The 72,089-nt window shown below is 37.0% G+C and overlaps 2 protein-coding genes and 1 long non-coding RNA gene across 3 annotated transcripts; all 3 read left to right on the plus strand.

Moving 5' to 3' along the window:
* Positions 1-8,773: 8,773 nt before the first annotated feature.
* Positions 8,774-21,715, plus strand: LOC122679111. Its single transcript, XR_006336330.1, has 3 exons — positions 8,774-8,786; positions 10,982-11,068; positions 21,650-21,715. It is a non-coding gene; the product is annotated as an uncharacterized LOC122679111 (long non-coding RNA).
* A 3,445-nt stretch (positions 21,716-25,160) lies between these two features.
* On the plus strand, positions 25,161-26,090 carry LOC122678115 (olfactory receptor 8S1-like). Its single transcript, XM_043878635.1, has one exon. The coding sequence runs from the start codon at positions 25,161-25,163 to the stop codon at positions 26,088-26,090; it is 930 nt and encodes a 309-aa protein (XP_043734570.1).
* A 37,390-nt stretch (positions 26,091-63,480) lies between these two features.
* LOC122678666 (olfactory receptor 8S1-like) lies at positions 63,481-65,776 on the plus strand. Its single transcript, XM_043879074.1, has 2 exons — positions 63,481-63,567; positions 64,824-65,776. Exons 1-2 carry the CDS (start codon positions 63,531-63,533, stop codon positions 65,774-65,776), a joined length of 990 nt encoding a protein of 329 aa, XP_043735009.1. The 5' UTR covers positions 63,481-63,530.
* The last annotated feature ends 6,313 nt before the right edge of the window (positions 65,777-72,089 follow it).

Here is a 72,089-nt window from a genome sequence, read left to right on the forward strand (position 1 = left end):
CATTCTAAGTGGATCTTTCTTACAGTCTTGGTTGTATATGAGTCTTTCTGCCAGCTTCCCAGTTTGTTTTCAATGAGAATTGCTCCACATTTAGATGTACTGTTGATGTGTGTGGGTGGAGGTGAGCTCCCCATTCTCTACTCTCCAAGTTGATCTTCTATCCTCTGGTTGCAGGTTTTGTGTTTAATTCTTTAATCCATGTGTTTGGGAGTGTTTCCTCTGCTTCAGTTTTTGGGAAGAGCTTGAGAAGGATTGGTGGTAATTGTTTGGTAGAATTCACCAGTGAAACCAACTGTTCATAGGTTTTTCTGTGTTGGCAGGTTTTTGCTTACTGATTCAATCCTTACTCATTGGTCTGTTCATATTTTCTATTTCTTCAAGATTGATTTTTGGTAGGTTCTTGGTAGGAATTTATTAATTTTTTATAGGTTATCATATTTGTTGTCATCATATAGTGCATAATATTGTGATTCTGTATGTATTTCTGTGGTATCACTTATAACATCTTTTTCATTTCTAATTTTATTTAAGTCTTCTATCTTTTTTCCATTAGTCTAGCTAATGTTTTCTCAATTTTATCTTTCAAATAGCCAGTTCATAGTTTCATTGATCTTTTCTAATATCTTTTTAGTCTTTTTTTTCATTTATTTCTTTTCTAATTTTTATTTCCTTCCTTCTGCTAACTTTAGGCTTAGTCTTTTCCTTTTCTAGTGACTTGAGATGTAAAGTTAAATTGTTTATTGAGATCTTTCTGTTTTCTTAATCTAGTTGTTTATCACTATAAACTTCCCTTTTAGAACTACTTTTGCTGCATTTCACAGTTTTGGTATGTTGTGTGTACATTTTTGTTTTCCTCAAGATATTTTTTTATTTCCCTTTTAATTTCTTTTTTGACTCATTGTTTTTTCAAGAATGTGCCATTTGATCTTCATATATTTGTGGATTTTTCCATTTTTTCTCCTCTCATTGATTCTAGTTTCACACTATGTTGCTATGATTTCACGCTTCTAAATTTACTGAGGCTTGTATTGTGACCTAACATATAAACTATTCTAGAGAATGTTGCGTGTGCAATTGAGAAGAATGTATGTGCTTCTGTTGTTGAATGGGATGTTTGTATATGTCTGTTAAGTCCATTTTGTTTAAAGAGTAGTTTTACTACTGATTTTCTGTCTGGATGATTTATCCTTTGCTGAAAGTGGGATACTGTGGTCTCCTGCCATTAATGTACTTTTTTTTCTTTTCTCCCTTCAGATCTGTTAGTATTTGCTTTATATATCTAGGTTTGCAATTGTTGGGTGCTTATATATATACACACACACACAATTTTTGCATCCTTTGATTAATGACCCATCTATAATTATAAAATGACCATCTTTGTTTCCTGATACAGTTATTTACTTAAAATCAATTTTTGATATGTGTGGCTGCCCACATTCTCTTTGGATGGGGCTAGAGACTGACCTGTGACTAGACAGGGATGATGTCTGGGCTCCCTCATCAAGTGAGGTCATAGGCTTACTCAGCAATCAGGCAACGCTGTAGATTTTGTTCTTCTGTGGACAATGACTGTACACTGGATGGTGGGTGGTAAACACACTGTGTTATGAAGTTGTTCTCCCCTCTTTTCCTTGGAAAGCAAGCTTGAGCCTGAGGGATTTAGCTTTCTATAATCTTCTAGGACCCCAGGCCAGGCAGTTTGTATGCAGAGACTGTCTATTCAATGAGCATTATTACCCAGGAAAGAAAAATGATCTCTTGAGTGACTGAGTATAGGATTCCCCACAGGGGAATAGAGCACTGATGCAAAGAGAAATTGGCAAGAGGAAGCACAGAGAGATCATATCTGACCTACTGAATTGCCTGCTTTTCCTGGTACAAAACATCTATTTCTTTGACTCTATAGTCCTTGATGAACTTGGCTGAAGTCAGGAATTCTTCACACATAAGAGAACCAGATCTTCTAAGGAGCTATAGATACAGCACACATTTTTTTTTTCCCCAGTAGAAAGATACAAATAGGCAAGAAAATAGAGAGAGCCAAACTCTTTATGTACTCAGGAAAATCTTCGTTACCTTTATCCTTGGGACACTCCCACAACAGTGGAAATACTCAATGATAGAAGTGCAGAATTTCTCACTTGATTCTAGACTGTGGCACTGAAACATCTCTTCATTTATTTCTCATGGTACATCAAAATGCAGTACGGGAGTTATCTGGAAATAAATAATTTTGAGATCTAGTCTTTTAGAATTGTATCTGTATTTAGAATGTTGGTGTGTTGGCCAGTGAAGCCTGGGGTTCTAATAGACGTTTGGCCAATGGCATCTATTCTCTTAGTGCATACAGCCTGAAGTCAGATTTCATCTCATTTAACTTGACTAAGTAAGTTAAATGAGATAAATTTTTTTTAGCATGTGAAACTTTGGGATCTACTGAATTAGTACAATATAGTTAACCCTTAGAAGAATACTTCTGAAGGTCTCTTGCTTTTAAGAAAGAAGGCAGAGCTGGAAGAATTTTCCCACTTGATACTTAGGGGCTAGATACCTCATGTGTGAATTCCCTGTGAGTTGTACTGTGTACAACATTTTTCCATATTTTTCCTGTGTTTACATGGGCTGCATTTTTTAAAAATAGACAATTTGATGATAAGTGATTAAAGCAACTGAAAAAAAAACCCAGAATATTTGTGTGGTTATCTTATTAGAGGAATTTGTGAACGCTTAACCTACACTATGGTGCTAAAAAGGTCTAGTGTGAAGACCAATCTTATACCAACACACCTTTTCCAGAATCATCATTATCTCCAGAAATGAACTGTCAACAACAAAAAAAATGTATCTATCTGGGTAGCATTCAGTACATGTTAAGAATTTTTTGATGCGACTCTTGTAATGGCAGAAATGTCAAAATGTATTTTATATGATGCATATCCATACATAATATTTAATATACATGAGAATGAGTGACTTCCATTACTTAAGAGAGGCAATGGAAAATTGATTTTTTTAACTAAAGAAATATTTATTTCATTTCTCCAAATTCTAAGTAAAGAGAAATAAACTAGAGGACCTCAATAACACAAGATATTCTTCTTGCAATGGAAAACTTAAAATCTACCCACATCTCTAAAATGTAATTCTTTATGAGAATAAATTCAGCCCCAGTCAGCAGTTTCAGAAATAACTGACTTATCTCATAATATTGACTGAATCATTTAGCTAAAAATTTTTCCCTATAAGTGGATTTAAAAAAGAAAAAGATACCTTGCTTTGAATTTTACATTACTTGATGAATATTAGGCTTTGGAAATAAGGGGTATCTTTGTGAAATGTGCTGTACAAAGGGCTTATTTAACATATGCAGAGTACATCATGAGAAATGCTGGGCTGGAGGAAGCACAAGCTGGAGTCAAGATTGCTGGGAGAAATATTAATAACCTCAGATATGCAGATGACATCACCCTTATGGCAGAAAGTGAAGAAGAACTAAAGAGCCTCTTGATGAAAGTGAAAGAGGGGAGTGAAAAAGTTGGCTTAAAGCTCAACATTCAGAAAACCGAGATCATGGCATCTGGTCCCATCACTTCATGCAGCAAATAGATGGCGAAATAGTGGAAACAGTGACAGACTTTATTTTTGGGGGCTCCAAAATCACTGCAGATGGTGACTGCAGCCATGAAATTAAAAGACAGTTACTCCTTGGAAGAAAAGCTATGACCAACCTAGATAGCATATTAAAAAGCAGAGACATTACTTTGCCAACAAATGTCTGTCTAATCAAGGCTATGGTTTTTCCAATAGTCATGTATAGATGTGAGAGTTGGACTATAAAGAAAGCTGGACACCAAAGAATTGATGCTTTTGAACTGTGGAGTTGGACATAATTCAACAACTGAACAATAGCAACAAATTGATGGTACCACTGATGCAAAGTCAGAGACACACAAGATAGTGTATATGTGTATGTGCGTGTGTGCGTGTGTGTGTGTATTACATAAATGCATGAGGGGAACACAAAGCAAGACAGAGAAGAGTATGCAAAAGAGGCTCAACTCTAACTGTAAAATTTTGTTTCTCAAATTAAAAACTATGATCTGAGGCAAAATAACAACAACAAATAAAAGGGTAGGGAAGTATAAATTTCCTTGAGCAAAGAATAAAGACTGCTAGAGAAAATGAACTTGCCAGAGCTTCCAACCTTCATAACCTCCTGTGTCAGCAACAAGGCCACCCATATGTGCAATAGATAAACAGTTCTTCTCAACAGTGTGTGTAGTTCAGTTCAGTTCAGTTCAGTTCAGTCACTCAGTCATGTCTGACTCTTTGCGACCCCACGGACTGCAGCATGCCAGGCCTCCCTGTCCGTCAACAACTCCCGGAGCCTACTCAAACTCATGTCCATTGAGTCGGTAATGCCATCCAACCATCTCATCCTCTGTTGTCCCTTTCTCCTCCTGCCTTCAATCTTTCACAGCATCAGGGTCTTTTCAAATGAGTCAGTTCTTCGCATCAGGAGGCCAAAGTATTGGAGTTTCAACTTCAACATCAGTCCTTCCAATGAATATTCAGGACTGATATCCTTTAGGATGGACTGGTTGGAACTTCTTGCAGTCCAAGAAACTCTCAAGAGTCTTCTCTAACACCACAGTTCAAAAGCATCAATTCTATTTCTCATCCAATCCACATGGATTGGATGACAGACTCCTTTGTCTTCCACTATCTCCTGGCGTTTGCTCAAATTCATGTGCATTGAGTCAGTGATGCTATCTATCCATCTTATCCTCTGCTGCCCCTTCTCCTTAAGGCTTCAGTCTTTCCCAGCATCAGGGACTTTTTCAGTGAGTCAGCACTTTGCATCAGGTGGCCAAATATTGGAGATTCAGCTTCAGCCTCAGTCCTTCCGGTGAATATTCAGGGTTGATTTCCTTTAGAATTGACTGGCTTGATCGCCTTGCAATCCAAGGAACTCTCAAGAGTCTTCTCCAGCACCACAATTCAAAAGCATCAATTCTTCGGCACTCAGCCTTCTTTATGGTTCAAGTCTCACATCCATACATGACTACTAGAAAAACCATAGCTTTGACTATATGGATCTTTATTGGCTAAGTGATGTCTTTACTTTTTAATACACTGCCTAGGTTTGTCATGGCTTTCCTTTTCATGGAGCAAGTGTTCTAATTTCATGGTTGCAGTCACCGTCTGCAGTGATTTTGGAGCCGAAGAAAAGAAAATCTGTTACTTCTTCCACTTTTACCCCTTCTATATGCTATGAAGTAATGGGACATACATTGAATCATAGAAAAAGCAAGAGAACTCCAGAAAAATAGCTACTTCTGCTTCATTGACTACACTAAAGCCTTTACTATGTGGATCACAACAAATTGTGGAAAATTCTTAAAGAGATGGTAATACCAGGCCACCTTACCTGCCTCCTGAGAAACCTGTATGCAGGTCAAGAAGCAACAGTTAGAAGCAGACATGGAGAAACAGACTTGTTCAAAATTGGGAGAGGAATATGATAGGATGTATATTGTCACCCTGTTTACTTAACTTTTACGCAGAGCACATCATGCAAAATGCTGAGCTGAATGAATCACAAACTGCAATTCAGATTACTGGGAGAAATACCAATAACCTCAGATATGCATATGACACCACCCTTATGGTGGAAAGCAAAGAAGAACTAAAGAGCCTCTTGATGAAAGTGAAAGAGGAGAGTGAAAACACTGGCTTAAAACTCAACATTCAACTAAAGAAGATCATGGCATCTGGTCCCATTGCTTCATGGCAAATAGATGGGGAAACAGTGGAAACAGTAACAGGCTTTATTTTCTTGGGCTCCAAAATCACTGCAGATGGTGACTGCAGCTATGGAATTAAGATGCTTGCTTCTTGGAAGAAAAGCTATGACAAACCTGGACAGAATATTAAAAAGCAGAGACATTTCTTTGCCAACAAAGGTCCATATAGTCAAAGCTTTGGTTTCTCCAGTAGTCACGTATGGATGTGAGAGTTGGACCGTAAAGAAGGCTGAGCACCGAAGAATTTATGCTTTTGAATTGTGGTGTTGGAGAAGACTCTTGAAAGTCCCTTGGACTGCAAGGAGATCAAACCAGTCAATTCCAAAGGAAATCAATCCTGAATGTTCATTGGAAGGGACTGATGCTGAAGCTCCAATACTTTGACCGTCTGATGTAAAGAGCTGGCTCATTAGAAAAGTCTCTGTTGCTGGAAAGATTGAAGGCAGGAGAAGGGCGTGACAGTGGATGAGATGGTTGGACGACACTACCAACTCAATGGGCATGAGTTTGAGCAAGCTCAGGGAGATGGTGATGGACAGGGAAGCCTGGCGTGCTGCAGTCCATGGGGTCACAAAGAGTCGAACATGACTGAGCAACTGAACAACAAGAGCAAAAAGTAACATGTACCAAACAACACATTTAAATCACAATGCAGCTTTAGCATTAATTTGGGTATGAAAATATATTTGATTCAGCCAATATTTAGTGAAGAATGGCATAATCCCAATATTTTCCCAAATATGAGCAGAAACACACATACAAATACTCACATATGCCAAAAAACTTATTTAGCTGTTTATTGCAGTGTGAAATCAGAATAATAAATGATGTGGAATGTGTCCTATCTGCTTTCCCAGTCATCCTCCACAGAAGGGTCACAGTCTTCTATCAGAGCACAGACTTTGCTTTATTATTCATCCTTCTCTTCCTTTTGTATATCTAGCTCCTCTTCAGCCTACAAACATTCCTGTGACAGACCTTCAGTTCAGCTTCTCCATTTAAGACCCGTAGAATGGTGACAAAAGTCAGACTTTGAAGTCTTTGCTGTGAATTTTAATCCCACCTCCTCCACTTAATAATTGTATCAACTTGGATTAGATATTTCACACTTCTCTGCCTCCTTTCCTCACCTGTAAAGAGAGTAGGACCCTATGGGGCCTTCTTGGGACAGACCCCTACCACCACCCCACCCCACATCCACCACCTGCCTCTTGTTGATAGAAAATATTTAGCCTCCTATGCCTTCTCTGAGTTCCAAAGAATAAATTTAGAGAAGCAAGAAAATGCAGAAACAAAGGAAAACAGTTAAGCAAGACAGAATAATAATAGTTTAGGGGGATCGGGATGGGGAACACATGTAAATCCATGGCTGATTCATGTCAATGTATGGCAAAAACCACTACAATAAAAAAAAAAAGTAAAGCATCTTTAGTTCCTCCTTAAGAGCTGTAGATAATATTTTGTGCCATATACTTTAATCTGTTTTATACATATTAAAACTGCCCCCCCCCCCCGGGTGGAAAAAGTCAACTTTATGCTGTTCATGTGGACATCAGAGCAGTTGGAATCAGAAGGTTGATGATGTTGACTCCTAATTACCTCACCACTAGCCAATCAGAATAATGCTCATGAGCTGATCACATACTCTCAGCCCTCTCCCCATCTTTGAAAACTTTTATTTGAAAGTCATCAGGCAGTTCAAGTCTTTCTTGTTGTTTTTTTTTTTATATTATTTTTATTAGTTGGAGGCTAATTGCTTTACAATATTGTAGTGGTTTTTGCCATACATTGGCATGAATCAGCCATGGATTTACATGTGTTCCCCATCCTGAACCCCCCTCCCACCTCCCTCCCCATCCCATCCCTCTGGGTCATCCCAGTGCACCAGTCCCGAGCACTTGTCTCATGCATCCAACCTGGACTGGCAATCTGTTTCACACTTGATAATATACATGTTTCAATGCTATTCTTTCAGATCATCCCACCCTCGCCTTCTCCCAGAGTCCAAAAGTCTGTTCTATACATCTGTGTCTCTTTTTCTGTCTTGCATATAGGGTTATCATTACCATCTTTCTAAATTCCATATATATGTGTTAGTATACTGTATTAGTGTTTATCTTTCTGGCTTACTTCACTCTTTATAATGGGCTTCAGTCAGTTTCATCCATCTCATTAGAACTGATTCAAATGTATTCTTTTTAATGGCTGAGTAATATTCCATTGTGTATATGTACCACAGCTTTCTTATCCATTCGTCTGCTGATGGGCGTGTAGGTTGCTTCCATGTCCTGGCTATTATAAACAGTGCTGCAATGAACATTGGGGTACACGTGTCTCTTTCAGTTCTGGTTTCCTCGGTGTGTATGCCCAGGAGTGGGATTGCTGAGTCATATGGCAGTTCTGTTTCAAGTCTTTGAACATTAGCTGCCCAGACTCCTTGTTAGGCACCTGCAGTAAACCCTGCACTTCTTTCACCACAGCCGAATGTCAGTAAATTGGTGCTACTGTACATGGGCAAATGGACCCATGTTGGTTTAATTAACACTACTTCATAGAGTTGTTGTACATATAGAACAATACCTGACTATTTGGGTATTAATTATAAATATTGACTTATTTTATAATCACCTTGATTTCATTATCTTGCAAAATTTGAAAACATACCAGTTTCTAAGCATTAGCTCACGTCTAAATCTTCCTCAAGCTAATACTCCCGCTCTTCCTTACTGACAATATTCAGAGCCAGTTCCAAGATCTAACAGGTATTTTTCAGTTCTGTTCTCTCAGGATGAAACTTCTGACTTGTCACTGTTGATCATTCAGTCCTTAACATCAGTTTTTTCCCCCCTTGGCTCTCACGACCTGCATTCAGATGTTTCCCTGAAAACATCTCTGAACTTTGACACAAATATCACCAACATATCCTTCTGAGAAATGTTTAGGAATTCAAATCATGAGGACAAAGGAAAAAACCTGAAGGTCAGTTAAAGATCAATGCACAGCTTCCCATGTCATTCCCAAATGTCATATACTGAGAGTAAGTGCATGAAATATGTTGTGACCCATCTTGCCTCCTTTCAAACCCCACTAGATAGACAACAGAGAGTGTTCATCAAAGCCAAAGCTTCAGCACAAAAGTTACAAAAGCCTACACTAAATAGAATCCACTGAGTCTTTTAAAAGTATCAGTATGTTTTATTAGTAAATCTAAAGTTGAGTTTCAAACTGTGACCCCAGAGAATAAAGGACATCAGCTTTTCTGTCTCCTGGGCTGTCAGGCTCAGCCAGCCAATTATTGACTGCTTAATCTGTACATGCCCTTCTAAAGGTTTATATGTGGGAATCATTCGCATCATGGGTTTTCCTAGCATAGTATTTAGAATCAGAGAGTAAAATAAATAAGGAGATGCCCAAGTGGTTGGGCTTAAGACCGTCAGAGAGAAACTCCTCATACCTTTTGTTGAGGGTTTAAATGTCCTAGTGGCTAGTGGAAAAAAAAGCAGAACCAAAAGGAAAAAAGAAAAAAAGCAGGACCAGTCCAAAGCTGATAAGGATGCATGTCCTGGAGCTTCAGGGTTCGTCATTTGTGAGGCTTTTACTGTGAGTTAGCAATAAAAATAAATCATCTGAAGTTCCTGTAATTGGATTATAAAAATATTGGTTCCTATGGATACAGAGACCTCTCAGCCTCAGGAAAGATAAATGCAACAGGAAGTCTGAGCCATAAAAAGCCCAGAGCTTGGTAATTTCATCCATGATTCTCTGAAATTTTTTCTCTCTTCCTCTCCCTTCCTCCCCGACTTCCTCTCTTCTGATTACTTCTTTCCTTCTTCTCAGTGACCTCTTTCTTGCTCTCTGAGATCACCCTGGGTCTTCTTTTCACCCTGGGTTTTTTCATAGACTTTCTATGCCTGGACAGTGAAACAGATTTAGACTTTCATATTTTTTATGCTGTGGGATTTATGTGTTCACCTCTCTGAACAGTTACTTGGGAAACACTGTCTGTCCAAGGTGACTTATGTTGGGCAGTGGGAATGGGGATTTCATGTACTTAGGGTTCAAGCTTTGTATTAGCCTAGACTCTCAGAGTCCAATGAAAGTAGGGTACAGAAGCTAGGCTAATAGTGCAGGAATAGGGAGAATATAGGAAAGTAGATGGTACAGTTTTGGTCCTTTCAAGGGCCTAACCACATGTACCTAAAAGGTTCACTTTTTTGCTTTTTTTAACTCTATCTTCAAGATTAATCAAATTTATATAGATGCCAAAGCATGCAGGAGAGAGGCAGAAATCAAGAAAAAATTAAGAAAAAGATAAAATTCAGTGATGTTAAATTGTTCCATACTTGCCTGCTTTCATCCCTCTTTCTAGTTCCAGGGCCTCCCAGATACCCATGGGATTTATTCTACCTCTGACTATCCAAACTGCCCTATTTGGGGTCATATCCTGTGGTCTCCCATGCTCAGTGAATAGAGAAAACACTGAACCTCTCGGTTCCCCTTTTCATTAAGCCATCAACAGCACTATCACTGGGATTGTGACTAGCTATCACTTTTACTTTAAATATATATGAGGCTAGCAAACTGTTAGGAATCTTTTGGTATAATCTCATTCTCAAGGAATATTTCCCATCTGTCTTTTTTTTTGGAAAGGGTGCTGTAAGGCACATGCCAGGTTACTGAGCTCAAATTCCAGCTCCATCACTTGAAACCTTTGTGGCTTTGGGCAGGTTGCCGAACTACCTTCTGCCTCAGCTCTTCATCTATTTTTCAAGAAGTCAAAAGATAAAGGATAAATACAGCCAGTATCTTGTAAGATTTATGTGAGAAATAAGTAGGTTAATATATGTAAAGTGCTTGGGGTAGTGTCTAACATCTTATTCACCTTATTAGCACCATCATCAACATTTCTCATTGGTTCTAGAGGTGTTACCGTTGAGCCTGATTCTAAGTGCTATCCCACATTTAAATACATACTCGTTCTAGTGTAATAGATGGTAGAACAACAGAATGAATACTAAAATAGCCCCCAAAATTCAGCATCCTGCTGATCTATGAAGTGTAACTGGGCAGACGTGTTCTCATATTGTCATTTTTACAAACTGATAAACTCACTTCCCATTAGGAGCAACTTTCTGACTAACTTTTACACTGATCTCTCTTTTCTCCTTGTAAAGATGAACACATCTCTTCTTCTGCTATGCTGGATCTGGTCTCACCAAAACTTCAGTGTGAGTTGGAGGCACTGTGATCTCTCTGGAAGGGTAAGTAAGCACAATGAGGCTGAAAGAGAGCTGTGGGATAATTGAATCAATTATCTGCCTAACTCACATAGAAAATTTCAGACACAGAAAAGTTCATATTCTTGCTGATAGTGGCCTCAACTATCTTTTACTATTTTGTTTTGGGTTTGCTAATATAACTACCAGAGAGGTTGATTGTTTCCAACAGGATTTGACAGATGCAGAGATAAAGGGACTCAAAATTTACTTTGTTCCAGCATGCTGTTTCCTTTCATTGTTAAATTTGAGTAGATTTGAGCCATCTGTGCTGCATATTAGCCTGGTGGGAACACCAGAGATATAAACTGAGTCTAATAAAGTCCCATCATCAAGGAAGATATATGAATATTCAATATTAATAGTGGAGAAATGACCAAAAAGAACAAAGACTGAGAAGGTGACTGCGCTATAGGATTTAACCTGTTGCAAATCCATTGGGCAACACCAAAGTCAGACTTGGTATAAGGGCAAAGCTTGAGAATATAGAGCAGACTTATATCCTAAGAGGACTGATCAGAAAACTATATGGTGTAACCAAGCCAAGGCAAGAGTTTTCATGAATAGGTATATAAACACTTAGGTATAACCTAAGTGTTTAGCTGCAAGTCAGGTATGAAATTGGGCATGAGGAAAAGGCTAAGAGAAGAAATCCCTGAATGCTGGACAAGAATGACTTAAAATTTAAAAGGAAAAAATTATTCATATCACAGTTGAAGTGCAGTCTGTCCTAGGTTGTGTTCCTCTTGGTGTTTGTCATATGATGTCTGAACAAATGGGCTTCTGGAGAAGTAGAAGAATACACAAATGGGAAGAAGGACTATGAATGGAATCTTTGGATTACAAATGAATAGATAGATGACTAGACAGATGGGCAAAGGATAAACTGATGATGGATAGATGAATGGATGGGAGGTTATAGACTGAGTGTAAAGTTTTTTTTTTTTATTATTCCTTTTTGTAAAATATCAATAACATAAAACTTACCATTTCAATCATTTTTAAGTGTCATGGGTTTTTAAACAATATTTTCCAGTATAGTCAAAAAGTATGAAACAAGTGTGGGATGACTGCTTGAATGCAATGATCAAAAAGGCACTGGTAGATGCATAATTAAGGTCCATACCAGATTCTTCAGAGTTGTAATAGTATACAGTACAGTCACTGTTTCAAGTCACTGTCTTAAAACATCATAATGCCATTGGAGGGAAAAACAAAGAAACACAATAACACATGCACTAACTACCAGATCATGTGGTTCATGTGATGGTATACAGGGAAGAGTTATTTAATGTGATCTAATAAATTACATCAAGCTGTGGAGAAAAAGTAAGATGATAGGCACTGAGAGAGGGCATAAGAGGGCAGACAGACTGAAACCACAATCACAGACAACTAGCCAATCTGATCACATGAACCACAGCCTTGTCTAACTCAATGAAACTAAGCCATGCTATGTGGGGCCACCCAAGACAGACTGGTAATGGTGGAGAGATCTGACAGAATGTGGTCCACTGGAGAAGGGAATGGCAAACCACTTCAGTATTCTTGCCTTGAGAACCCCATGAACAGTATGAAAAGGCAAAAGATAGGACACTGAAAGATGAACTCCCCAGGTCGGTAGGTGCCCAATATGCTACTGGAGATCAGTGGAAAAATAACTCCAGAAAGAATGAAGGGATGGAGCCAAAGCAAAAACAATACCCAGTTGTGGATGGGACTGGTGATAGAAGCAAGGTTTGATGCTGTAAAGAGCAATATTGCATAGGAACCTGGAATGTTAGGTCCATGAATCAAGGCAAATTGGAAGGGGTCAAACAGGAGATGGCAAGAGTGAACACTGACGTTCTAGAAATCAGCTAACTAAGATGGACTGGAATGGGTGAATTTAACTCAGATGACCATTACATCTACTACTGTGGGCAGGAATCCCTTAGAAGAAATGGAGTAGCCATCATAGTCAACAAAAGAGTCTGAAATGCAGTACTTGTGATGCAATCTCAAAAACGACAGAATGATCTCTGTTCGTTTCCAAGGCAAACCATTCAATATCACGGTAATCCAAATCTATGCCCCGACCAGTAACGCTGTAGAAGCTGAAGTTAAACGGTTCTGTGAAGACCTACAAGACCTTCTAGAATTAACACCCAAAAAAGATGTCCTTTTCATATTGGGGCCTGGAATGCAAAAGTAGGAAGTCAAAAAACACCTGGAGTAACAGGCAAATTTGGTCTTGGAGTACAGAATGAAGCAGGGCAAAGGCTAATAAGTTCTGCCAAGAGAACGCACTGGTCATAGCAAACACCCTCTTCCAACAGCACAAGAGAGGACTCTACACATGGACATCACCAGATGGTCAACCTGAAATCAGATTGATTATATTTTTTGCAACCAAAGATGGAGAAACTCTATGCAGTAAGCAAAAACAAGACCAGGAGCTGACTGTGGCTCAGAGCATGAACTCCTTATTGCCAAATTCAGACTGAAATTGAAGAAAATGGGGGAAACCACTTGACCATTCAGGTTTGACCTATATCAAATCCCTTATGACTATACAGTGGAAGTGAGAAATAGATTTAAGGGACTAGATCTGATAGACAGAGTGCCTGATGAACTATGGACAGAGGTTTGTGACATTGTACAGGAGACAGGAATCAAGACCATCCCCAAGAAAAAGAAATGCAAAAAAGCAAAATGGCTGTCTGAGGAGGGCTTGCAAATAGCTGTGAAAAGACCCAGAGGGATAGGGTGGAGAGGGAGGTGGGAGGGGGGATCGGGATGGGGAATACATGTAAATCCATGGCTGATTCATGCCAATGTATGGCAAAAACCACTACAATACTGTAAAGTAATTAGCCTCCAACTAATAAAAATAAATGGAAAAAAAAAAAAGAAGGGAAGTGAAAACCAAAGGAGAAAAGGAAAGATATACCCATTTGAATGCAGAGTTCCAAAGAATAGCAAGGAGAGATAAGAAAGCCTTCCTCAGCGATCAATGCAAAGAAATAGAGGAAAACAATAGAATGGGAAAGACTAAGATCTCTCCAAGAAAATTAGAGATACCAAGGGAATATTTCATGCAAAGATGGGCTCAATAAAGGACAGAAATTGTATGTACCTAACAGAAGCAGAAGATATTTAGAAGAGGTGGCAAGAATACACAGAAGAACTGTACAAAAAAGATCTTCATGACCAAGATAATCACAATGGTGTGATCACTCACCTAGAGCCAGACATCCTGGAATGTGAAGTCAAGTGGGCCTTAGGAAGCTTCACTACGAACAGGGCGAGTGGAGGTGATGGAATTCCAGTTGAGCTATTTCAAATCCTAAAAGATGATTCTGTGAAAGTGCTGCACTCAATATTGTCAGCAAATTTGGAAAACTCAGCAGTGGCCACAGGACTGGAAAAGGTCAGTTTTCATTCCAATCCCAAAGAAAGGCAATGCCAAAGAATGCTCAAACTACCACACAATTGCACTCATTTCACACACTAGTAAAGTAATGCTCAAAATTCTCCAAGCCAGGCTTCAGCAATATGTGAACCGTCAACTTCCAGATGTTCAAGCTGGTTTTAGAGAGGCAGGGGAACCAGAGATCAAATTGCCAACATCCTCTGGATCATCGAAAAAGCAAGAGAGTTCCAGAAAAGCATCAATTTCTCCTTTATTGACTAATCCAAAGTCTTTGTGTGGATCACAATAAACTGTGGAAAATTCTGAGAGAGATGGGAATACCAGACCACCTGACCTGCCTCTTGAGAAACCTGTATGCAGATCGGTAAGCAACAATTAGAACCGGACATGGAACAACAGACTCGTTCCAAATAGGAAAAGCAGTATATCAAGGCTAAGTCATGTCCAACTCTTGAAACCCCATGAGCTGTAGCCTGCCAGGTCCTCTGTCTATAGGATTTCCTAGATAAGAATACCAGAGTGGGTTGCTGTTTCCTTCTCCAGGGGATCTTCCTGACCCAGGAATTGAATCCAAGTCTCCCGCATTGCAGGTAGATTGTTTACCAACTGAGCTACGAGGGAATCCTGATTCAATTCAGTTCAGTTGCTCAGTCGTGTCTGACTTTTTGTGACCCCATGGACTGCAGCACGCCAGGCTTCCCTGTCCATCACCAACTCTCCGAGCTTACTTAAACTCACTTCCATTGAGTTGGTGATGCCATCCAACCATCTCATCCTCTGTCGTCCCCTTCTCCTCCCGCCTTCAATCATTCCCAGCATCAGGTTCTTTTCCAATGAGTCAGTTCTACACAACAGGTGGCCAAAGTATTGGAGCTTCAGCTTTAGCATCAGTCCTTCCAATGAATGAATATTGAGGACTGATTTCCTTTAGGATGGACTGGTTAGATCTCCTTGTTGTCCAAGGGACTCTCAAGAGTCTTCTCCAACACCACAGGTCAAAAGCATTAATTCTTTGGTGCTCAGCTTTCTTTATAGTCCAACTCTCACATCCATACATGACTACTGGAAAAACCAAAGCTTTGACTAGATGGACCTTTGTTGGCAAAGTAATGTCTCTGCTTTTTAATATGCTGTCTAGACTGGTCATAACTTTTCTTGACCAATCCCAATTGCTGCCCCGCAAATAGATTCCTCACTACCATCTTTCCAGAGTCCATATAAATATGCATTATGATTATTTTTCTCTTTCTGACTTACTTCACTCTGTATAATAGGCTCTAGGTTCATCCAGCTCATTAGGACTGACTCAAATATGTTCCTTTTTATGACTGAGTAATATTCCATTGTATATATGTACCATAGCTTCTTTATCCATTCAGCTACTGATGGACATCTAGGTTGCTTCCATGGCCTAGCTATTGTAAATAGGGCTGCAGTGCACATTGGGGTACATGTGGCTTTTTCAATTTTGGTTTCCTCAGAGTATATGCCCAGTAGTGAGATTGTTGGATCATATGGTAGTTATGTTTCTAATTTTCAAAGATATCTCCATAATGTCTTCTGTAGGGACTATATCAATTTGCATGCCTACCAACAACACAAGAGAATTCCCTTTTCTTCACACCCTCTTCAGCATTTATTGTTTGTAGATTTTTTGATCATGGCCATTCTGACTTGTGTGAGGTAGTTTTTGATTTGCATTTCTCTAATATTGATTTATGTTGAACATCTTTTCATGTGTTTATTAGCCATCTGTATGCCTTTTTTTGAGAAATATCTTTAGGTCTTCTACCACTTTTTGATTGGGTTGTTTGTTTTCCTGGTATTGAGTTGCATGAACTGCTTGTTTATTTTGGTAGTTAATCCTTTGTCAGTTATTTCATTTGCTGTTATTTTCTCCCATTCTGAAGGTTGTCTTTTTACAATGTTTTTGATTTCCTTTGCTGTGATGCATACAAGTTTTTAATTTTGATGAGGTCAACTTTGTTTTTCTTTAGTCACTTATGCTTTTGGTAACATATCTAAGAAGCCATTACCTAGTCCAAGATCATGAAAGGTTATTCTTATATCTTACTTTAAGAGTTTTATGATTTTAGCTCTTATATTGATAATTAGGTTATTGATCCATTTTGATTTAATGTTTGAATGTGGTTTGAGGATAGTGATCAGTTTCATTCTTTTGCATGTGGATATCCACTTGACTCAGCACCATTTGTTGTAGAAACTCTTCTTCCTTTATTGAATGGGCTTGGTACCAATGTGAATTTGCAACAGATTTAGGTGTTTTTTTTTTCGGGCCTCTCAGATCTGTTCCATTGGTCTATAAGTTTGTTTTTATGCCACTAACACAATGGTCTGATAACTAAAGCTTTGTAGTAAGTTTTGAAATCAAGAAGTATAAGTCCTCTAACTATGTTAATTTTTTAAAGAATTTTTAGCTATTCAGGACTCCTTGCAGCTCTGTATGATTTTGATGGTTATATTTTCCATTTCTGCAAAAAGAAAAGGTCATTGAAATTTTGATAGGAGTTGCATTGAATCTGTGGATTGATTGGGTATTACTTACATCTTAATAATGCTAAGTCTTACAATCTATGAACAGGGAATCTTTCCATTTATTTAGATCGTCTTCTTTCAGCAATGTTTTGTATTTTCAGTGTTCAACCCTTTCACTTCCTTAAGTTTATGCATAGGTGTTTTATTCTTTTGGATCCTTTTGTAAAAAAAAAACCAAAAACCTCCCAATTTCTTTTTCAGATTGTTCATTTGTAGCTTATTGAAACACAACTAATTTCTCTGTTTGCTTTTATGCCCTGGAACTTTGTTGAAAGTTTTTATTAGCTCCAGTAATTTTGATGTATTCTTTGTGATTTTCTATATATAAAATCATGTCTTTGCAGTTTTATTTATAATAGTCAAGATATGGAAGAAACCTGTGACTGTTTATAGGTAAATGGATAAAGAATATGTTGCACATATAAATATGTACACACACACATATATACATACAGTGGAATACTGTTCAGCCATTAAAAGGATGAAATCTTGCCATTTGCAACAACATGTAAGGATCTGGAGACTATATGCTAAATTCAATAAGTCAGATAAGACAAATATTTTATAATTTAATTTATGTGGAATCTATAAAACAAAGCAAATGAACAAACATAACAAAACAGAATCATGGATACAGAGAACAAAAAGGTGATTGCCAGAGGGGAAGGGAGTGGGGATAAGTGAAATAGTTGAGGAATATTAAGAAGCACAAACTTCTGGTTAAAAATAAATGAGTCACAAATATAATATGATATTGCTTATATATGAAATCTAAGAAAAAAGGTACAAATGAACTTATTTACAAGGCAGAAATAAGAGTTACAATAGGGAGGCTCCTCCCCTCTGGGCAGTCACTTTTTAACAAAGGTGTATCTATGATTCTGTTTTGTTATGCTTTTTTGTTTGCTTTGTTTTATAGATTCCACATAAATTAAATCATAAAATATTTGTCTTTATCTGACTTACTGAATTTTGCCTAACACTCTCTAGATCCATCCATGTTGTTACAAATAGCAAGATTTCATCCTTTTTAAGGGCTGAATAGTATTCTGGGGTGTGTGTGTGTGTCTGTGTGTGTGTGTATGTGTAGAAAGCAAACTTATGCTTCCCAGGGGGTAAGTGCAGGATGAATTGGGAGATTGGGATTGAAATATGCACACTATATATATAAAATAGATAATAAGGATCCACTGTATATATAGCACAGGAATCTCTATCCAATCCACTGTAATGACTTACAGGGTAAAAAGGAGTGAATACATATATAATGTATCACTGAGTCACTTTGCTGTATTCCTGAAACTAACACAACAGATCAACAATACTCCAATAAATTTTTTTTAATATAATAAAATTGGGAAGTCAACAAAAAATAAAAAAATAAATGAGTCATAGGAATTAAATGTACAGCATTGAGAATGTTGTCAATAACAATGTAATCACTTTGCATGGTGACAGAGGGTAACTAGATTTGTTGTGATCATTTTGGTAATGTATAAAATAATTGAACCTTGTACACTAGGAGCTAACAGTGTTATAAGTCAATTATGATTCAAAAACAAATAATCAAATAAACAAGGAGACTCATAGAAAAAGAAATCAGATATATGGTTCCCAGAGGTGGAGATTGGGGGATAGGGAATTGGATTAAGGTATAAGCTTCTAGATATAGGATCGATAAATACTAGGGATATAATGTACAACAAGATTAATATAGTTGAAACTTGTTAAAAGTGTAAATTCTAATCATCATCATCAAAAGGAAAAATGTTTTTTCTCTTTTAACTTTGGTAATGTATATGAGATAATGGATGCTAACTAAACTTATTGTTGGAGTCATTTCATGATGTATGTAAGTCAAATTATTACACCCTAAACTTATACAGTACTTGTCAATTATATCTCAGTAAAACTAGAAGAAAAATTCTGGTTAGAGAATTTAGGCCATAAAATGATGTAAAAGTCATCCAAATTGGAAAGGAAGAATGATTCATTACAAATGACATGATTTTATATATAGAATATTGAATCATCCTTGCATCTCTGGGATAAATCACACTTGACTATGGTATATGAGCCTTTTAATGTATTGTTAAATTCAGTTTGCTATTATTTTGTTGAGGATTTTTCCATTTATATCCATCAGTGAAATTTACCTGTAATTTTCATTTTTTTTCTGGTGTCTTTCTCTGATTTTGGCATCACGGGTTGCTAATCTAGAATAGGTTCAAAAGTATTCTTTCCTCTTCATCTGTTTTGTTTTTGTTTTTTTGTTTTAAATAGTTTGTAGAGAATAGACATTAACTCTTCTTTAAATATTTGGTAGAATTCACCAGTAAAGCTAATTGGTTCTGGACTTGGGTTTGTGTGAATTTTTTTTCTGATTCAATTTCACTACTAGTAATTGCTCTGTTAATATTTTGAATTTCTTCATGATTCAGTACTGGTAGAATGTATGTTTCTAGGAATTTACTCATTGTTTTCTAGGTTGATTTGCATTGTCGTATTAATTTTAGGTGTACAGCAAAGTGAATCAGTTATAAATATACATATATTCATGCTTTTTAGATTCTTTTCCCATAGATGTCATTACAGAATATTGAGTAGAGCTCCCTGTGCTACACAGCAGGCCCTTTTTAGTTATCTATTTTATGTACAGTAGTGTATATTCATCCTCATCTCCCAATTTATCCCCCCCCTTAAACCCTGATAACTATAAGTTTGTATTCTACATCTGATTTTATATTTCTATTTTGTAAATAAATTCATTTGTATGCTTTTTAAAAAATCCACATATAAATGCCATCATTTTATATTTGTCTTTGTCTACTGTGCTTCACTTAATATGACAATCTCTGGTTCCAACTATGTTGATGAAAATGGCCTTATTTTATTCTTTTATGGCTGAGTAATATTTCATTGTATGTATGTACTACATCTTCTTTATTCATTCCTCTGTTGGTGGACATTTAGGTTGCTTTTATGTCCTGGCTGTTGTAAATAATGCTGCAATGAACATTGTGGTACATATATCTTTTTGAATTATGGTTTTCTCCAGGTATTTATGCCCAGGAGTAGGATTGTTGGATTATATGATAGCTCTGTTTTTAGCTTTTAAGGGACTTCCATGCTGTTTTCCGCAGTTGCTGTACCATTCACATTTCCACCAAGTGTAGAAGAGTTTTCTTTTATCCACACCCTGTCTAACATGTATTGTTTGTATAGATTTTTTTTTATGATAGCCATTGTGATCAGTGTGAGGTGACATCTCAATTGTAGTTTGATTTGCATTTCTCTAATGATTAGTGATACTGAGGATCTTTTCATGTGCTTTTTAACTGTCTGTATTTCTTTTTTGGAAAAACATCTATTTAGATCTTTTGTCCATTTTTTGATTGGGTTGATTTTCTGACACAGAGCTGCATGAGATGTTTACATATTTTGGAAATTAAACTCTTGTTGCAGATATTTCTTCATTTGCAAATATTTTCTCCTATTCTGGTGTTGTCTTTTTCTTTTGATTATAGTTTTCTTTGCTGTGCAGAAGCCTTTGATTTTAATTAGATTTCATTTGTGGGTTTTGTTTGTTTTTATTTTTATTACTATGAGGTGGTATTACCGTGATTTGTATCAAAGAATGTTCTGCCTCTGTTTTACTCTAAGAATTTTATAGTGGGTGGCCTTACATTTAGGTCTCTGATCCATTTTGAGTTTATTTTTGTGTATGGTGTTAGAGAATGTTCTAATTTCATTCTTTTACATGTAACTGTCTGAATTTCCTGGATTGTTGAGGAGGCTGTCCTTTCTCCATTATCTATTCTTGCCATTGGTGATTTGATAGGTAATTTGATAGGGATTATACTGAATCTGTAGATTTATTTTGACAGTATTGATTCTTCTAATCCAAGAACATGACGTATTTTTCCATCTGTTTGTATTATCTTCAGTTTCTTTTATGAGCATCTTACAGTTTTCAGAGTATAGGTCTTTTGTCTCCTTAGGTAGATTTATTCCTAGGTATTTTTCATTGTTGATGCGGTGGTAAATGGGACTTAATTTCTCTTTCTGATATATTTTGTTTTTAGTATATAGGAATACAAGTGATTTCTGTGCATTAATTTTGTATCCCGCAACTTTACTGCACTCATTGATGAGCTCTTACAGTTTTCTGGTAACATGTTTAGGATTTTCTGAGAGGCTTCCCAGGGTGGCACAGTGGTAAAGAATCTGCCTGCCTATGCGGGAGATGCAAGAGACATGTCTGAGTTGGGAAGATCCCCTGAAGTAGGAAATGGAAACCTACTCCAGTATTCTTGCCTGAAAAATTCCATAGGCAAAGGAGCCTGACGGGCTACAGTCCATGGGGTTGCAAAGAGTCGGACACAGTTGAGCAGCTGAGCACCCCCGTGTCATCTGCAAACTGTGACAGTTTTACTTCTTCTTTTCCAACTGGGTATTTTTATTTCTTTTTCCTCTCTGATTGTCGTGGCTAGGACTTCCAGTACTATGTTGAATAAAAGTGCCATTAATGGATGTACTTGCCTTTTTTCCTGAATTCTATGCTTTCTGGGCCTAATATCTGTTTTCTTTCCCAGGTTGGGAACATTTTCAGTTATTATCACTTCAAAATAACTTCTCTGCCCCTTTGTCTCTCTCTTCTTCTGGAATCCCTTTGATGTGAATGTAAGTATGCTTGATGTCTCCTAAACAATTTTTAAATTCATCTTTCTTTTCTCTCTTCTTCTTACATGATTTCTACTATTCTGTCTTATAGTTTCCTTGTTCATTTCTCTGTTTCATCTAAACTACTGTTGATTTTTTATAGTATATTTTTTATTTTAGTTATTATATTATTTGGCTCTGTTTGGTTCCTCTTTAACTCTGTAAACTTCTCACTGTGATTATTCATTCTTCTCCCAAGTTTGCTCACCATCTTTATAATTAAGTCCCCTATATAAGAATAAGTTCCATGAGACAAGTGCTCGGGCCTGGTGCACTGGGAAGACCCAGAGGAATCGGGTGGAGAGGGAGGTGGGAGAGGGGATCGGGATGGGGAATACGTGTAACTCTATGGCTGATTCATATCAATGTATGACAAAACCCACTGAAATGTTGTGAAGTAATTAGCCTCCAACTAATAAAAAAAAAAAAGAAATAATCTGCAAAAATAAATAAATAAATAAATAAAATAGGCTTTGGTTGTTTCGAAAAAAAAAAAAAAAGAATAAGTTCCATTCTAAGAGTGTGTTCATAAGTCCAACAAAGTTAGCCTAGGTATCCAACTAACACAATTGGCTATATAGTACTATACTATAATAGGTTTATAATATTTTTGCACAAATAATACATAAAAATGAACACAAAAAATAAAGCATTTGTAATCTAATAGTACAGTATCTTGCAAAGTACCATAGTGCCTTTCTCCAAAGAAGACGTCAGATGGCCAATAAATGCATGAAAAGATGTTCATTATCACTAGTTATTAAAGAAATGCAAATCAAAACTACAATTAGATGTCATCTCACACCAGTAAAAATGCCCATCATCAAAAAATCTACAAACAATAAATGCTGGAGAGATTGTGGAGAAAAGGGAACCCTCCTACACTGTTGGTGGGAATATAAATTGATACAGCCACTATGTAGGTTCTTTAAGAAACTAAAAATAGAGCTACCATATGATCCAGTGATCCTACTCCTTGGCATATATCCAGAGAGAAACATGGTTTGAAAGGATACCTACACCCTGATGTTCATTGCAGTGCTGTTTCCAGTAGCTGAGACTTGGAAGCAACCTAAGTGTCCATTTACAGATGAAGGGATAAAGAAAAATGTGGTTTGTATATACAGTGGAATATTACTCAGCCTAAAAGGGGGTGAAATAATGCTATTTTCAGCAACATGGATGGACCTAGAGATTATCATAATCCTTGAAGTAAATCAGACAAAGAAACACAAATATGTGATATCACTTACATGCAGAATCTAAAAAACAAAAAATGATGCAAGTGAACTTGTTTACAAAACAGGAACAGACTCTCAGACTTAGAGAACAAACTTATAGTTACCAGGGGGAAAAGGGTTGAGGGGAGGGATAGATTGGGAGTTTGGGATTGACATATATCCACTGCTATATTTAAAATAGATGATGAACAAGGACCTACCATATAGCACTGGGGATGTTGCTCAATATTGTGTAATAATCTAGATGGGAAAATTATTTGAAAAAGAATAGATACATGTGTATGTATAACTGAATCACCTTAAGAGACAGCTGTTCCCCCAAGTTTATTAGAACATCATTCACAATAGCCAAGATATTGCAGCAAACTTAGTGTCTATTGATGGACAAATAATTAAATAAATATATAATGGACTATTACTCAGTCATCAAAAAGAAGAAATCCTGTCATATTTGACACAGTTGGACTTAGAAGTCAGTATGTTACATGTAATGAATTAGAAGGAGAAAGACCCTGAATGATCTCACTTATATGTGGAATCATAAAAGCTTAACTCATAGAAATAGAAAGTAGATGGTACTTAGCAGGGGCTTAGGGGTTGGGGAAATGGGTTGCTTTTGATCAAAGGATACAAATTTATAATTATAAGAGAAGTAAATTCAAAGGATTTAATGTACAGCATGGTGGTTATAATTAACAACACTGTATTGTGTACTTGAATGTTAGGATAGTAGGTCTTAAGTTTTATCACCACACACACAAAAAAGGTAATTTCATGAGGGGATCTGTTAACTGATGTTATTGTGGTAATCACTTTGCAACATATGTATATATATATATATACAACATATGTATATGCAGCATATGTGTATATATATATATATACATACACACTTACATGTGTGTGTGTGAAATAAACATGTTGTACACCTTAAAGTTACATATATTCTATGTCAAATACATCTCAGTAAAGCTGAGGATGAGAGGAGTTTTTTCCAGTAAGTCTAAAGTCTTAGATGCCTCAGGGGCAGTTTCTGTCAATTTAAGTTTCCTTTTATGGCCCATAATTTCAATTTCTTTTGTGTTCATCATGATTTTTTGTGGAAAACTGGACATTTTAATATCGTAATGTTATAACCCTGAAAATTAGATTTTTACTCTTTTCTATTTTTGATATCTGAAGGTTGTAGTCAACTATTGTTCAATAAATTTTCCAATTTATTTTTGCAAAAGCAGTTCAGTGTTGTTTGTGCTCAATGAAGTCTCTTTTCCTCTAGCTTGTGTTCAACTAGTACTTTGCCAGAGATTTTTTTGAATGCTAAAAGGCAAAAATTTTAAAACACCACCCTCCTCTAGTCTTTGCAGATTCACTCCATGCGAAGCACTCATTTAGTATTTTCCCAGATAGATTGTTAATAATTCTTAGACTTCTTTCCCACTTGCAGTGAAACTAGGGATCAGCCAGAGGTGAAAGTGTAAGATCAACTCTGGTCTTCTCTGAGCATGAGTGCTACTGGACATGCATATGGCTTTTAAAATTCCCTAGTATACACAGCCAGTATTGACTGCTCTAATTTAATTTCCCAAAGAAACTCTCTTTCTAGATTTTCTACTCGGTCTGTTGATGGTCTGTTGAATGTTTTAATCATAATCTTTTGCCCCAGGCAGCTACAGATTTCTCATTACTCTTACAATGTTTTCGGGCAATATGGGCCACATTTGAACCCTATGTGATTTCATGTGAAACTGAGACAAAGCACCTTGAATAGGTCCTTCAGGTAGTTCCCAGACAAATTAAAATACACTCATTTGTGAGTGATTATTGCTCCCTCCAGACCTCAGACCATGGTTCCACTCTAGGCCATCTTCAGGATGGCCACTGGACCTAGGATGGAGTTAGGCAAGGGGAAATAAAAATGCCACAAAGCTTTCCTCCTATTTTTAAGTTGCCTTTTTCTTGGTTCAGCGTTTACTTGGTTGCTGTGCACCTTTGGTTGTTTCCCAGAGTACCATCAAAGCTAGTCCTGACAGTTTCTGCTTGGTTTTGTTGTTTCTGTAGAATAAGAGTTTGGCACTCCATACTCTGTCATTTTGCTGAAATCATCCCCTGTTCCTTTTTTTATTTCTAGACTAGATTTCCTTAAATGGCCGTGGGGAACCACAGTGCAATCACTGAGTTCATTCTTCTTGGACTGTCTGCAGACCCCCATGTCCAGGCGCTATCCTTTGTGCTGTTCCTAGCAATTTACCTCCTGACTCTGCTGGGGAACCTGACAATGATGCTGGTGATCAGAGCCGATTCTTACCTCCACACTCCCATGTACTTCTTCTTGAGTCACCTTTCTTTCCTAGATTTTTGCTTCTCTTCTGCCACAGTACCCAAGATGCTGGAAATTCTCCTGTCTCAGAAGAAAACAGTCTCTGTGGAAGCCTGTCTAGCTCAAGTCTTCTTTGTGTTTGACTTGGGGGGCACTGAAGCCTGTCTGCTGTCAGTTATGGCCTATGACCGCTATGCTGCCATCTGCCACCCTCTGCTCTATGGCCAGAAGATGAGCAACCAGCTCTGTAAAGGTCTGGTGTTAGGCTCCTGGAGCCTGGGTTTTCTGGACGCATTCATCAACATCCTTCTAGCTATGGATTTTGACTTCTGTAGGGATCAGTTTATCCCCTCCTACAGCTGTGAGCTGCCCTCTCTCTTTCCCCTTTCCTGCTCTGATGTCTCCACCAGTTTCACTATTCTGCTCTGCTCTAGTCTCCTGCATGGGCTGGGAACCTGTTTCCTAATCATACTGTCTTACACTCTCATTGTTTCTACCATCCTAAGTATCAGCTCCTCTTCACATAGAAGCAAGGCCTTCTCCACCTGCTCTTCCCACCTCACTGCAGTGCTCCTATTTTATTGTTCAGCTTTCCTTCGCTATATAGTGCCAACCTCAGGCTCACTACTGGAGTTGATGTTCTCTGTACAGTACAGTGTGATCACTCCCTTAATGAATCCCCTTATCTATAGCCTGAAGAACAATGAGGTGAAAGCAGCTATGAAAAGGACCTTTAGAAAATATCTCCATTGCTAGTGACCAAAGACAGAAGATGATGAAGAGTTGTCATACTATAGCAGGATATCTTGTTAGTTGACAATAAAGTAATTTCCTGATTATTCCAATATTGGATCTGAGAAAAGCATCTTAAAATTCATAAAGGTATTTGGAGTACAGCCCATAGGCTTGTACTGATCTTAGGACCTGGCTTCACCCACCAGTGGGTGAGCAACAGCATGAAGTCTTCTTGACCCCGACTTCATCCACCAGTAAACCAGCACTTCAGCCCCACCTGGGATTAGTGGGATTGAGAGTCACCCACCTCATGACTGGTCTACCAACCAGTTACTGGCAGCCTCCACACAAGACAGGGCCTAGAAAACAACCAAACCAAAGACCAGCCAAGCCTTCCAGACCCCCCACATCATCAGCCTACCACAACAGAAGGACCCATTCAGCACTCACAGCGGGGAACTGTAAGGTATATAGCTTGAATGAGGAGAGGGTGGTGTACTATTGCATGCATAGGATGTCTCCTACAAAAGGCCGCTTTTCTAGAGTTGGGAAATGCAACCAAAATAACAGATACACAAAAATACAAATAGAAACTTAGGCAAAATGAAGTGACAGTGTTATATGTTTCAAATGAAGAAAGAAGATAAAACCCCAGGAAAAGGACTAAATGAAATAAGGATAGGCAATTTACCTAAGAAAGGATTCAGGGTAGTGATCATAAAGATGATCAAAGAGCTTGGGAGAAGAATGGATGCTCAGAGTGAGAAGTTTGATGTTTTTAACAAAGAATTAGAAAATATAAAGAAAAACCAGAGATGAAGAGTCCAATAGCTGAAAAAGAAAGAATCCAATAACTGAAATGAGAGGTACACAAGAATGAATCAATGGTAGGCTGAATGATACAGAGAAATGGATCAATGAGTAGTAAGACAGAATAGTGGAAATCAATGATGCTGTCAGAAAAGAATGAAAATGAAAAGAAATGGGGACTGTTTAAGAGACCTCTGATACAATATCAAGTGTATTATTATTCACATCAAATGAGTCCCAGAATGTGAAGACAGAAAGAAATGGAATGATAACATATTTGAAGACATAATAGCTAAGAACTTCCCTAACTTGGGAAAGGAAACAATCAAATCCAAGAAGCCCAATGAGTCCTATGCAGGAATAAACCAAAGAAGAAAACCCCAAGACACATAGTATTAAAATGACAAAAATAAAGATACAGAATAAAAAAAAAAAAAAAAGATACAGAATATTAAAAGCATCAAGGGGATAGCAACAAATAATATACAAGGGAATCCACATGAGGCTATCAGCTGAATTTTGAGCAGAAACTCTACAGACCAGAAGGGAGTGACATGATTTATTTAAAGTGATGAAAGGGAAAAACATATAACTAAGAATGCTCTACACAGTAAGGCACTCATTCAGATTTGATGGAGAGATCTAAAGTTTTACTGAGTAGCAAAGCTAAAATAGTACAGTTCCACCAAACTGGGCTTACATATAATGATAAAGGTGAAAATAAAAAGGCCAAAATTAGAAATATGAAAATTATGAAATGGGAAAGCTCTTAGGTAAAGGCAAACATAGTAAAGGTAAAGGTCACTGGTAAAGGCAAGCATATAGTAAAATAGGAAATCATTTCATACGTAAAACTAGTAGGAAGGTTAAAAAAAACTTTTTTTTTTATTTTTTAAAAGTGGTAGAATCATCTATATCCAGAATAAGCAGTTAACAGATACACTAAATATAAAATATGATATCAAAAATAGTAATGATGAGGGTAGGAGAGTATACACACAGGGTTTTTAATGCATTTGAAAGTAAGAGATCAACCAACTTAAAAAAAAAATGTATGAAGGCGAAACACCCCAAGACACATATTAATCAAACTAACAAAGATCAAACACAAAGAACAAATATTAAAAGCAGCAAGGGAAAAACAACAAATAACACACAAAGGGATTCCCATAAGGATAACAGCTGACCTATCAATAGAAACCCTCCAGGCCAGAAGGGAATGGCAGGACGTCCTGAAAGTAATGAAAGAGAATAACCTACAACCTAGATTACTGTACCCAGCAAGGATCTCATTCAGATATGAAGGAGAACTCAAAAGCTTTACAGACAAGCAAAAGCTGAGAGAATTCAGCACCACCAAACCAGCTCTTCAACAAATGCTAAAGGATCTTCTCTAGACAGGAAATGCAGAAAGGTTGTATAAATGTGAACCCAAAACAACAAAGTAAATGGCAACGGGACCACACCTATCAATAATTACCTTAAATGTAAATGGGTTGAATGCCCCAACCAAAAGACAAAGATTGGCTGAATGGATACAAAAACAAGACCCCCATATATGCTGTCTACAAGAGACCCACCTCAAAACAAGAGACACATACAGACTAAAAGTGAAGGGCTGGAAAAAAATATTTCATGCAAATGGAGACCAAAAGAAAGCAGGAGTCGCAATACTCATATCAGATAAAATAGACTTTCAAATAAAAGCTGTGAAAAGAGACAAAGAAGGACACTACATAATGATCAAAGGATCAATCCAAGAAGAAGATATAACAATTATAAATATATATGCACCCAACATAGGAGCACCGCAATATGTACGGCAAACACTAACGACTATGAAAGAGGAAATTAATAGTAACACAATAATAGTGGGAGACTTTAATACCCCACTCACAACTATGGATAGATCAACTAAACAGAAAATTAACAAGGAAACACAAACTTTAAATGACACAATGGACCAGCTAGACCTAATTGATATCTATAGGACATTTCACCCCAAAACAAGCAACTTCACCTTTTTCTCAAGTGCACACGGAACCTTCTCCAGAATAGATCACATCCTGGGCCATAAATCTAGTCTTGGAAAATTCAAAAAAATTGAAATCATTCCAGTCATCTTTTCTGACCACAGTGCAGTAAGATTAGATCTCAATTACAGGAAAAAAATTGTTAAAAATTCAAACACCTGGAGGCTAAATAACACGCTTCTGAATAACCAACAAATCATAGAAGAAATCAAAAAAGAAATCAAAATATGTATAGAAATGAATGAAAATGAAAACACAACAACCCAAAACCTATGGGACACTGTAAAAGCAGTGCTAAGGGGAAGGTTCATAGCATTACAGGCTTACATCAAGAAACAAGAAAAAAGCCAAATAAATAACCTAACTCTACACCTAAAGCAATTAGAGAAGGAAGAAATGAAGAACCCCAGGGTTAGCAGAAGGAAAGAAATCTTAAAAATTAAGGCAGAAATAAATGCAATAGAAACTAAAGAGACCATAGCAAAAATCAACAAAGCTAAAAGCTGGTTTTTTGAAAAAATAAACAAAATTGACAAACCATTAGCAAGACTCATTAAGAAACAAAGAGAGAAGAACCAAATTAACAAAATTAGAAATGAAAATGGAGAGATCACAACAGACAACACTGAAATACAAAGGATCATAAGAGACTACTACCAGCAGCTCTATGCCAATAAAATGGACAACTTGGATGAAATGGACAAATTCTTAGAAAAGTATAACTTTCCAAAACTGAACCAGAAAGAAATAGAAGATCTTAACAGACCCATCACAGGCAAGGAATTCGAAACTGTAATCAAAAATCTTCCAGCAAACAAAAGCCCAGGACCAGATGGCTTCACAGCTGAATTCTACCAAAAATTTAGAGAAGAGCTAACACCTACCTTACTCAAACTCTTCCAGAAAATTGCAGAAGAAGGTAAACTTCCAAACTCATTCTATGAGGCCACCATCACCCTAATTCCAAAACCAGACAAAGATGCCACAAAAAAAGAAAACTACAGGCCAATATCACTGATGAACATAGATGCAAAAATCCTTAACAAAATTCTAGCAAACAGAATCCAACAACATATTAAAAAAATCATACACCATGACCAAGTGGGCTTTATCCCAGGAATGCAAGGATTCTTTAATATCCGCAAATCAATCAATGTAATACACCACATTAACAAATTGAAAGATAAAAACCATATGATTATCTCAATAGCTGCAAAGAAAGCCTTTGACAAAATTCAACACTCATTTATGATTAAAACTCTCCAGAAAGCAGGAATAGAAGGAACATACCTTAACATAATAAAAGCTATATATGACAAACCCACAGCAAGCATCACCCTCAATGGTGAAAAATTGAAAGCATTTCCCCTGAAATCAGGAACAAGACAAGGGTGCCCACTCTCACCACTACTGTTCAACATAGTGTTGGAAGTTTTGGCCACAGCAATCAGAGCAGAAAAAGAAGTAAAAGGAATCCAGATAGGAGAAGAAGAAGTGAAACTCTCACTGTTTGCAGATGACATGATCCTCTATATAGAAAACCCTAAAGACTCTACCAGAAAATTACTAGAACTAATCAATGAATATAGTAAAGTTGCAGGATATAAAATTAACACACAGAAATCCCTTGCATTCCTATATACTAACAATGAAAAAACAGAAAGAGAAATTAAGGAAACAATACCATTCACCATTGCAACAAAAAGAATAAAATACTTAGGAGTATATCTACCTAAAGAAACAAAAGACCTATACATAGAAAACTATAAAACACTGATGAAAGAAATCAAAGAGGACACAAACAGATGGAGAAACATACCGTGTTCATGGATTGGAAGAATCAATATTGTCAAAATGGCTATTCTACCCAAAGCAATCTATAGATTCAATGCAATCCCTATCAAGCTACCAACGGTATTTTTCACAGAACTAGACCAAAGAATTTCACAATTTGTATGGAAATACAAAAAACCTCGAATAGCCAAAGTAATCTTGAAAAAGAAGAATGGAACTGGAGGAATCAACCTGCCTGACTTCAGACTCTACTACAAAGCCACAGTCATCAAGACAGTGTGGTACTGGCACAAAGACAGAAATATAGACCAATGGAACAGAATAGAAAGCCCAGAGATAAATCCACGAACCTATGGACACCTTATCTTTGACAAAGGAGGCAAGGATATACAATGGAAAAAAGACAACCTCTTTAACAAGTGGTGCTGGGAAAACTGGTCAACCACTTGCAAAAGAATGAAACTAGAACACTTTCTAACACCATACACAAAAATAAACTCAAAATGGATTAAAGATCTAAATGTAAGACCAGAAACTATAAAACTCCTAGAGGAGAACATAGGCAAAACACTCTCCGACATAAATCACAGCAAGATCCTCTATGACCCACCTCCCAGAATATTGGAAATAAAAGCAAAAATAAACAAATGGGACCTAATGAAACTTAAAAGCTTTTGCACTACAAAAGAAACTATAAGTAAGGTGAAAAGACAGCCGTCAGATTGGGAGAAAATAATAGCAAATGAAGAAACAGACAAAGGATTAATCTCAAAAATATACAAGCAACTCCTGCAGCTCAATTCCAGAAAAATAAATGACCCAATCAAAAAATGGGCCAGAGAACTAAACAGACATTTCTCCAAAGAAGACATACAGATGGCTAACAAACACATGAAAAGGTGCTCAACATCACTCATTATTAGAGAAATGCAAATCAAAACCACAATGAGGTACCATTACACACCAGTCAGGATGGCTGCTATCCAAAAGTCTACAAGCAATAAATGCTGGAGAGGCTGTGGAGAAAAGGGAACTCTCTTACACTGTTGGTGGGAATGCAAACTAGTACAGCCACTATGGAAAACAGTGTGGAGATTCCTTAAAAAACTGGAAATAGAACTGCCATATGACCCAGCAATCCCACTTCTGGGCATACACACTGAGGAAACCAGATCTGAAAGAGACACATGCACCCCAATGTTCATCGCAGCACTGTTTATAATAGCCAGGACATGGAAGCAACCTAGATGCCCATCAGCAGATGAATGGATAAGGAAGCTGTGGTACATATACACCATGGAATTTTACTCAGCCGTCAAAAAGAATTCATTTGAACCAGTCCTAATGAGATGGATGAAACTGGAGCCCCTTATACAGAGTGAAGTAAGCCAGAAAGATAAAGAACATTACAGCATACTAACACATATATATGGAATTTAGAAAGATGGTAACGATAACCCTATATGCAAAACAGAAAAAGAGACACAGAAATACAGAACAGACTTTTGAACTCTGTGGGAGAAGGTGAGGGTGGGATGTTTCAAAAGAACAGCATGTATACTATCTATGGTGAAACAGATCACCAGCCCAGGTGGGATGCATGAGACAAGTGCTCCGGCCTGGTGCACTGGGAAGACCCAGAGGAATCGGGTGGAGAGGGAGATGGGAGGGGGGATCGGGATGGGGAATAAGTGTAAATCTATGGCTGATTCATATCAATGTATGACAAAACCCACTGAAATGTTGTGAAGTAATTAGCCTCCAACTAATAAAAAAATTTAAAAAAAAAAAATGTATGTGTGTGTGTGTGTGTGTGTGTATGTGTATACACTTTCCCCTCATGGTAACCACAAACCAAAAAGCTATACTAGATTCATGCACACAAAAGAAAACAGAATCAAATACAGTCATCAAATCATAAGAGAAAAAAGAAGAATAAAACAGACCCACAAAACAACCTCCAAACAATAAAAAATAGCAATAAGAATATACATATCTATAATTACTTTAAATACAGTAAATACTCCAGTCAAAAGACAGAGTGGTTTAATGGATACAAAAATATGACATGTATATATTCCACCTACAAGAGACTCACTTCATATCTAAAGACTAAGAAAGACTGAAAGTGAGGGAATAGAAAAATGTATTCCATGCAAATAGAAATCAAAAGTCAAAGTAGCAATATGTATCAGACAAAATACACTTTAAAATAAAGACTTACATGAGACAATGATGGACACTACATAATGATCAAGGGATAAATATAAGATATAAAAAATGTAAATATATATGTACCCAACATCAGTTCAGTTCAGTCACTCAGTCATGTCTGACTCTTTGTGACCCCATGGACTGCAGCACTCCAGGCTTCCGTGTCCAAATCCCAGAACTTGCTCAAATTCATGTCCATCAAGTTGGTGAGGCCATCCAACCATCTCATCCTCTGTCATCCCCTTCTTCTGCTTTCAATCTTTCCCAGCATCAGGGTCTTTTCAAATGAGTCTACTTCTTTGCATCAGGTGACCAAAGTATTGCAGCTTTAGCTTCAGCATCAGTCCTTTCAATGAATATTCAGGACTGATTTCCTTTAGGATTGACTGGTCTGATCTCCTTGCTGTCCAAGGAACTTTCAAGAGTCTTCTCCAACACCACGGTTCAAAAGCATCAATTCTTTGGCACCTAACACAGGAATACCTAAATACATAAAGCAAATATTAACAGACGTAAAGGGAGAAATTGACAGCAAGACAGTAGTAGTAAGGGATTTTAACCCCCCCACTTGTATCAATGGTATATTGATGTAAGAATTTCTCAATGTATGCATATTGAAGCATCACACTACATATCTTAAATATATAAAAAACTTTTTTGTCAATCTTGCTTCAGTAAAGCTGGGGAAGATTATTAATTTAGGGAAAAATGCAATGTCATTTTCAAGATAGGATTAAGAAGCAGAAAATAAGAACATAAGTGGAAACAACTGATGAAATGTGAATGAAGTCTGTTATGTAATTAATAATATATTTCTAATATAGACTACTAGTTTTAAAAATTTATTATGGTTATATAGGATTTTAATGTTAGGAGAAGGGTGAATAGTTTATAGGAAATCTTGTTTTAGTAGAAATTGTTAAGTTGAAGCTATTAAAAGATAAAAGGAATTTATGTTTTTACATATTAAAAAAAAATTGTCTCATAAAGCCTGAAAAGTAATTTGATAAAATTTAGCAGCCATTTTCATGATAAATATCCCAGCAAAAGAGCCATAAAAAGTAATGTTATCTCATGAAATGTATCTATAACAAACTTATAGCTAATGTCATACTTTATTGTGACATATTGAAACCATTATTACTAAGATCAGAAACAAGGCTAGGATTATCACTACCATCACTTCTATTTAACATTGTTCTACACATGCACCTACATCAGTTAATCTATGGCAAGGGAGGCAAAAATATTCATTGGAGAAAAGACAGTATCTTCAAAAAGTGGGCTGGGGATGCTGGACAGCTACAGGTAAATCAATGAAATTAGAACATCCCCTCACACCGTTTGAGGGGATGTTTTGATAGCTCAATTGGTAAAGAATCTGCCTGCAATGCAGGAGACCTTGGTTTGATTCCTGGGTCAGGAAGGTCAGCTGGAGAAGGGATAGGCTACCCACTCCAATATTCTGGCCTGCAGAATTCCATGGACTCTATAGTCCAGGGGGTCTCAAAGAGTCTGACACGACTGAGTGACTTTCACTTTCCTCAAAAATAAACTAAAAATTGTTTAAAGATCTGAACCTAGGATATGACACTGTAAAATTCACAGAAGAGAACATAGGCAAAACATTCTCTGACATAAATCATAGCAACATTTCCCTAAATCTGTCTGCCAAGGGAAAAGAAGTGGAAGCAAAAATAAATGGGACCCAACCAAACTTAAAAGCTTTTGCACAACAAAGGAAACCATCAACAAAATGAAAAGGCCACCTATGGAATGGGACAACCTAGGTTGTTTTGAAAATTTCTCATGTATCCCTGAGAATCTAAACGTCCATGTTCATCTGTAGGACTGTGTGTATGCCAAACAGTGTTTACACACTAAGCTCTCACACTTGACCTATCTTGAGGGTCTGTGCAAGCAGAAAGTAAAAGATAAAGTGGAATTATGATTTATAGTTATAAATTATAAACTTCCAGGCAAACCTGTTGAAGATATGCCTCAACATGTACACGGAGCACCTCAGCAAAGACTTGAAAGACATTATTTCTATGCATGTAAAGAAATTTCTGTTCAGTCGTGTGCTGACCACTAAGATAACCAAGCACAGACTTCAGTGACCACAGTCAACAAAGAATACAGCCTTTAAGAATTAGTTCAATAAAGTCACTAAACAAACACATAACAACAACGAATCTGGGTGAAGAGGGACCATCTTCACATTATGCCACGTTATGTTGCTTTAAGGTCTAGCTTCAACAAAACATTTAAAAACTTGCTAAGAATAAAGTATGGCCCATACATAGGGGAAGAAACAGTAGAAACTGCCCCTGAAGTATCCTGGGTGTATTAGACAAAAACTTTTAAAAATCTATTTTAAGTATGTTCAAAGGACAAAATGAAACTACAACTAAAGGAAAGAGTGAGAACAGTGTTTTACCAAATAGAGAATATCAATAAAAATATAAATTATTTATAAAAGGAACCAAATAGAAATTCTAGAGTTGAAAAGTATTATATCTGAAGTGAAAATTTCACTAGAGGAGGTTAACAGAAAATTTTAACAAAAACTTAAAAAATGATCAATGGAGATCAATCCAAAGTACAATTTCACACAGAAATTTGTATATAAATGTTCACAGAAGCATATTCATTATAACCCTGAATTGGAAAGAATTTACTATATACATCAACTGATAATTGGATAAACATAATATGATATAATCACACATATATATTATTTAGTCATAAAAAGGAATGAAGTACTGATTTATGCTACAGCAACAAAAACATTATGCTAAGTTAAATAAGTAAGATATGAAAGACCTCATATTATATGATTGCATTTATATCAAATGTCCAAAATAGGCAAATTGACAGATATAGAAAGTACATTAGTGATTGCCAGGGTTGGAGGAGAGAGGTGAAAAGAAGTGATTTCTGATTGGTATGGGTTTTCTTTTTGGATGAAAAAATTCTGGAATTAGTGGTGATAGTAGCATGACTTTGTTAATATACTAAAAAGCCTCTACTAAATTGTTCAGTTAAAAATAGTGAGTTTTATGGCATGTGGATAGTATCGCAAATTTTAAAAGCATGTGTATTCTATATACAGTCAAGAATAGTTATTAAATAAAAACATTTTAGGGCCAGAGAACTAAACAGACATTTCTCCAAAGAAGACATACAGATGGCTAACAAACACATGAAAAGGTGCTCAACATCACTCATTATTAGAGAAATGCAAATCAAAACCACAATGAGGTACCATTACACACCAGTCAGGATGGCTGCTATCCAAAAGTCTACAAGCAATAAATGCTGGAGAGGCTGTGGAGAAAAGGGAACCCTCTTACACTGTTGGTGGGAATGCAAACTAGTACAGCCACTATGGAAAACAGTGTGGAGATTCCTTAAAAAACTGGAAATAGAACTGCCATATGACCCAGCAATCCCACTTCTGGGCATACACACTGAGGAAACCAGATCTGAAAGAGACACATGCACCCCAATGTTCATCGCAGCACTGTTTATAATAGCCAGGACATGGAAGCAACCTAGATGCCCATCAGCAGATGAATGGATAAGGAAGCTGTGGTACATATACACCATGGAATTTTACTCAGCCGTCAAAAAGAATTCATTTGAACCAGTCCTAATGAGATGGATGAAACTGGAGCCCCTTATACAGAGTGAAGTAAGCCAGAAAGATAAAGAACATTACAGCATACTAACACATATATATGGAATTTAGAAAGATGGTAACGATAACCCTATATGCAAAACAGAAAAAGAGACACAGAAATACAGAACAGACTTTTGAACTCTGTGGGAGAAGGTGAGGGTGGGATGTTTCAAAAGAACAGCATGTATACTATCTATGGTGAAACAGATCACCAGCCCAGGTGGGATGCATGAGACAAGTGCTCCGGCCTGGTGCACTGGGAAGACCCAGAGGAATCGGGTGGAGAGGGAGATGGGAGGGGGGATCGGGATGGGGAATAAGTGTAAATCTATGGCTGATTCATATCAATGTATGACAAAACCCACTGAAATGTTGTGAAGTAATTAGCCTCCAACTAATAAAAAAATTAAAAAAAAAAAAAAAAACCATTTTAAATGGCACCATTTATTATCATCAAAGAGATTAAATATGTAGGAATAAGTTAAAGATTAATATTTTAACACTGAAAACTACTACTTAATGGGAAAAATAAGAGGAAAATAAATATAGAGATATGTTTTAATTATGGTTTGGAAAACAATATCACTAAGATGTTAATTCTCCCAAATTGTTTTGTATATCCAACACAACCTTAATCAAAATCACAGTATGATTTTTATAGAAATGGTCTTCTAGAAGAACTTTATATTACTTTGCCAGATTTCAAGAATTATTATAAAATAATAGTCATTAAGACAGTGTGGTATTGGCATAGTAATTGACAAATTAATAACTGTAACAAAAATTGACATATATATACATGGAAATATATGTGGAAAATGGAAAAGAAAATACTGGATCAACTGAATATCTTATATGGTGTGACCTATCTCACACTATACAGACGTTTGGTTTGAGATGTTTCATACTATTGGTGATTAGTGAAACAATAAACCTTCTAGAAGAAAACCTAGGAGAGTATATTCATGATCTTAGGATGGGCAAAGATATTTTTGAACAGGAAACAAAAAGTACAAGAACTACTATACTACTGCAAAAAATTTCTGTTCATAAAAAGATATATTTAAGAAAAGTAAAAGAGAGAGGTGGCCAGGATGGAAGAGTAGGGAGACTCTAAAACTCCTCTTATAGACACATCAAAATTATACCTAGTTACAGAGCAACTATCAGTGAGAACACTCTGAAGGCTAGCTGAAAAATTTTCCACAATTAAAGATATAAAGATGGAATCATAATGAGATGGGAAGGAAGTTATGGGATGTGGTATAGTCAGGACCCACACCCCTAGGTCAGAAACCCACAAATGGGAGGACTTTCCAATTGTAGAGGTCCCCTCCAAGCAGCAAAAGGGTCCAAGCCCCACATCACACTCCCTAGCCCAGAGGTCCTACACTTGGAAGATGAGCACCCCTGAATGTCTGGCCCTGAAAACCAGTGAGTCTTACATTCAGGAGGTCCAGAAGACGGTAGGAAGCAGAGATTCTATGCTTAAAGGGTATGCACCAAAGCTCATAAGTTCTGAGTTCCAGTGCAAAGGTTGTAGTTTGAAGGGAGACTGAGTCAGACCTACTTGCTGATCTTGAAGAATCTCTTAGAGAGGAAGGGGGAAACTCAGACTCCACCTGGGGACAGAGACACTGGCTGCAGCATTTTGGGAGCTCCTTCTAATGCAATAACACTGAGATTAGCAAGCACCATTTTGGAATCCTCATTTGAGTCTGCTAATACCTACTGGAGACCAGCCCCACCCACCAACAGGCTGGCATCAGTCCTGCGTTCTCCCTAGGCTGTGCAGCCTCCCACGTGGGAAGCCTTCCTCACCATCCAGCAGGCCCACCACTACCACATGATACATGGCCCCACAGCCAGCCTGGCTAGAGGTCAGCAATCCATGGCCACATAATTGGCCCCATCACAAGAGAAGGGTGCATGTGGCCCCTGTGGGGATACACCTAGAACATACAGACCTGGTGACTGGAAGGGAGCAGCCAGCTGTGCCCGTAGGATGTTTTCTCCATTAGGCTACTTCTCCAATATTGGGAAACTTAGCTGACCTAACATGTAAACACGGAGAAGGAAATGGCAGCCCACTCCAGTGTTCTTGCCTGGAGAATCCTGCTGCTGTCCATAGGGTCGCACAGAGTCGGACATGACTGAGGCAACTTAGCATGCATGCGTGCATTTGAGAAGGAAATGGCAACCCACTCCAGTATTCTTTTTTTTTTTTTTTTTTTTTTTTTTTTTTTTTTTTTTTTTAATTTTTTTATTAGTTGGAGGCTAATTACTTCACAACATTTCAGTGGGTTTTGTCATACATTGATATGAATCAGCCATAGATTTACACTTATTCCCCATCCCGATCGCCCCTCCCACCTCCCTCTTCACCCGACTCCTCTGGGTCTTCCCAGTGCACCAGGCCCGAGCACTTGTCTCATGCATCCCACCTGGGCTGGTGATCTGTTTCACCATAGATAGTATACATGCTGTTCTTTTGAAACATCCCACCCTCACATTCTCCCACAGAGTTCAAAAGTCTGTTCTGTATTTCTGTGTCTCTTTTTCTGTTTTGCATATAGGGTTATCATTACCATCTTTCTAAATTCCATATATATGTGTTAGTATGCTGTAATGTTCTTTATCTTTCTGGCTTACTTCACTCTGTATAATGGGCTCCAGTTTCATCCATCTCATTAGGACTGATTCAAATGAATTCTTTTTGACAGCTGAGTAATATTCCATGGTGTATATGTACCACAGCTTCCTTATCCATTCATCTGCTGATGGGCATCTAGGTTGCTTCCATGTCCTGGCTATTATAAACAGTGCTGCAATGAACATTGGGGTGCACGTGTCTCTTTCAGATCTGGTTTCCTCAGTGTGTATGCCCAAAAGTGGGATTGCTGGGTCATATGGCAGTTCTATTTCCAGTTTTTTAAGGAATCTCTCCAAAGAAGACATACAGATGGCTAACAAACACATGAAAAGGTGCTCAACATCACTCATTATTAGAGAAATGCAAATCAAAACCACAATGAGGTACCATTACACGCCAGTCAGGATGGCTGCTATCCAAAAGACTACAAGCAATAAATGCTGGAGAGGGTGTGGAGAAAAGGGAACCCTCTTACACTGTTGGTGGGAATGCAAACTAGTACAGCCACTATGGAAAACAGTGTGGAGATTCCTTAAAAAACTGGAAATAGAACCACTCCAGTATTCTTGCCTGGAGAATCCCAGGGATGGAGGAGCCTGGTGGGCTGCCGTCTATGGGGTTGCATGGAGTCGGACACGACTGAAGCGACTTAGCAGCAACACATAAACACAGAGAACTGGACAAAATGAGGAGACAGATGAATATGTTTCAACTTATAGAACAAGACACAACCTCAGAAAAGAACTAAGTGAAGTGGAGATAAGCACTCTATCTGAATAAGTGTTCATGGTAGTTATCATCAAGATGCTTACCAAACTCAGGAGAAGAATGGATAAACAGAATTTCAACAAAGAGTTAGAAAATATAAAGGAAAACCAAACAGAACTGAAGAACACAGTAACTAGAATAAAAAATGCACTGCAAGGAATCAATAGTAGATTAGATGACAGAGGAATGGAGGAGAGACTGAGTAGTGGACATCATCCAAACTGAACAGAAAAATTTAAAATATTAGGATAGTTTAAGAAACCTCTGGAGCAATATTAAGCATTCATAGGGGTCCCTGCAAGAGAAGAGAGAGAAAAAAATAATAATTTGAAGAAATAATAGCTGCTTATTTAAGTTATATGCAGAGTACATCATGCAAAATGTGGGTCTGGATGAAGCACAAGCTGGAATCAAGATTGCTGGGAGAAATATCACAACCTCAGATATGCAGATGATACCACATTAACAGCAGAAAGCAAAGAGGAACTAAAGAGCCTCTTGATGAAAGTGAAAGAGAAGAGTGAAAAAGCTCGCTTAAAATCCAGCATTCAAAGACTGAGGGCAGGAGGAGAAGAGAATGACAGAGGATGAGATGGTTGGATGGCATCACCGACTCGATGGACATGGGTTTGGGTAGACTCCGGGAGTTGGTGATGGGCAGGGAGGCCTGGTATGCTGCAGTTCATAGGGTCGCAAAGAGTAGGACACGACTGAGCTACTGAATTGAACTGAACAAAAACTAAGATCATGGCATCTGGTCCTATCAAGTTCATGGCAAATTGATGGGGAAAAAGTAGAGACAGATTTCATTTTCTTGGGCTCCAAAAATCATTGCAGATGGTGAATGCAGCCATAAAATTAAAAGATGCTTGCTACTTGGAAGAAAAGCTATGACAAACCTAGACAGCATATTATAAAGCAGAGACATCACTTTGCTGACAAAGGTCCAAAGAGTCAAAACTGTGGTTTCTCCAGTAGTCATGTATTGAATATGAGAATTGGACCATAAAGAAGGCTGAGTGCCGAAGAATTGATGCTTTTGAATTGTGGTGCTGACTCTTGAGAGTCCCTTGGACAAGAAGGAGATTCAAACCAGTCAGTCCTAAGGAAAATCAACCCTGAATATTCATTGAAAGAACTGATGCTGAAGCTGAAGTTCCAATACTTTGACTACCTGATGTGAAGAGCTGACTCACTGAAAAAGACCCTGATGCTGGGAAAGATTGAGAGCAAGAGGAGAAGGGGAAGACAGAGGATGAGATGTTTGGATGGCATCACCAACTCAATGGACATGAGTTTGAGTAAGTCCAGGGAACTAGTGAAGGACAGGGAAGCCTGGCATGCTGCAGTTTATGGGGTCACATAGAGTCAGACATGATTTAGCAACTGAACAACAATGATAACAATAACAATATCTGAAAACTTCCCTAACCTGGGAAAGGAAAGAGATATCCAAGTCCAGGAAGCACAGAGAGGCCCAACCAACATGAACGCAAAGAGGTCCACACCAACACATATTAAAATTAAAATGGTAAAAGTTAAAGACAGAGAATCTTAGAAGCAGCTAGAGAAAAGCAACTAGTAACATACAAGGGAACTCCCATAACGCTGTCAGCTGACTTTCCAGCAGAAACTTTGCAGGCCAGAAGTGGCAAAATATATCCAATGTGATAAAACAAACAACCTACAACTAAGAACCCTCTATATAGCAAGGTTATCATTCAGATTTGAAGGAGGGATAGTTTTACAGACAAGCAAAAGCTAAGACGGTTTAGCACCACTAGACTGGCTTTATAAGAAACATTAAAGGGACTTCTCTAAGAAAAGAAGATGCCAAAGTAGGAGTATGAAAATTATAAAAAGGAAAAGCCTCCCTGGTAAAGGCAAATGAACAGTAAAGGTAATAGAAGAAACACTTTTGGGAAGTTTAAAAGATAAAAGTATTAAAATCATCTATAAATAGATAACAGATATACAAAATGAAAAGATGATGACAAAACATTAGACATGGGAGAATTAAACATGGTGGGAGAATAAAAATGTTGCGAGGTTACAGTGCATTTGAACTTAAGAGATCATTGATCTAAAATAATCACATGTATAAATAGGCTGTTGTATATGGACCTAGGGTACCACAATCCTATACAATCCTATATTAGATAGACACACAAAAAAGAGATAGGAATCCATCATAATACTAAATATAGCCACCAACACACAAGAGAAGAGAGCAAAAGAATAAGGAACAAAAAAGAACTATGAAAACAAGAAACAATTACCAAAATGGCAGTAAGAACATATTTATCAATAATTACTTTAAATGGAAATGGAATAATTTCTTCAGTCAAAAGGCATGGAGTGGTTGAGATTATCGATTTAATGGAGCATTCCCTGGTGGTTCAGTGGTAAAGAATCCACCTGCAATGTGGGAGACACAGGTTGGATCCCTGGATCAGGAATATCCCCTGGAAAAGGAAATGGCAACCCATTCCAATATTCTTGCCTGGGAAATCCCATGAACAGGGGAGCCTGGTGGGCTGTAGTCCATGGGGTTGCAAAAAGAGTCAGACACGACTTAGTAACTAAACAATAACAATTGTTCCATATATGTGTTCCACATTTATATATGAATCTGTTTCCCTTTATTATTAAAAGTGGTGAATAATTCTTCCAATGGGATGTTTGTCCTTTTGATATGAGTTTCTGTTTCCTTTGTGGTACAAAAGTTTTAAGTTTTGTGTATTAAATTCCATCAATCATGTAAAAAAACAAAGTGGTTTAATGGATTAAAAAAAACAAGACCCATGTATATGCTGCCTTTAAGACACTCATTTTGGATATAAAAGACACACCAAGACTAAAAGTGAGAGTGTGGAAAGAGATACTACATGCAAATGGAAATGAAAAGAAAACCAGGGTAGCAGTACTCACATCAGATAAAATGGACTTTAAAATAAAGACTATTGTAAGAGACAAAGAAGAATATTGTGTAACGATAAAGGGATTAATCTAAAAAGAGGTGTAAAATTTGTAAACATAGGACCAACTAAATGCATAGAGCAAATAGGAGAAAAATTGATAATAATACAAGAATAGTAGGGGACTTTTAACACCCCACTTACATCATTAGACAGATCATCTGGATAGAAAATCAATAAGGAAATGGTGGCCTTAGATTACACATTATACCCTATGAACTTAATAGACATACATGTATATATATATATAACATTCCATCCAAAAGCAGCATAATAAACATTTTTTCAAGTGCATGTGGAACATTGTTTAAGATAGATCATGTGCTACATCACAAAAAAACCTCAGTATTTTAAGAAGACTGAAATCATATCCAGCATGTTTTCTGACCACAACACTAGTGTGGGGTCGTGACTCAATTCTGTCCCTCAAGGCTGAGCTCTTTTCTCAGCCATAGCAGCCCCTGCTCCAGTGTGGAGCTGTGACATAAAGCAAGAAATGTCTGGAGCATTTGCTCGACCCAGGCAGGGGGGCCTTCAGGCAATCATGCGAAACTGGGCAGCCACTCTAGCAGTCTGCAAGCCCCTATCTCAGCCCTGCCTCAGGATTATGCCAACACACATAGTCTCCTTACAAATGGAGTCCAGGCTTCCCAAGACCTTCCAGTTAGCCCCACCGGCCCTCCAGCCAGCCAAGGGGCCTCATCTTCCCTGTGTCAGGCTCCAGGATGGGAGTGTCCAATACGTTCCAACAACTTCCTCCTCAGTGTGGGTTTCAGCCTGTGTAAGTCTCCCCTCTCCTGAGTCCCCTCATAGGGGAACATGTCCCAACCTGATGGCTTCTCTTCCCTTCCTACCTGATTCTCTGCAGATCTTTCTTACAGCCTTGGTTGTACAAGTCTTCCTGCCAGTTTCAGTTAGTTTTCAGTGAAAACTGGTCCACATGTAGATGTATTTTTGATGTGTTTGTGGAGGGTGGTGAGTTCCATATCCTGCTGCTTCACCATCTTGGCCAGTTTTCTCTCAACATTTGCCTTTACCTTTATCTTATGTGAAAACTGGAAGATGCCTTTTGCTGATGCAGATGTTTAATGGCCCATGAGGAATAATGATCATGTGACCCCCCAAGGTGAGGAAAAAAGCCCTGGTTCCCATAGGTGTGTATTTGCTTCTCCCTTAGTAGTCAGAATCTATTTTTAGCTTTGGTCCCTTTAAGTCCCCCTGTACCCATTTTGGGTTGCCTAGTGTAGCTATGAATGGCTCTGGATTGTTGTCTGCCCAGTACTTCCTTTGTGTAAGTTACCTGCAATGAACTTTATAACTGCAGTTTATGGAATTGCCTGCTTCATTTTATGGTCTCAAAGTTCTTTTTCAGTTTGGTGGATGTTATTCAGTATCCCTTACTTCAAACACCATTAAACCACAATGATTTTCTACTTCACGAGCATTTGATTCACTAAAATTTAAAAAGACTAAAAAAGGGTAACAGATCAAAATATTGCAAGAATGTGAAGCAGCTGAAACCCTCATATACTGGTGCTGAGCATGCAAAATTTTACAACCACTTTGGAAAACAGTTTGCCAGTTTCTAATAAAACTAAATATATAGGTATGCTATTACCCAACAATTCTATCCAAGTAACATACAAGGAAAATGAGTCTACATAAAAGATTTTTATAATGACATTCATAGCTTTATACCAGCCACAAACTAGAATAATTCAAATACTTATTAAAAGAATGGTAAAGAATGGACAAATTGTGAAATATTCATTAAATTCAGTACTACAAAGTCAGATTTCAAATAAGTGGCAGATTCTTTTTGTTACTTTATCATTGCTATGTGTTTGAGTGGAATAGTGTGTTGAATAAGAAATGTTTGTTTCTCATTGGAAATTTCCACTGCAATTTGCGTTGATCTGTGCCAACTCTTTTTACAAAGATGAATTATTATGACAAAATTACAAAAAATTATTCTGACATTTTTCCTGTCAGTGTGCTGATTTAAATGTACTGGCTTTAGATTGCATGCTTTCTCTAAGTGATTTTATGCTGTAACTGTAGACATTACACAGCTTCCTATTCTCGTCCAAAGATGAGAAGGTCTCCTTTGAGAGGCTAAATGACTTCACAGACAGAGCTCTAAGCTTATGTATTTTCACATTCCTCCTTCCATGTTAGTAATATGAAATTAGCATTGATTTGGGGTCTTGGTGAGCCCATACAGATACCTCACATTGAGGAGAGACAGATGAACAACTAGTATAATGATATAACCGAGAGGTAGAGTATATAAACTATCAAACCAGATTTTAAGTAATCTTTCTCTTTGATATTGATACTGCAATTAGAATATAATGTTATAGACTACAAAATAGCTAGCATACATACCCAAGAAATATGTGCACTAATGCTCATTATAATACTAGTATATCTAATTTGGAATCAGCTTGAATAAACTCCTTTGTAACTCTTATTAAAGGAGAATGGTTAAAAAATTATGGTAGATCTGAATTATGAATATCATGCCAGGATAAAAAAGAATAAACTGGATATTGTGTGTATGGGTGAAAAGATCCCTAAAGTGTACAATTAAATGATGAAAACAAGCTGGATCATAAATATGGATCCCATATATGTATAGAAAATGCCTCTGAGCATACCTGCTAAATCATTATATCTAGGTTAGAGAGTATAGTGTCTAATCATATGGCAGGAGATTGTTTCATAATTTCTTGTATGAAGAAACACTAATGAAAAGCAGGTTTGTCTTGCTTTTACTCATTTGACAATCCTGGTTCTCAGCTTGCTTGTGTTTACAAACCTGTAGCACATACACGTGGGAAGATGATCAGGAGATAAATGCAGTTATTTCTCAGCTTCTGTGGTAAACCCCAGAGAGTTCATCCACTTTATACTTGGCCTGTGGGAAAATCCTGGCTTCCTAAGCAGGGAACTAATTTTTCTCCTTCCCTGTTCCCCTGGAACTCTCATCAGAATAGCAGTATTCGTCATTAAATAGTTCAAAGTGATTGCTTCAACTCAGAATTTCCAAACATGGTACATAAAAAAGTACATAATAAAGTCCCCTGTTGCTCTAAAGAGAGTTCTTCTTTTTAGTTAATGAGTCTAAAGCCAAACTTTTGAACTACTCGAGGGAGTGCCTAGAATTATCTAGCTTCCTCTCACTCTCCATTTAACTCTCCAACTCCTTGGCTGTCTAAACCCACTTGCTTTCCTGTAATAGGTAATACTTCATTTGGATAATGCTAACAGCAAAAAGTATTAGTTATAGAGGAAATTAAGTGGACAGATGATTGTGTGATCAGGATTAAGAAAGATGAAAGTAGTTGCTCAAAAATTTGAATGTTTCAAGATGATTCTCAAGCAGAATTTAGAAAAAAGTTCTGAAGATTTATCTACAGGTCTTTTGGAGCCTGGGTAAACATATTTCTTTTTTCTTATCCAACTTTCTAGATTGAAGACTACTTCTTCACAGAGAAGTTGTGATATATCCTCTCCTAATGGGAATTGCCTGAACTAGGATATGTTACTTACTGTTAATAATTCTGAGCTCCAGAATACAAGTCAAGAACATAATACCATTCTCCCTAAGTTCTCTGATATTTTTGTTGCTTATGACCAACTCCCTGACCTACTACTTTCTACTCCTTCCTCTCTATCCTTCCCTCTGTTTATGGCCTTCTAAGATACTTATTTTATGTCTGATTCCTCTCATCTAAACTCTTTATTTTTTTTTTTTACAGTCCCTGCAATGCTGCCTCCTCCAGAATGACTAGCTTATAATCTGTTCCCTAAGACCTTATGGTCAGCTTCTCAGATGTGCCTCATTTCTTTTCCTTTGGAATACTGAGCATTTAGAATAAATTGAAAACTGAATTTGTTAAAGTTCTTACTCTACGTAAATTATCAAAGCAAATTCCTACAACACTACAAAGTGAATATTATTATTATGCATATGGGTAACTTAAAATTAAAAAATGAAATATCTTCTCAAAGCTCAGTTATCTATCTATGGTGAAACAGATCACCAGCCCAGGTGGGATGCACGAGACAAGTGCTCCAGCCTGGTGCACTGGGAAGACCCAGAGGAATCGGGTGGAGAGGGAGATGGGAGGGGGGATCGGGATGGGGAATAAGTGTAAATCTATGGCTGATTCATATCAATGTATGACAAAACCCACTGAAATGTTGTGAAGCAATTAGCCTCCAACTAATAAAAAAATTAAAAAAAAAAAAAGCTCAGTTATCTAGAAAATAGCAGGGTAAGATAGGGCCCCACATACGTGTGCCTCCAAGGAGGTATGCCATGTGTGTGCAGCTTCTCCCTGCCTTTGGGCATAGAGCCTATATTTTATCAAGTCCTGAGTTCACTGAGATTATCATGTGAGCAGGTTAGGACACCAAGCACATAGCTCTAATATTTTTAGATTAAATTTTCCTCTCTACCCTGAATTCTAGAGAGTTACATTTTTTTGGCAATTAAAAAATAAATCACAGAGTTTGTATCAGATGTTATAGATTTATTCTACATGATTTTATGAGTTGTCAGTATTTCCTTAAAAGCTAATACTATTAAAGTATCTTTAAGAAATGCATACATTGCAACAAGAAGCATATTTGGTGGGTCTTGTTTTACAAGTGAAAAATCTTGCCACTCTGTATTCATATATAGCACCACAGTCTGGATACTCATTACACCTAAATATTAAAGCAATTGGTTCAGATACTTGGCTGACATAAGCAGGGTAAATAACTGGTTGGATTTTCCCCTAACCAGTTTATATCACATTATTGTAATGTTAGATCTCCGTTGTTTCAGTTGTAGGGATATGTAGTATAATTCCTCAGTTGCTTTTCTATTTTGGTCACTTTACCTATCGTGAATTTAATATGTTGGAAAAGTTGCATATATTGTTTACTCTTGTTTCTTACAGAGGTGAGAACTCAAAATTTTCCCTCAACAAAAAGAGAATAACAAAACAGTTGTTTTAATTATGTTTGCGAATCCATAATTTATTTGTAATGTGTTTGGTAGGTATAGAGGGATTGTGTTTTAACCAAGAACAATGTTTTAATCTCAGATTTACACTGCAAATAGAATGGCTTGGTAACCAAGGGAAATACACTGTAACAGTTTTCTACACGTTATTGTATCTTATGAAATATTTGGATTTAAGCTTGATCTTCCATTGTAGAAAAGTCTGTTTAAGTAAAACTTAGTCACTAAGTCTGTGGGGACTTTTATTCAGGAATTCTATGAAATGTTATTTAGTTTTAAGTTTGATCTTCCATTGTAGAAAAATCTGTTTAAGTAAAACTTAGCTGTTAAATTTGTGGGGGCTTTTATTCAAGAATTTAAAAAGCATTTGTAATTTTGAAAATTTTTGGCATTTAGGAAAGTTGAAAGAGTAACATGATAATATAACTTTCACCTGGATCCACAAATTGTTAGCATATTACATCTTACTACATGTACTTTATCTGTCATCTTACCTCAATGTATGTATGTATATAATTTGTTCTGCTGAATCATTTGAAAGTAAGTTGTGACACCATAACACTTCACTCCTGAATACTTAAGCTTCCATCTCCTAAGAATAAGAATGTTCTCCTACATAACTGCAACCCCATTGACATACCTGAGATGATTAACAATAATTCAATAACATCTAACATTGGATTTCTGTTGTAATGGATGAGATTAGTAGCCTTTTGAAACATAGTCATACTTCCTTGTCCTCTAAGATAGTGTTTCAGCTCTAAAGAACTGTGATAGCCTAGATCTTTCTGTATTACTTTATGGGCAGCCTCACGTGTGAGCAATGCTTCTCGGACAGATGTGACTCTTACAGGGTACCGTGGATTTGAGGTAGTAAGCTTGGTCATTTGTTGCTCTTCCTGTTGAGCTAGAACTGGAAACTCTATAAGATAATCTCAGTTTCTATGTGATGTACACAGCTCATTTTCACTCATGTGGAGTCTTGTTCAAAATCTTGTCAATTGATGGCACAGTGGAAATCATTATGATTTGTATATAAATCCCAGGTAATTTTATTATAGTCTAGTTTATGTAATAACACTGTGGATTTCCAGGTTTGTTTAATAACACTTTGCAGAATAAAACCTAGCAAAACACTTCCCTTATCCACCACAGAACATATGAGGTATCTAATTGACAAAGGAGTAGGACATGAGGCAAATCAGGACACATTCTAAAAGTAGGTGATGGTTGTCTGTGGCGCCTCTCACTTTATACTTTCTCCCTAGTGCCAAGTGCCCTTTATAAAGTGAAAGTGTTGCTTGCTCAGTCTTGTCCAACTCTTTGCAATCCCTTGAAATGTAGCCTGCCAGACCCTTCTGTCCATAGAGTTCTCCAGGCAAGAATATTGGAGTGGGAAGCCATTCCCTTCTCCAGGAGATTGTCCCAACCTAAAGCAAGAGAGTTCCAGAAAAACATCTATTTCTGCTTTATTGACTATGCCAAAGCCTTTGACTGTGTGGATCACAACAAACTGTGGAAAATTCTGAAAGAGATGGGAATACCAGACCACCTGACCTGCCTCTTGAGAAACCTGTATGCAGGTCAGGAAGCAACGGTTAGAACTGGACATGGAACAACAGACTGGTTCCAGATAGGAAAAGGAGTATGTCAAGGCTGTATATTGTCACCCTGCTTATTTAACTTATATGCAGAGTACATCATGAGAAATGCTGGGCTGGATGAATCGCAAGCTGGAATCAAGATTGCTGGGAGAAATATCAATAACCTCAGATATGCAGATGACACCACCTTTATGGCAGAAAGTGAAGAACTAAAGAGCCTCTTGATGAAAGTGAAAAAGGAGAGTGAAAAAGTTGGCTTAAGGCTCAACATTTAGAAAACTAAGATCATGGCATCCGGTCCCATCACTTCATGGCAAATAGATGGGTAAATGGTGGGAAACAGTGACAGATTTTATTTTGGGGGGCTCCAAAATCACTGCAGATGGTGACTGCAGCCATGAAATTAAAAGATGCTTACTCCTTAGAAGAAAAGTTATGACCAACCTAGACAGCATATTAAAAAGCAGAGACATTACTTTGTCAACAAAGGTCCATCTAGTCAAGGCTATGATTTTTCCAGTGGTCATGTATGGATGTGAGAGTTGGACTATAAAGAAAGCTGAGCACCAAATAATGCTTTTGAACTGTGGTATTGGAGAAGATTCTTGAGAGTCCCTTAGACTGCAAGGAGATCCAACCAGTGTATCCTAAAGGAAATCAGTCTGAATATTCATTGGAAGGACCGATGTTGAAGCTATAGCTCCCATACCTTGGCCCCCTGATGTGAAGAGCTGACTCATGAAAAGACCCTGATGCTGGGAGAGATTGAAGGTCGGAGGAGAAGGGGATGACAGAGGATGAGATGGTTGGATGGCATCACCAACTCAATGGGTATGAGTTTGGGTAAACTCTGGGAGTTGGTGATGAACAGGGAGGCCTGGTGTGCTGCAGTCCATGGGGTCACAAAGAGTCGGACATGACTGAGTGACTGAACTGAACTGCGGGACTGAACCCAGGTCTCATGTATTGCAGGCAGATTCTTTACCACCTGAGCCACTAGGAAAGCCCCCATAAAGTAAAGGACTTCAAGCTAATACAGACCATTTAAAAATCTGAGTCTTGGTTATATAGACTGACTTGTCTTCCGAAAGCAGTGTCATTCATTCATTCATGTTTTTCACTATTACATTCTAAGCAACACTTATGGAATTTTTATTATGCTTGATACCTTTTGTCTAATTCTAAAGTGAATTCTTCTTAGGGAACTTTTTCTTTAGGCAGGAGGCAACTAATTTCTTCACATAATGGTGTTAGTATCCAGAAACAAACCTGTTTCATCATGCTCCCAAAGATGTTTATTTTAAATTTGAAATAGATTTTTAAAAACTCAATAATGGTAATATTTCTGCCATGGTAAAAAAAAAATTGGAAGTTTTAAAATAGTTTTAAAAGCACTTTATTGAGATGTGATTGATAAAATGCTCCATGTATTTAACATATATGACTTGATGAGTTGGAAGATAATGGATATCCATCACCATCAAGAGTTTCCTCCCACCCTTTTTATTATTTTTGTGATTTTTTTTGTTTGTGATAGTAACATTTAAGATCTAACCTCTTTAACTAGTTTTTAAGTATACAACAGCATTATTTACTGTAGACACTATGCTATACAGGAGATTTTTAGAACTTATTAATGTTGTATAATTAACTTTGGACCCTTTGACTAATATCTACCTATTCTCCTTCCTCCCAGACTCTGGCAATTCCATTCTACTCTCTGCTTCTATGAGTTTAGCTATTTTAGATTCCTCATATAAGTGGTATTATGTAGTATTTTTACTTCCGTTCCTGGTTTATTTCACTTAACACGTAGTCCTTCAGATTCATCCATGTTGTTGCAAGTGGCAAGATTTCCTTTTTTAAAAATGAATAATATTGTTTTTTTATGTATTTATGACATTTTCTTTATTCATTAATCTATTGATGAACAATTAGATTGCTATTATCTTGGGTACTGTGAATATTGTTGCAGTGAAAATGGGAGTGCAGATGTCTCAAAGATATAGATGTCAGTTCCTTTGGAAATATACCCAAATGATTGTTATATTATATGGTAGTTGTGTTTTTATTTTTTTTTTATGAACTTCTATATTATTTTCCTCAGTGACTAACAATTTACACTCCTACCAATGACAAACCAGGGTCCTCCTTTTTTCCACATCTTCACCAACAATTATTTATTTATTTATAATAGCCATCTTGATTGGTGTGATGTGATATGTCTTTGTGACTTTGGTGTGCATTTCACTGATGGGTAGTGATGTTGAACACCTTTTCATGTACTTACTGGTCATTTGTATGTCTTCTTAAGAAAAATGTCTTTTCAAAGCTTTTGTCATTTTTTAATCAGATGATGATGATTTCCTAATGAGTTGGAAAAGTTCCCTATATATGTTGGATATCAACCCTTTAACAGATTGGTGCTTTACAAATATTTTCTCCCAATCATTAGGTTGCCTTTTCATTTTGTTGATTGTTTTCTTTCCCATGCAGAGCCTTTTAGTTTGGCATGGTCCCTCTTAGTCTATTTTTGCTGTAATTTTCTGTGCTTTCAATGTCATATTCAAGAAAACATTGACAAGATGAATATGAAGAAGATTTCCTCAATGCTTTCTTCTACTAGTATTATAGTTTCAGGTGTTACATTTGAGCTTTTAATCCATTTTGAGTTAATTTTTGTGTATAAGGATTCAATTTCATTGTTTTTCATGTGGATATCTAGTTTTCCCAATACCATTTATTTATTTATTTATTTTTATTATTAGTTGGAGGGTAATTACTTCACAACATTTCAGTGGGTTTTGTCATACATTGATATGAATCAGCCATAGAGTTTCACGTATTCCCCATCCCGATCCCCCCTCCCACCTCCCTCTCCACCCGATTCCTCTGGGTCTTCCCAGTGCACCAGGCCCGAGCATTTTATTGAAGAGACTATCTTTTCCCCATTGTGTACTCTTGGCACTCTTTTTTGAGATTAATTGATTTTGCATGCGTGAGTTTATTTCTGGGCTTTCTATTCTGTCCTATTGGTGTATATGTTTATTTTTTTCTACCAGTATCTTACCGTTTTTATTATTATAACTTTGTAATATATTTTGAAATGGGGAAGTGTGATGTATTCAGCCTTGTTCTTGCTCAGAATTTACTTCAGCTATTTAGGGTATTTTTTTAATCATTCTATATGGATTTTTGGATTGTTTGGTCTGTTGCTGTGAAAAATGCCATTGGTATTTTGAAAGGGATTGCACTGAATCTGTAGGTCACTTTGGTTAGCATGGACTTTTTAAAAAATATCATTTCTTCCAATCTGTGAAGATGTGATGTCTCTCTGTTTATTTGTATGTTCTTCAGTTTTTTTCACCAAAATCATAGTTTTCACCATAAAGGTCTTTCATCTCCATGGTTAAATTTTTTCTAGGTATTTTTAATGCTATTATAAATGGGATTGTGTTCTTAATTTCTTTTCCAGCTAATTTGTTGTTAGTGTATAGCAGTATGTTTTTCTATATTGATTTCATATCCTACAACTTTACTAATTTAATTCATTTATTAATTCTAACAGTTTTTTGTTGTACTCAGGGTTTTCTGTATGTAACATTATGTTTTCTAACAACAGTGAAAAGTGTTAGTTGTTCAGTTGAGTGTGATTCTTTGCAACCCCATGGACTGTAGGCTGCCAGGCTCCTCTGTCCACGGAATTCTCCAGGCAAGAATACTGGAGTGGGTGGCCATCACCTTCTCCAGGGGATCTATCCAACCCAGGGATCAAACCTGGGTCTCCGGCATTGCAGGCAGATTCTTTACCTTCTAAACCATGACAACAGAGACAATGTAAATCCTTCCTTTCTGGTTTGGATGCCTTTTATTTCTTTTTCTTGCCTGAACTGTTCTGGTTAGTATTTCTAATACTGTGTTGAGTAAGACTGGCAAGAGTGGGCATCTTTGTCTGCTTGGGATTGTAGAGGGATAGCTTTCAGTTTTTTACCATTGAGTGTGATGTTAGCTGTGGGTTTGTCATATATGGTCTTTATTATGTTGATGCATGTTCTCTTGATACTTTGTTGAGAATTTTTATTATAAGTGATGTTGAATTTTATCAAGTGCTTTTTCTGCATCCATTGAAATTATCATGTGGTTTTTATCCTTCATTCTATTAATGTAGCATATCAGATTAATTGTTTTGTATACATTGAGTCATCCCTGCATCCCAGGAATAAATTCCACTTGACTGTGATGTATAATCCTTTTAGTGAACTGTTGAATTCAATTTGCTAATATTTTGTTGAGGATATTTATGTCCATTTATCACGGATCTTGGCCTCTAGTTCTCTTGTGGTATCATTTTTTGGTTTTGGAATCAGGGTAGCATTGGACTTATAAAATAAATTTTAAAGTGTCCCCTCTTCTGTTATTTGAAAGAGTTTAAGAAGGATTAGTATTAATTTTTCTAATTAATTAGTTGGTATTGGGTAGAATTTGCCAATGAAGCCATCTGACCCTGGGCTTTTCTTTGTTGGGAGGCTTTGAATTGCTGTTGCAATCTCCTAACTTATTATTGAAGTCTCTCCAGACTTGCTATTTCTTCCTGATTCAGTCTTGCTGGGTTGTTGTATGTTTCTGGAAATTTATATATTTCTTGTAGATAATGTACTTCATTGACATATAATTGTTGAAGATAGCTTCTTATGACTGTTTGTATTTCCCTGGTGTCAGTTGTAATTCTCCTGTTTTATTTATGATTCTATTTATTTATTTATTTTAATTTTCTCTTTCCTTTCTTGCCTGGTCTAGCTAATAAGGGTTGTCAATTTTATATTTTTAAGAAAACAACTGTTAGTTTTGCTGACTTGTATCTTGTTTCCTATTCTCTGTTTAATTTATTTCAGCTCTACTCTTTATTATTTCCTTCCTCTGCTAACACTGGGCTTATTGTTGTTCAGTCGCTGAGTTGTATCTGACTTTTTGCAACCCCATGGACTGTAGCCTGCCAGGCTCCTCTGTCCATGGAACTCTCCAGGCAAGAATACTGGAGTGGGTAGCCATTCCCTTCTCCACGGGATCTTCCTGACCCAAGGATCAAATATACAGGTCTCCAGTGTTGCAGGCAGATTCTTTACTATCTGAGCCACCAGGGAAGCCCAACTTTAGGGTTAGTTTGTTCTTATTTTTAATTCCTTGAAGTGTAAAGTTAGGTTGTTTGCTATTTATCACTATAAACTTCCTTCTGAATACCACTTTTGTTATGTCCTATAAATTTTGGTATCTTATGATTTTGTTTATATTGATGTTTTCTAATGTCCCTTTTAATTTCTTCTTTAATTGATTATCAAGAGTACATTCTTTAATTTCCATATTTTTTTCCTATTTTACTTTTGTTACTGATTTCTACTTTCATACCATTGTGATTGAAAAGTAATTGATATGATTATAGTCCTCTCAAATTTGTTAAGACATATTTTGTTGTCTAATATATAGTCTGTTTTGCACAATGTTCCGTGTGTGTGTTCCATATTCTACTACTTTTGTATCAAATATTATGTATATATCTGTTAGGTTTGTTTGGCCTGTAGTGCTTCCTAAGTCTATATCTTTATTTTTTGTACAGATAGTCTATCCATTATTGAAAATGGACTATTGAAGCCTTGTACTGTTATTGTATTGCTGTCTGTTACTCCCTTCAGATCTGTCAATTTTTGCTTTATATGTTTGTGTGTGTGTGCATGCATGCAGACACATACACACACTCTCTGATGTTTAGTGCATATGTGTTTATAATTTTTATGACTCTCTGGTACACTATGTAATGTATTTTCTCATTATGTAATGACCTTCTTTATCTCTTTTGACAGTTTTTTTTTCTTAAAGACTATTTTTTAAATGTAAGTATAGCACTCCTGCTTGCTTTTTTTTTTTTCCTTTATTTATTTATTTATTTTTCAGTGGGTTTTGTCATACATTGATATGAATCAGCCATGGAGTGACATGTATTCCCCATCCCGATCCCCCCTCCCACCTCCCTCTCCACCCGATTCCTCTGGGTCTTCCCAGTGCACCAGGCCCAAGCACTTGTCTCATGCATCCCACCTGGGCTGGTGATCTGTTTCACCATAGATAACATGCATGCTGTTCTTTCGAAACATCCCATCCTCGCCTTCTCCCACAGAGTTCAAAAGTCTGTTCTGTACTTCTGTGTCTCTTTTTCTGTTTTGCATATAGGGTTATCATTACCATCTTTCTAAGTTCTGTATATATGTGTTAGTATGCTATAATGTTCTTTATCTTTCTGGCTTACTTCACTCTGTATAAGGGGCTCCAGTTTCATCCATCTCATTAGAACTGGTTCAAATGAATTCTTTTTAACGGCTGAGTAATATTCCATGGTGTATATGTACTACAGCTTCCTTAACTATTCATCTGCTGAAGGGCATCTAGGTTGCTTCCATGTCCTGGCTATTATAAACAGTGCTGCGATGAACATTGGGGTGCACGTGTCTCTTTCGGATCTGGTTTCCTCAGTGTGTATGCCCAGAAGTGGGATTGCTGGGTCATATGGCAGTTCTATTTCCAGTTTTTTAAGAAATCTCCACACTGTTTTCCATAGCGGTTGTACTAGTTTGCATTCCCACCAACAGTGTAAGAGGGTTCCCTTTTCTCCACAGCCTCTCCAGCATTTATTGCTTGTAGACTTTTGGATAGCAGCCATCCTGACTGGTGTGTAATGGTACCTCATTGTGGTTTTGATTTGCATTTCTCTAATGAGTGATGTTTGTTGAGCATCTTTTCATGTGTTTGTTAGCCATCTGTATGTCTTCTTTGGAGAAATGTCTGTTTAGTTCTTTGGCCCATTTTTTGATTGGGTCATTTATTTTTCTGGAATTGAGCTGCAGGAGTTGCTTGTATATTTTTGAGATTAATCCTTTGTCTGTTTCTTCATTTGCTATTATTTTCTCCCAATCTGACGGCTGTCTTTTCACCTTACTTATAGTTTCTTTTGTAGTGCAAAAGCTTTTAAGTTTCATTAGGTCCCATTTGTTTATTTTTGCTTTTATTTCCAATATTCTGGGAGGTGGGTCATAGAGGATCTTGCTGTGGTTTATGTCGGAGAGTGTTTTGCCTATGTTCTCCTCTGGGAGTTTTATAGTTTCTGGTCTTACATTTAGATCTTTAATCCATTTTGAGTTTATTTTTGTGTATGGTGTTAGAAAGTGTTCTAGTTTCATTCTTTTACAAGTGGTTGACCAGTTTTCCCAGCACCACTTGTTAAAGAGGTTGTCTTTTTTCCATTGTATATCCTTGCCTCCTTTGTCAAAGATAAGGTGTCCGTAGGTTCGTGGATTTATCTCTGGGCTTTCTATTCTGTTCCATTGATCTATATTTCTGTCTTTGTGCCAGTACCATACTGTCTTGATGACTGTGGCTTTGTAGTAGAGTCTGAAGTCAGGCAGGTTGATTCCTCCAGTTCCATTCTTCTTTCTCAAGATTACTTTGGCTATTCGAGGTTTTTTGTATTTCCATACAAATTGTGAAATTATTTGGTCTAGTTCTGTGAAAAATACCGTTGGTAGCTTGATAGGGATTGCATTGAATCTACAGATTGCTTTGGGTAGAATAGCCATTTTGACAATATTGATTCTTCCAATCCATGAACATGGTATGTTTCTCCATCTGTTTGTATCCTCTTTGATTTCTTTCATCGGTGTTTTATAATTTTCTATGTATAGGTCTTTTGTTTCTTTAGGTAGATATACTCCTAAGTATTTTATTCTTTTTGTTGCAATGGTGAATGGTATTGTTTCCTTAATTTCTCTTTCTGTTTTTTCATTGTTAGTATATAGGAATGCAAGGGATTTCTGTGTGTTGATTTTATATCCTGCAACTTTACTATATTCATTGATTAGCTCTAGTAATTTTCTGGAAGAGTCTTTAGGGTTTTCTATGTAGAGGATCATGTCATCTGCAAACAGCGAGAGTTTCACTTCTTCTTTTCCTATCTGGATTCCTTTTACTTCTTTTTCTGCTCTGATTGCTGTGGCCAAAACTTCCAACACTATGTTGAATAGTAGTGGTGAGAGTGGGCACCTTTGTCTTGTTCCTGATTTCAGGGGAAATGCTTTCAATTTTTCACCATTGAGGGTGATGCTTGCTGTGGGTTTGTCATATATAGCTTTTATTATGTTGAGGTATGTTCCTTCTATTCCTGCTTTCTGGAGAGTTTTAATCATAAATGAGTGTTGAATTTTGTCAAAGGCTTTCTCTGCAGCTATTGAGATAATCATATGGTTTTTATCTTTCAATTTGTTAATGTGGTGTATTACATTGATTGATTTGCGGATATTAAAGAATCCTTGCATTCCTGGGATAAAGCCCACTTGGTCATGGTGTATGATTTTTTTAATATGTTGTTGGATTCTGTTTGCTAGAATTTTGTTAAGGATTTTTGCATCTATGTTCATCAGTGATATTGGCCTGTAGTTTTCTTTTTTTGTGGCATCTTTGTCTGGTTTTGGAATTAGGGTGATGGTGGCCTCATAGAATGAGTTTGGAAGTTTACCTTCCTCTGCAATTTTCTGGAAGAGTTTGAGTAAGATAGGTGTTAGCTCTTCTCTAAATTTTTGGTAGAATTCAGCTGTGAAGCCATCTGGTCCTGGGCTTTTGTTTGCTGGAAGATTTTTGATTACAGTTTCGATTTCCTTGCTTGTGATGGGTCTGTTAAGATCTTCTATTTCTTTCTGGTTCAGTTTTGGAAGGTTATACTTTTCTAACAATTTGTCCATTTCATCCAAGTTGTCCATTTTATTGGCATAGAGCTGCTGGTAGTAGTCTCTTATGATCCTTTGTATTTCAGTGTTGTCTGTTGTGATCTCTCCATTTTCATTTCTAATTTTGTTAATTTAGTTCTTCTCTCTTTGTTTCTTAATGAGTCTTGCTAATGGTTTGTCAATTTTGTTTATTTTTTCAAAAAACCAGCTTTTAGCTTTGTTGATTTTTGCTATGGTCTCTTTAGTTTCTTTTGCATTTATTTCTGCCCTGATTTTTAAGATTTCTTTCCTTCTGCTAACTCTGGGATTCTTCATTTCTTCCTTCTCTAATTGCTTTAGGTGTAGAGTTAGGTTATATATTTGGTTTTTTTCTTGTTTCTTGATGTAAGCCTGTAATGCTAGGAACCTTCCCCTTAGCACTGCTTTTACAGTGTCCCATAGGTTTTGGGTTGTTGTGTTTTCATTTTCATTCATTTCTATACATATTTTGATTTCTTTTTTGATTTCTTCTATGATTTGTTGGTTATTCAGAAGCGTGTTATTTAGCCTCCATATATATGAATTTTTAACAATTTTTTTCCTGTAATTGAGATCTAATCTTACTACAATGTGGTCAGAAAAGATGACTGGAATGATTTCAGTTTTTTTGAATTTTCCAAGATCAGATTTATGGCCCAGGATGTGATCTATTCTGGAGAAGGTTCCGTGTGCACTTGAGAAAAAGGTGAAGTTGCTTGTTTTGGGGTGAAATGTCCTATAGATATCAATTAGGTCTAGCTGGTCCATTGTGTCATTTAAGGTTTGTGTTTCCTTGTTAATTTTCTGTTTGGTTGATCTATCCATAGTTGTGAGTGGGGTATTAAAGTCTCCCACTATTATTGTGTTACTATTAATTTCCTCTTTCATACTCATTAGTGTTTGCCGTACATATTGCGGTGCTCCTATGTTGGGTGCATATATATTTATAATTGTTATATCTTCTTCTTGGATTGATCCTTTGATCATTATGTAGTGTCCTTCTTTGTCTCTTTTCACATCCTTTATCTGAAAGTCTATTTTATCTGATATGAGTATTGCGACTCCTGCTTTCTTTTGGTCTCCTTTTGCATGAAATATTTTTTTCCAGCCCTTCACTTTTAGTCTGTATGTGTCTCTTGCTTTGAGGTGGGTCTCTTGTAGACAGCATATATAGGGGTCTTGTTTTTGTATCCATTCAGCCAATCTTTGTCTTTTGGTTGGGGCATTCAACCCATTTACATTTAGGGTAATTATTGACAGGTGTGGTCCCGTTGCCATTTACTTTGTTGTTTTGGGTTCACGTTTATACAAACTTTCTGTGTTTCCTGTCTAGAGAAGATCCTTTAGCATTTGTTGAAGAGCTGGTTTGGTGGTGCTGAATTCTCTCAGCTTTTGCTTGTCTGTAAAGCTTTTGAATTCTCCTTCATATCTGAATGAGATCCTTGCTGGGTACAGTAATCTAGGTTGTAGGTTATTCTCTTTCATTACTTTCAGTATGTCCTGCCATTCTCTTCTGGCCTGGAGGGTTGTTATTTGTTGTTTCTCCCTTGCTGCTTTTAGTATTTGTTCTTTGTGTTTGATCTTTGTTAATTTGATTAATATGTGTCTTGGAGTGTTTCACCTTGGGTTTATCCTGTTTGGGACTCTCTGGGTTTCTTGGACTTGGGTGGCTATTTCCTTCCCCATTTTAGGGAAGTTTTCAGCTATTATCTCCTCAAGTATTTTCTCATGGCCTTTCTTTTTGTCTTCTTCTTCTGGGACTCCTATGATTCGAATGTTTCCTGCTTGCTTTTGATTGCCATTTGTTTGGAAAACCTTTTTTTCCATCCCTTTACTTTCAGCCTATGTGTGCCCTTTAAGTTAAAGTGAATCTCATGTAAATAGCATGTAGTTTCATCTTTTTTAAAAAATTCATTCAGACACTCCATATCTTTTGATTAGAACATTTACTCCATTTACATTTAAAGTAATTATTGATAGATAAGGGCTTCCCAGGTGGCACTGGTGGTAAAGAAGCCAGTGCAGGAGATGCAAGAGATGTGGGTTCAATCCTTGGGTTGGGAAGATCCCCTGGGGTAGGAAGTGGTAGTCTACTCCAGTATTCTTGCCTGGAAAATTCCATGGACAGTGGAGCCTGGAGGGCTACCATCTACAGGGTCACAAAGTGTCGGACACAACTGAGCACGGTCACACAAAAGGACTTATTATTGCAGCTGTGCTAATTGTTTTCTGCCACTTTTGTGGCTCTTTCGTTCCTCTTTCTTTCTTGCTGTCTTCCACAAAGATTTGGTGGGGGTTTTTTTGGTAATGATATATTTTGATTATTTTCTCTTTATCAGTTTTTAATCTACTCTAGGTCTTTTTCTTTGTGGTTGCTATGAGGTTTGCATAAAATTTCTCTTAGTTATAAAAAATTTATTTAAAGCTGATAACAATTTAATTTCAGTCACATATAAACACTTTTACTTCTTCTACCCAAAAATTTATGTTATTGATGTCAGAATTTACTTTTTACATTGTGTATCCTTTTAAAAAATTTAGTGGTTATCATGTACATTACTCCTAATACTTTGATCTTATACTGATAGGTCTTATAAGATTAAGTATATATAATTATAAGATTAAGTAAAAGTCTTATACTGCAGTTAAAAATAATTTGTGTACCACTAGGGGCTTCCCTGGTGGCTCATATGGTAAAGAATCTAACTGTAATGCAGGAGGCTGGGGTTTGATCCCTGGATGAGGAAGATCCCCCAAAGAAGGGAATAACAACCCACTCCAGTATTCTTGCCTGGAGAATTCTATGGACAGAGAAGCCGGGTAGGTTACAGTCCATGGAGTTGCAGAGTCAGATTTGACTGAGCAAGTAACACTTTCTATTTTACTTTCCATTATAATATTACAGTAGTCTGTATTTGTCTATATATTTACCTTATCAGTGATATTCATACTTTAATATGCTTTTATATGTTTAGCATCGCTTTGTTTCAACTTAAAGAACTTCCTTTAGTGCTTCTTATAAGGCAGTTCTAGTGGAGATGAATTTTTCCTATTTTTGTTTGTCTGGGAAAGTCTTTATTTAATTTTTAAAGGACAGTTTTGAGATGTACAGTATTATTGGTTAGCAGATTTTTTCTTTCAGTACTTTAAAATATGAATGTAAGTCTTTCTTGTCCTGCTAAGTTTCTGCTAAAAAAAAAGCCCCACTGATACTCTTATGAGGATTCTCTTTTATGTGATGAGTTGATTTTCCCTTGCTGCTTTCAAAATTCTCTCTTTCTTTGACTTTTGACATTTGATTATAATGTGTCTCTGTAGACCTCTTTGCACTCAACCTGTTTGAAATTTGTTGTGCATCATCAATCTGGATGTCCATTTCCTTCCTCAGATTTGGGTGTTTCCAACATTTATTTCTTTAAGTAACATTTCTGCCCATTTTTCTTTCTCTTCTCCTTCTGGGACACCATTGATGTATGTATTGATTTGCTTGATGTAGTCTCATATGTGCCATAGACTTTCTTCACTGTTTTTCATTTTATTCCTCTGATTGGATAATTTAAATTGATTTATAGTCAAGTTCACAGATTACTTTTTTCTATTTGGTCAAGTCTGCTGTTGAAGCTCTTTATTTAATTTTCAGTTCAGTCACTGTATTCTACAGTTAAAAAATATTTGGTTGGTCCTTTTTTATAGTTTCTGTTTCTTTATTGAACTTCTCATTTTATGTATTCCTTTCCTGATTTTGTTCAGTTATATGTTTTCTCTTACAGTTCACTGAGTTCCTTTAAGACAGTTATTTTGAATTCTAACAAAGAGTCAGTTACTAGAGTTTTATTTTTGTTCTTTTGCTGGTGTTGTTTCCCTGATTCCTCATGATCCTTGTAACCTTGCATTAGTGTCTATACCTTTCAAGGAGGAGTCACTTCTTTGAGTCTTTATAGTCTGGCTTCAGCAAAGAAAGCTCTTTACCAGTTAATTTTGCCTGAGATCTGTGTGGGCTGGTTGGTGAGAACCATGAGCGGGAGCTGGTGAGGTATGTGTGCCGGCCTTACGCTGGGGTTCACTAGCAGGCAGGCTTGGTGCCAGGTTTGCACATGGCCTTACCAAGTCCTAAGATCTGTAGATGGAATGGATAGACTTGATGCCAAGGTTCACAGGCAGACCTGCTCTAGGGGGCTGTGGTTGAGCCTGGTTTCTGAACGCATTAGTGAGCAGGCTCGGTGCTGGGGTCCATGACAAGAACACCTGGCACTGGCATCTGCCTGTGTGCTTGTTCTCTCTTTCCCCCACAGAAGAACTCAGATCAAAGGTGGGTTTTTTGCATGCTTTTTTGTGCTCAGTTATGAAAGGGGTGACAGAGGTAAAGTAAAACTTTATTCCTATCCTTTCAATTGTGTCTTTTCTCGTTTCTGTGTTCCACCAGTGTGCTATAGTCTCTTACTTGGATTCTAAATCTTTCATAAAGGTATTTTTAATCCATAGATGGTTGTTAAATTAGTGCTTCTCTGGGGAGGGTGAAGGCTGGGACCTCCTAGCCCGCCATCTTGCTAACATCACTCCTTAATTATATTTTTAAAAGATTGCTCTGAGAATCTCAAAATAACCTGAAATAAAAACCTTGCTATGAAATCAAACCCCTAGCATTAACTTTTATCACAGTGATAATTTCTGTGCAAGGTATTGCCTTGAGCCAAAGTTGAGTTTCTCTCTACAATTCATGGAATCTCTGGATCTAGTTAGATGAGCGGTGTTTGTTGGTAGCCAAGAGAAAGAGAAAGCCTTACCTCTGGCTACTGTGAACACTTACTTGAGTTCCTTTCCAAGTTGCTTTGCTCTGGGTTGATTTCAGAATGAGCACTGGGAGCCCCCATGCACAATGCTGCTGTACACAAAGAGTGAAAGAAGAAGAATTTTAAGAAATTATTCTCCCTTATCCTGAGGCCAAATTACTGTCAACAGATGTCCAGATGTGGTCCACATTTTGTCACTTTACATTATTAGTGTTAAATTTCCATCATAAGTGTTAACTTTCAATGTGATTTTCTATTTCTTCCCCACAGCAGTATTCTCACTGTTGACTTCACAAGCTAAACAGTTTTATCACTTACTGGATCTGAATATGCCACATACCAGTGTACCACTAACTGAGAATTCAGGTAAGTGGGTATTGTTCCTCAGGTGGGCTGGGAAACTCAGCTATTTAGTCGAATGGACAAACGAATGGACAAAAGGATAGGTTTCTGAGTCTTCAGAAATGGTGAACTAAGTGAACTAGTGTTGAACTAGAATGTCAAAGGCCAGGATGGGTCTCAAGATTAAGTCCAGAGTACTGAGTAGTTATATTGAGACTCAGCACTTCTATATATTGACCCCCATATATAGAATATCAAAGGGATATATGCACAAGTCTTATTTAAAGTGTGAGAAGAGACTTTAACTAACCATGTGGAACCTTAAAACTTGCCAAAATGACTTAGATACATGTGGCGACTATATATATATTTTTGGATATATGGGTTTTAGGATGAGAATGGTGTATCTATCCAGAGCATTGTTCTGTTACTGGGAAACAGTTTCTCGTGACTCACTGTAGTCATAGCATTGCCTACAAAAACCCACCTAAAATATCACTGGACATGATAATCTAGGCTACTGGTTTTTAAAAATTTTTCTGTAATTGTATTAACATATTTTAAAATTAAATGATAAATGATGCCACTAAGTAAAATGAGAGATTTAAAACAAGAAAAATCCAAAGCAATATAATTTCATATTCAGTCTCTAAATTTCCTTCTTATGACATTGTCCTCTTACCTTCTGATGGTTTCTTACACTTCACTTTCACCTATAGTTCATGACTGAACACTTAATTTCATTATTATCATGTCTTTATAATTTCTTATGTGCCTATGGGCATGCTCACAGACATTCACACGTGTAACCAATGAATTCATTTATACTTTATTGAAAACAAATGGAAGCAATCGAATGGAAATTCCCTTAACTTCCTCCACTTGTGACCTTCCCTCCTAGATATAGAACAGACAAAGTGCCCCTGCTTCTACCTAAGTCCTTTTCACCTAGATTTAATACTCTATTTCTCAAGTAATTCACTCTTGAAATTTTTCTTCATTCTCCTCTAATGTCAGGGGACTTTCCTTTTCAAACGTATCACTATGAGCCATATAAAAGTACTCTGGCTCAAAAAAAGATTTTAATAAAAAAATAGTAATGTGGCTGATTTAGAACACTTCTTGTATGATAATGACCAGGAAGTGAGCTTTTAAGTATCTGAATATGGATTGTGGGACAGTAATGAAGAAAACATTTATGCAGAGTAAGATCTAGGTGCTGGGGTAACTGAGAAGCATTAAAGGACTTTTGATATGGATATTCTTTTTTTGTTTTCCAGAAAGAACACTTCTCTATATGATAATGAAAAACCATAGTGCTATCAATGAGTTCGTTCTTCTTGGACTATCTGTTGACCCAAATATTCAGGCTGTACTCTTTGTGCTGTTCCTTCTGATTTACCTCCTCACTCTGATGGGAAATTTATTGATGCTGCTGATGATTAGGGCTGATTTTCACCCCCACACACCCATGTACTTCTTCTTGAGACAGCTCTCCTTTCTGGATCTCTGCCATTCATCCGTCACAGTCCCCAAGATGCTGGAAAATCTACTTTCTGAAAGTAAAACCATCTTCATAGAGAGCTGCCTGGCTCAGGCCTTCCTTGTGTTTACCACCGGGGGCACTGAGGCCTGTCTGCTGGCTGTGATGGCCTATGACCGCTACGTAGCCATCAGCTCCCCTCTGCTTTACAGCCAGGTGATGAACAGCCAGCTCTGTGTTGGGCTGGTGTGGGGCTCCTGGGGCCTGGCCTTTGTGGATGCTCTCATCAACATCCTCCTGGCTGTCGATTTAGACTATTGTGAGGACCAAACTATTCCCCACTTCAGCTGCGAGCTGTCTTCCCTCTTCCCTCTGTCTTGCTCTGATACCTCCACCAATTTCACACTCCTGCTCTGCTCTTCATTCTTACATTTCTTTGGAACCTTCGTCTTCATCTTCTTCTCTTATACCTGTATTGTCTCCACCATCTTGAGCATTAGCTCCACCTCAGGCAGAAGTAAAGCCTTCTCTACCTGCTCCTCCCACCTCACTACTGTGATTTTGTTTTATGGCTCAGGTTTCCTCAGCTATCTGTTGCCAGCCTCAGGTTCTGCCCTGGAGATGATCGTCTCCTTGCAATACAGCGTGATCACTCCCATGCTGAATCCTTTCATCTATAGCCTGCAGAACAAGGAGGTGAAGGCAGCTATGGGAAGAGTGTTTAGAAAATACTTTCATTCTCTTTTGTAGTATACACAAAATGATTATGAAAGAGAAGTTGAACTACTGTGCTACATGATCAAACAATGGACTTTAAGGAGAGTTTCTTGATTGTCCAGGCTGCCAGATGTTACAGGGAACATAGAGCAATTATTTCCTTGGAAATGCTTCCAAAAAGGATAGAAGACTCTTGGGATGATTCAGGTTTAGTCTTATTTGGCAAAGGAGAAATGAATCAGATAATTCTCTTTTTTACAGGATCATTTTGTTAAAATGTTGATTTATTATTCATATTATGTGAACATTTGTTGCTTGTGTTATTCCTCCTTCACACGTCTTTGAATAATGACACTCCAAATCCCTCGGAAAACTGATTTTCTCAAATTTATACATCCATAGAGTGAGGTGATCCTATAACCCAGGATAGACCAACCATTCTGTCCTTTTCTTCTGACAGTGCATTCAGGCAAGGAGTGAAACAAAAACCCAAGTGTTATTACTTAGAATCTTTCCATAGAAAATTCAAATATTGAGCAGGAACAAACAACAACAACACACCCATTATTCAGAAGAAAATCTGACTGTAGTGCCTAAAGAGACTGTGAAACCCTGTTCCCCTGGCACTTGTCCTTCCTGAGGTCATGTTTTTAATAGATATGGTAATAGTAGCCAATTTGTTACATCTCTTAACTCATGCCACAAAGTTCACTGAGCACCTGGGATAGACAGACTGGCCCCTCGAAGATGATCTCACAATCCCTGGAACTTGTAAATGCGTTATGTGGCAAAAAGGACTGGATGGATGAATAAGGTTATAGACCTTAAAAGAGCTTGGGTATCATAGATTATCCAAGTGAACTCAATCTAATCACATAAATCCTTGAACACAGAGAAACTTGTAGGCAGTTATGATGAAGCAGGAAGGAAAGGTCTTTTAAAGGTAATATCACAAAGACTCAAACCACCATTGCTGGCATGGGTCTGTGAGCCAGAGACTGGGTGGTTCCTAAAAGCTGAAAACAACTCCCAGCCAAAACCAGGAAAGAAATAGAAACTTCAGTCCATGGAATTCATGAACTGAATTCTGCCAACAACCTGGTGTCCCTTCCAATCCTCCAGGTAAGGCCTGCTGACTTGATTTGGCCTTATGTGACCCACATCAAAAAATCAGTTGAGCCCACCCATATTTCTGACCTAAAAAAGCTTATCAGAAAATATATTTGTGTCATTTGAGTTTGTGGTCATGTGTTTTATGGCAGCAATAGAAAACTATTAATAATATTCTTGTTCAGTGGAGCTTCCCCAGTGGCTCAGCAGTAAAGAATCAGCCTGCAATGAAGGATAAACAGGAGACATGGGTTCTATCCCTGGGTCAGGAAGATTTCCTGGAGGAGGAAATGGCAATCCACTCAAGTATCCTTGCTGGGAAAATCCCATGGACAGAGGCCTGGCAGGACACAGTCCATAGGGTTGCAGAGAGTCAGATACCTAACTTTTATTATCTGTTATCTAACTTTTATTATCATACTTAAGGAGATGCATTTATTGTTAACTGTCCTTTACTGGTAAGGAAATGAGACTCAGGATGTTTATATACTGTCCAGAAATTCAGAGCAAGGAAATGGTGGAGCTGGAATTTTAACCCATGCAGTTTGAGTCGAGTCCACACACTCAATCACTGAAGTGCTGCTTCCACTAAGTCTGTGAGGCTCACAAGTACTTTCTGTAATTATATTTTCTGTTGAATTAGTTGCTTACAAACAAAGAATGGTAGTTGATACAGGTATCAAAAGTGAGGTTCAAACAACAGAAATTTGGGTGAAATGCAACAGATAAATGGTGAAAGTATTTAGAATTAGGTATTTGGTTAAGATTTTGGAAAGGACAGTAATTGCTATGCTTCCTCTTCTATTTTGTGAACTGTCCTTTTTTCCAAAAATGTATTTTTCTCCCTTTAATTAAGCTATCTTCAGTCAGTTTCTGTTTCTTTCAAAGAAAACTGATTGGTTTTAAAATTAGAACTGGGAGATTGATTTGTAGACAACAACTCTCAGGGAAATGAGGATATTTAGTATTTATGATTGTGCTAAGACAGGTACAATGAAGTCAGTCATCTGTCCATCATTACTACTCATGATATATAATTGCCACTCTTATTTTAAGACCCATTGTTTGAGACCATGGACACTGTACTAAGCCCTGGAGTAAGGGAAATTTTCTAACATTGAGCTAGTACAAGAGAAAGAGGAATGCCAAGGCCACAAGGACTTCTATTGTTAAGACAATTATTTCATTTCTTGATTTTTAAATTTTTATACAGTTATAAAGGTTACTTTCCATTTATAGTTATCACAAAATGTTGGATATATCCCCTGTTTTATACAATATATCCTTGAGCCTATCTTACACACCTAATAGTTTGTACCTTTCACTCCCCAACCCTTATGTTGCTCTTCCTCCACCCTAGTAACCACTAGATTTTTCTCTATGTCTCTGAGTCTGCTTCTTTTTTGTTATGTTCAGTACTTTGTTGTATTTTTTATACCCCACATATACGTGATCTCATACAGTATTTCTCTTTTTCTGAGTTATTTCATTTAGTATTATGCCTTCCAAGTGAATTCATGTTGCTACAAATGGCAAAATTTTGTTCTTTTCATGGCTAAGTGGTATTCCATTATATGTATATGTGTATGTGTGTATATATATATGTATATATATTCATACACACACACACACACACACATCTTCTATATCCATTCATCTGTTGATGGACTCAAGTTATTTCCATGTCTTGGCATTTGTAAATAATGCTGCTCTGAACATTGGGGTGCATGTATCTTGTTAAATTCGTGTTTTAGGGGTTTTTTGACTATATACTCAGGAGTGGAATTGCTGAGTCATACAGTAGATTTGTTAGTTTTTTGGAGAAATCTCCATACTCTTTCTCATGGTGGCTAAACTAATTCGCATTTCTAAAAACAGTGTACAGGGTCTCCCTTTTCTTCACATCCTCCCTAAGGTTTTTTATTTGTAGATTTTTTGATGATAGCCATCCTGACAGGTGTGAGGTAATATCTCTTCATGGTTTTGATTTGCACTTCTCTAATAATTAGTGTCAGACTTTATTTTGGGGGGGCTCCAAAATCACTGCAGATGGTGACTGCAGTCATGAAATTAAAAGACGCTTACTCCTTGGAAGGAAAGTTATGACCAACCTAGATAGCATATTAAAAAGCAGAGACATTACTTTGCCAACAAAGGTCCGTCTAGTCAAGGCTATGGCTTGTCCAGTGGTCATGTATGGATGTGAGAGTTGGACTGTGAAGAAAGCTGAGCGCCGAAAAATTGATGCTTTTGAACTGTGGTATTGGAGAAGACTCTTGAGAGTCCCTTGGACTGCAAGGAGACCCAACCAGTCCATCTTAAAGGAGATCAGTCCTGGGTGTTCATTGGAAGGACTGATGCTGAAGCTGAAACTCCAATGTTTTGGTCACCTGATGCAAAAAACTGACTCATTTGAAAAGACCCTGATGCTGGGAGGGATCGGGGGCAGGAGGAGAAGGGGACGACAGAGGATGAGATGGCTGGATGGCATCACCAACTCAATGGACATGAATTTGAGTAAACTCTGGGAGTTGGTGATGGACAGGGAGGCCTGGCGTGCTGTGATTCATGGGGTCGCAAAGAGTCGGACACAACTGAGCGACTGCACTGAACTGAACTGAATAATTAGTGATGTTGGACATCTTTTCATGTGCCTGTTGGCCATCTACATTTCCTCTTTGAAAAATGTCTAGCTTATCTGTACATTTTTAAAATCAAGTTGTTGGGAGAAAATATTTGCAAATGTTATGACTGACAAGGGATTAGTATCCAACATATATAAACACCTTGTACAACTCAACATCAAAAAATATTTCTTGATTTTTTTATCTTCAGGTACAGAATGAAGTTCAGGGACTTTCTTTCCCTATGCCGAACAAATACATAACCTTTTTTAAATTTATTTTTTAAAAATTTTTTCTTTCTTTTTTTTTTTCATTTATTTTTATTAGTTGGAGGCTAATTACGTTACAATATTGTAGTGGTTTTTGTCATACATTGACATGAATCAGCCATGGATTTACATGTATTCCCCATCCCGATCCCCGCTCCCACCTCCCTCTCTACCCAATCCCTCTGGGTCTTCCCAGTGCATGACCTTTATAGATGTAGAACAGAGACTATTCAAAACTAACTTCAGAGACTGATTCAGTGACTTCACTACCACAGCAGGTTGCTTATGGGAGAAATGGATGTTGACCTGAGAATTATATCATCTCAACATCATGGAATAGCAGAATAATGTCATGATGAAGAATTTGAAGGACCTGGAGAATCATGAACCTCCTACCTCTCTAAAACCAGCATGTTTTCTCTTGCCCCAGCATACTGTGACCCCCAAATGGAAGAAAATTAGTTACCCCTCATATTACCCTTCCATGTTTCTCTGTTGAGATCTAGGATTCAAAACCAACATGGCTTGAAAGATGAGATCAGAATCAGGAAAGGAAAGAATTACATGTTGAAAAAAATAAATAGATGAATTTTTATCTCTAATAATCTAGAGAATATTTCTGAGAAATTTTTTTTTTCTTAACCAAGGAGAGCCAATTTAATTTCTGTGTAGTAGTGTTTTTTGAACCATTTTTATGTGTCTATGTTCTTTTATTCAGACATCATTTTACACAAACACTTGAATGGTATCACATCATATTACAATCTATTTCCTGGGGATTTTTTGGCTTGCCATCTTTTCCACATCTTCTCCTGCTTATTCTCCTACTCAAGATAATCCATGTTAACCACAGAGTGTATCTTTCTTAGCTTTCTCTGGGTTTATACATTCACATTCAAACTTATGTACACATATGCATATACATATGGTAAATAGTAGTTTTCCATCTCTGTTTAAAAACTGTATATATTATACACTTCTGTTTGCTTTTCATTCATGAATAATTTATATAAAACGTACTCCACCTCAAATGGCCAGCTCTAATTCATTATTTTTGTGTGTATCAGCATAAAATTCTCTTATAAATGTGCCATAGTTTCTCAAACCATTCCCTTACATTTAGGCTCTCTTTGCTTCCATTTTTTAACCAGTACAAAAATGCTACAGTAAACATTTTTGAGTACGTACTGTGAAATTTACATGTTTTTATTTCTTTGGCATTTCTTTCTGATTCCCAGAAGTAGCATTGTAAAGTGTTTGTATTTTTCTAATTTTAATTGATGTCACCAAATTGTTTTCTGGATATGCACTAACACTTCACAACTCTACCAGCCAAGAGTGTCCATGGCACTGAGCCTGCAATGTTATAGTTTACTACATAGTGCTATTTCATTTTTATTTCAGTTTGCATCCCTCTGCCACTAGGCAATGTTAACATCTTTTCACACATTTTCACATATTAGATTGTTCTTTGCATTTGATCTTTTGTAAAGGTCATGTCCTCAGCCAATTTTTTCTTTCAGCTTGTTTTTGTGGCCTTTAATCAGTTTTATAGCATTTCACATTTCATGTATATTGACATTCATATTCTATGTAGTAGGTGTTTTTTCTGTTTTTTGTTGTTGTTGTTGTCTTTATTTATGGTACCTTTTGCCATGTAAAAGTTTTAGTTTTTACATGTTCATACGTAATTTATTTTCTTCAAACAGTAAATCTCTTTAGCCATTAAGATAAAGGTCTATTTCACCTTTGAATTTAAAAATAGTTCTGTAGATATGCTTTCTTACACTTAGTTTTAAGTTTAATTTTTTTACATTTGTATATATAATCATTGGAATTCATGTTTGTACTTGGTGTGAAATAGGTGTCTAACTATATTAGGGTATGATGGATAACAACTATGACAGCAACATTAATAAATAAGATATTTTCTAACTAAACTAAAATAGCAATTGAGTCACACATTAAACCTGAGGTAAGTTTGTGGTTTTTAAATTTTTTAGCCAGTGTTCTATTTATCTTTTTATTAAATTGTTAGTATTTGGCAAAATAAGGCTCCTTCAGCAACATTACCCCACAACCACTATTATTCTTTCTCATTATTTTATTCAACCTAAAAACATCCTATTTTGGAATCCATCAATTGCTATGTTCCTTTTGCTTTTGGTTTATTCAGAAATTTTGCATCACTATTTATAATTGATATTATTCTATAGCCTTACTTTCTGGTTATCATTTTGCATTTTATGGTAATCATATGTCCTGTGTGTGATAGAAATTGCTTGTTGTCACCAAATGCTTGTTGTGTTTTTTTTTTTTGCCTCATCACAGAATTATTACACT

The sequence above is a fragment of the Cervus elaphus genome, chromosome 3 (genome assembly GCF_910594005.1).
Source record: "Cervus elaphus chromosome 3, mCerEla1.1, whole genome shotgun sequence".
In the NCBI taxonomy this organism is placed as follows: Eukaryota; Metazoa; Chordata; class Mammalia; order Artiodactyla; family Cervidae; genus Cervus; species Cervus elaphus.

Bases quoted from the DNA above. Each gene is read 5' to 3' on its own strand.
- LOC122678666 (XM_043879074.1), top strand. From the start codon at position 63,531: ATGCCACATACCAGTGTACCACTAACTGAGAATTCAG. The intron at 63,568-64,823 runs GTAAGTGGGTAT...TTTGTTTTCCAG, and splicing joins ACCACTAACTGAGAATTCAG to AAAGAACACTTCTCTATATG.
- LOC122678115 (XM_043878635.1), top strand. From the start codon at position 25,161: ATGGCCGTGGGGAACCACAGTGCAATCACTGAGTTCATTCTTCTTGGA.